Source organism: Trachurus trachurus (assembly GCF_905171665.1).
Source record: "Trachurus trachurus genome assembly, chromosome: 14".
Classification (NCBI taxonomy): Eukaryota; Metazoa; Chordata; class Actinopteri; order Carangiformes; family Carangidae; genus Trachurus; species Trachurus trachurus.
This window is the reverse complement of record NC_139903.1, coordinates 17189175-17254192: the sequence shown is the minus strand read 5'-3', so window position 1 is coordinate 17254192 and position 65018 is coordinate 17189175. Positions and strand designations below refer to the sequence as shown.

The window sequence follows — 65018 nt, the reverse complement described above, 5'->3', positions numbered from 1 at the left end:
GATAAATGTAACCACTACTACACTATAGTGCACACAAAATACACACAGTGCACTAGAATAGCTAAGTAAAAGCCCAGTTTTTTTCCCCACCAGCTCCACACTACTCTCCCAAGAGCAATCACATCCCTGCAAGTGGGCAGATAGACACCACACATGAACAGATGAAAGCATGGGGCAGGACAAGATCTCAGCAGTGATCAAATTCAGTCAAGGACCTGGATTTGTGGTTTTCACTGGGCTGCTAACCTATCAACCGCTGCATTTAACCACCAGAAGCTCTTCTCAGAAGGTGGGAAATGATGAGCTAAGAACATGACATGAGGAAGGACTCACTGAAGGGGGAAAAAAATCTTAAGTGTAGTAAAACTGAAAAAGCAACAGGCCTTCTTCACTCTCCCCCTTTTTTTTCTCTTGATGTGAGCAGGAGTCAGTCTGTGTGGGTGAAAGACTGAGACACACATGAGGTGGGAGAGATGAGACATGATGCAGATGGATGCAGAAAGCGAGAGAGAAAAAAAGAGTGGATGCAGGACGACTGACGGTCTCTAATCAAGCCGAAGGAAGGGAAAACACCATGTGGACCTCTGAAGTGTCTTACTGATATGAGCCTAAGAGAATAGAAAGAAGTAATTATTGAAAATCCTTTTCCATATATAATGCTAATGTGGGCTAAATTGCTCGCACAGGGGAAACTGGGAACATATATTTCCATAAGAGTTATCCTTGTTTCTCTCATAGGAACCGTATGGAAATTAGTAGGGGAGGAGATGGGGTCAAATACATGGTGGGGGGGGGGGGTATTTTCTAAGTTTAAGTTCATAATATTTATGATGCTGGCAAAAGGTCTTGCTTTTAAGAAAATGAAATATATAATATGAAGATTCCCCTCCACTCCCAGCCTCAATAAATTTTATACGGTCCCTTAGGTATTAATGATGGAGCAGCAGAATATGAGAGGGGGTCATCGTTGTCGAGATGGGGTGTGGGAAGGCTGTGAATCTTATTTCCAGTCAGTGGATCAAATTCTGTGCTCCGCAGAATTTTTTCTAAGAGAAAGACTATTTCTAATTCAAAAGAGAGATAATGTTCGTTTATCTTATACGTTTTCAGAGCAGTGTTGGTTTGTGTGTGGTTTTTTTTTTTAGAAAGACATGCTCAACTGTGACAGCAGAGAGACACTCATCTGCACAGACACGGACATTAACACATGCACACACACCTTCCCTCGGCGTCTTTGTTGTCGATCCAGCAGCACATGTGGCTATAACAGAAGCTATTTGTCTCTGGCACTTTGGCTTTATTCCTCTCCTCCCCCACTAGAGAGCAGACAGGTTTTATAGCATGTGGTCCCAGGGGAACCCCAACGACACACATTCACACACATACACACACACACACCTCCATATATACATACATATTTCTGCACAGAATTCCAGCACATTGAGGTGGAGTGAAATGGACAGAGCGACAACATGCGTGTAACCATAATTGATGACTCCTGAGTGTTACCACCCACCAAAATTAGATTTAGTGCAGAATTTACATTAAAAAGAGGCGAAGCAGTTATCCTTTAAGATGAAAATCCATTCCTCTAATACACTACATACTCTGTCTTTGCATGTAATTAATCTCTTATGACACCATCCTTGCATGTCCTTGTACTTTCCCAAGGCTAGATTTTGGTGGAAATGTGCATGTGTGTGTGTGGGTTGGTGTTTCACCGTGAACCTGCGAACATCTACCCTCTACAGTCATATGAATATATTTAATACACAAAACCTGCAAATGCTGGGCACACAAAAACAATCTTCATCTTGTCCATTTTGGGAAAAAAACCTCTCTTGTTACTTTTTATTCTGTTCGCATTCAGCGATCCAGCAGGATAAAGCTTAGTGGGAAAGTCTATTCACAAGTAAGCTAAGCTTTTAGTCATCCATCCCTTCTCCTCCCATCCCATGTCAGCAACACAACACAGACAGAAATAGCAGTGAAATAAGCTAAACGCTCCATTTTCACAGAGGACACAATAGACACCCTGTAGACAGAATTTCACAAGTGATGATTCACTACGTCTTTGTGTTGTGTGGAAACCAAGCAGCAGCTCACTATGCACAGTGAGGAGGTTGCCATCACACAGAGAAGTGCAGAAGAAAAAGGGGGGAAAATATCCAGAAATAGCATCCTCCAGTTACTTGGTTGTTGTTTTACACTGGTTTCCTGTGTAGATGCGCATCACAACACAACAACAACAAACCAGCTCCTTATTAACAATCTTTGCCTCTTTTTGCAGCCCAAATTGCTCACAATTGCCCCTTCAGTGATTTTCCCCATCTCCTTTCCATGCCTGTCTCTTTCTCTTTCTCTTCTCCCTTCCTCCATTTCTCCTATCACCTTAATAATATGGAGTTAATGAGGGCCGGGTGAGGTGATCAATCCCATTTTCATCCATATAGACGACACCAGCAGACTACATCTGCCCAAATAATCTCCTCTTCTCTCCCCCCTTCTTCTGCCTCTCTCTCTACCCCTCCGCTCCCACACACACACAGTCAGATGCCTCTTTGTACCCAAGGGGGTGTCACTCTATATCGCAGGGGAAACTGTAACAGGATTTCTGCAGGATGTTGGGTCAGAGTGGGCGGTCATAGCTAACTGAATGAGGAGAATGAGAAAATCAGATAATCTGCAATAAAAGCTGATTTATTTCCTTATTGCACGCAGACAAGGCAGTGGCTGCGATGAAATTTTTTGGAAAAAAAAAAAAAAATCGCAATATGCCCATAACAGGATTTATTAGTCGAAGCAAAATGAAAAATGGCCAAACACATGCGCACATCTTCCCTCGACACATGTCCACACACATGGTTTGTTTCTTTGTTATCCAACACAAATTAAAATGAGGAAACGGGTGGTCGCCAAAAAACAAAAAAACAAATCACAATCACGACAAGTGCTACTCTCCAAATATAATGTGAGCTGTAACCGTGCACTTACACACACATGTGCATGCAAAGTTACATGCTGAGAAACATGAGTACCACCTACACACACTCAGGCAACGACTTTCACTGCAGCGGGAGCACAGACAAAGACACAGCTTCTCGAAAAGGGGGAAATGTGGCTTAAAAAATACAGCTCTGTTCATTTACCATCTCCTTTATTGTTTTTTCTCTCCCTTTTTGTCTCTGAGTCTCCACTAAATCAGACATGGTCCTGCTCCACTGTCTGGTTTCTGCTGTAGTGTGCAGTCTGTGAAGATGGATTGTGGTAGAGATGGATAAAGGGAGGACAAATGTGCAGGAAATGAAAAGAGAAATGAGACGATAATGAGATAAGTTGGCGACAAAAAAACAAAAAAACAAAGAGGAACTGGTAGAGAGATTAACATGATGGGAAATAAACTGAGTGCTACAGTCTGGAGGAGAGAGACAGAAGAAAAGGAGAAGACGTGAGACTTGTGTTCATTGGTTGAATGTGCCCTGCAGCTGAAACACAGACTAACAGAGATCCAGACAGGGGTGGCATGGAGGAGAGGAGAGAGAGAGAGAGAGAGGGTGTCTGTCCATGCTGGTTGCTGGTAGCACCGCATTGTTATTAGCAAAGCCCCTCCGCCCACTACCCTCACTCGTGTCGCAGAGAAAAATGTTAACTCTTGCATGTCTGGTGGGAGAAACTGCTTGAGGGGGACAAAGAGGTGAGGAAAGAGCAGTGTTCATCTCAGATGCAAAGCTGTTGCAGACAAAGAAAGAAATGATAGTGGAATCCTCTGTGGGACGGTAAAGGAAGTTACCCACATGCTCTCTCACACACACACACACACACACATACTGTACACACAAACACACACATGCAGAGTCAGACATAAAGCAAGGTAAAGTGGGAGACAGAACCAGACAAAAGAAGGCAGAGTGCAACTTAGACCATGCTGAGTCACTTTTGTTTATTTCAGGAAAATATGATAATAGAAGCAAATGATGCTGCAGAGAGGGGAGAGGGGAGAGGGGGCGGTGGAAAGGAACAGTGATGTGGAGGGGGTGGAGGGGGGGGTCTGGTTTGTATTGAAATGTGCGAGTGTGTGTATGAATGTGTAATGTGCAAGTGGCAAACCCCAGGGGTGTGGGGGAGGGAGAACTGGCAAAGGATCAGTGAGAGGTGAGCAAAGAATAGCGTGAGCCGGGGTCTTGGGGTGGTGATGATGTGCAAAAAAAAAAAAAGATTTGAATTGGCTGTAAAAAAAAAAAAAAAAGAGGGTAAGAGGGGACAGGATGGGGAAGAGTGCTCATAGCTCAGGTTGAATTCACATGCTGCTGCTGACGTTTGAGTTTATTTCTGGGAACGTGAATAAGCCTCACAAAGAATATACATATACAGTGAGGAGATGTATCATAAAAAATGAATGATGTCGACTCATTTAATGTTTCTGTGGCTTTTTACGGTCAAGTTAACAACTCTTACAGCTAAAGAAAACTAAACAAAAAACACAGCTGCTCACACTGACCTGCTTTAAGCTCATTCATAGTGTTGCATTCATTTGCTTAATAATAAGATGGAGCTTGCTGACTAATATCACTAAAATAACCTTGTCAACAAAAATATCTGCACCCTGTCTCTGAAACTGACTGCACAAATTCAGCAAATGGATGCACACACATACACACAAGTGGGTGACAAAGGATTTTTGTGTGTGTGCCGACCTGTGTGTGTGTGTTGCTGGTGGAGGCGTGCCTTTCCGTTCACCCTCTGATGTCCTGCCTGTGACTGCAGGGGAGGAGCTACCACAACAAGCTCATTGCCACCTTCCAGGCAGACAAAGACAGTGTGAATTTGAGAGTGTGTGTTTCGCCTGTGTTGACACTTCATTCACGCCGAATCTACACACACACACACACACACACACACACACACACACACACACACACACACACACACACACACACACACACACACACACACACACACACACACACACACGTACATACACACAGAACAACACAAAAAGCCTCCACATCCTCGTATTGAGCAGACTGGAGCCTCCTAATTGCTTAATTATGAGCAATCACAACAGTTATTATCGAAGAGCTATTATCCAAATAACTGCGACCTCTTTCTCCTTCTTTATTTAACTGTGTTTATTTACATTTACTCCTTTTCAACGTTCATACATATTAATATTCTGTAAAATAAAAAAAATCTATAAAAATGAAAAACCATGGGAATAAAACACATAGTTAAGAGGCATACTGACATACTTTTCCTCCCTCCCTCCTCCTTCTTCTCCTCTGTTCTGTCCTATAAAATGACCTTGAAGGTCGCACCGGTGCGCTATCCACTTACAGGCTGTGTGACAAAGTGTCTTACCTGCAGAAACACACACATGCACCTGAGCCAGAGCACTTGAAAACAACACACACACACATTCACACACATGCATGCACTGCTGAGAGTGGCTTTCCTGGCAGAGATCTGCTGAATTGATCGGTGTTCAGACATTGCAGAGGTCAGATGTAATGAATCAATCACACATGCATCAGCATCTAGAATAGCAGCTACAGCAGCAGCTACAGCAGACAGCGTAGAGTTACAAGGCCACAGGCGCTGCTGCCCTGCTTTGATGCAGTGTCAACCTCCACATTCACATGACTGGGGGGGGGGATTGACAAGATTTAGCAAAATGGACTGGAATATCCATAAATGTGGGAAGTCTCTGATACCAGGATCAATATTGGCAGCAGGCAATCCCAGTAAAACCACACTTCCCAAATATGTAATATGCACAAGCTCTCAATAGAATCCAGTTGAGTACATGTGTTTGGGCCGTGCAACCAAAATGCTAAAGCGACTAAACTCTGGCAGAGTTGCAAAACTCGACATAACAATTGAGTCTGTAAATAAAAGAACCACTTCACTCTAACAAAGACAGGAAAACTGAGCCAACCGCAGCCTCAAGGACGACTTGATCATTGGATACCAATCAATCAGGACACGAGACAGCTGAATGTGAAAGACGTGCCCTCAGAGGGCTCACCTTTATTTGATCCACGTTTTCCTTGTCATTCTTCACCTCACTCTGCTCTAAGGAGCCTAAAGGTGATGGTGAGGACATGAGAGATGGAGCAGAAGAAGCTTGGGCAAGGAAAAGTATCACTAACATGTGCTTACATTCAAGTAGACAGGAGATAGTGAAGAAGTGAGGTCTTTCATAAGTGCAGCTGCAAGAAATTCTCCTTCATGAAGAGAGGAAACTAAACTGAAGCATCCTACAGAAATGAACCACAGCCATGTGGTTAAGAGTGAAAGTGATCACAGGATGTTTTTATTTCAACTTCACATCCCTCCTGGACTTTCATACCACTGTCATTAAAAACATTTTGATGCGAAAGAGGATTACTGCACTCATAATCTGACAAGATACTGCACAAAAATAGAGCAACTGAAACAGAGGGAGTGAAATAAATGAAGTCTAAATAAATAAATAAATAGTATTACAAAATGAATATCAATACAGATTCATTTTAACTCCTGACCTCTCAGGACAGTGGATCATAGCTGGAGTCGGGTCCTCAGCCTACACAATCCATACCTGATCATCAGCCTTACCACAGAGACCTGACCCGCACCATCCATCACACCAACCTGCTCTTCCCTGTCTGACCTCACTCTCTCCCTCTACTCCACTGCTCCACTTACACACATGTCTGCACGGGTCAACTTCCACATTGCACTGTTTTTTTTCCTCCCGCAGAGAGCAGCTGAGAGATTTCAAACATTCCCTCACAAAGTGCTGCTGCGCCGCATCGACCTGCGAAAACAACGCGCAGCCGGATCCCAGTGAAAAACGCTGAGCTGAACCGAGTCAGAGGCAAAAAACCCAGATTATACAGGCGACGGTTTTATATGAAACCCGATGCATCGTTACAAAAGATTTAAAAAATAAAATATAAACAAAAAATAAAAACACCCGCACTGTGTTTTCACCTGCTCGACTCACCTGCAGCTTTCTCTGGTGTGGATTCATTGGAGAATGTCGGTCAGATGCAGGAGTTGCAAAACAAAACACAAGCGTGTCTTTGCACTTCCTCCCCTCTCTCTCTCTCTGTTTCTCTTTCTCTGAGTGGCAGAAACAGCGCAAGGAGAGAGAGAGAGAGATGCTGCGGACAGGAGGAGGAGGTGGTGGAGGAGGAGGAGGAGGAGGAGCGGTGCTGATGCTGCAGCCGACACCTCTCAGGGCATCCTCCTTCTCATGCTCATGCTGAGGCGCCAGATCCTTTTCCTCTTTCAACACGTTTGCGCTCTCTGCTGGATCATGAGAGAAGTATGGATGATGAAAAATCTGTCCACGCAATACAATGACTGGATTACACCATGCATTTACATTTGTTTTTACAATGTTTTATTAATGTACACGGTCCCTTTTCCAAATTTAAATAATAATAATAAAATAATAAAATAAAGAGCTACTAGACGGATTTTTGAAAAGGCTGATTTTATTTACAGGAGTTATTTACTTACAGACTTTAACAAAAAGGAACAGAAAAGGGGAACAAGCTGAAACAACACAGGGAATTTTAATGTATAGGATTCATGTGGATTATTTAGACCTGCACACTGACACTGGTGCTGAAGCTCCTATTTTTTTTTTTTTTTTTGAAGGACTGGACAGAAGTTCTTGTTGATGATTCTTGTTTCATGATAATCCACCAACAACTGCTGTCAGCTCAGTCTCCCTGGGTCCTGGCACAAGGCAACAGCAGATGGCACCAGAGTAAAGGTGTAATAAAGCCCATAGTCTTGAGTCCTCTGTCTTTTTGTCAGACAGTCATATACCATGTCCAAAGAGAGACCTGGTAGCCATTTTGTTCTGGCCCATTAATAAACTGCGGGTGTGCATCTGAAAATAAACAACATCATGGTGCATCTTGACAACCCGACAACAAACTAATAAACATAACTCAAGCTTTTCTGCAGGTTTCTGGTGCATCTTCCTAAGCAGATAGTTCATTCAGCCATCAACAGTGAGTATGAATACACTGAAAACCCAACAAAGCCGAGGAAGACTGTGAGGTTGAAGCGAAAGCTCAGTGAGGTGAAAACACAGAGGGGGGAAAAAAAAACCTGAACCACAGCGACGAATAACAAGTGACAAAATATGTTTTGTGCTTTTTCAACACAGTGTACACAAATCCAAACACACTGGAAGCCGAAATGACTGATCCAAAGAGCGCAACAAAAAGAAAAAGTTTGAGAAAGTGATGTAACCACAGCAAAAGGACATAAACATGAAGCAGCTGGTCATCAACACGGGTGGATCTGAAACATCAAAAGCCTAAAAAAGTGACATGTTGTGAAAGGAGAAAGCGAAGGTCAGGAGAGTTTTAAAGCAGCATCAAAGGAGAGAGAAACAAGCTCCTTCTTTCATCCATGTATAAAAGTCTGTGTGTGTGTACATCATATTTTCGTCAGAGATAAACACAGAGGTTTGGCAACGACATGTAGGAACCAGAGGATACACATGAATACCTTTGCATCGACTCAACAGAAAATCAAATGTACCATAAATGATATGCACAAAAAAACAAGTAAATACGACTGTAGATATTCACAGCTCCCAATGCAACTGAGCTAAAACATTAATCAGTCGAGTATAAGTGAGAATTGTTTTGTCGTAACAAGTGGGACTGTTAAAAGTTTGATGTCTCTGAAACAGACACAACAAGTATGTAAAATGGGATTTCTCATGTGCTTTGACTGTTTGTTTTTTGTAAAGAAAGAATTCCCAGGGAAATACTGATGAAATTCAACAACGTCTTATTGTGTGAAGTCCACAACCAAAACCTCAGGAGTGGTTAGTTGTAATGTGATCATGTCACAGATCATTATTACACTTGTACTGTGAAATGCTGCATTACAGGTGACCCACTACGACCCCAGAGCACAGCCAGGCCGATACAGTCCATGTTTGTATAGTTGTGTAACGGCACTGTGGCGTTTACGTCAGCCACAGGGCAACAGAAAAGTGACTGAGCGATTTTGCCAATCCTGACAATTCTCATTTTCACTTGCACTGACACAATGTTGAGCACAAACAGAGCAACGAAGCCAGAGAACCTAGAGACAGACGCTTCTATGCACACTCAAAAGTCACGAGGCTTTTGAAATAACAAAACACCTTTTCTCCAATTTACAAATAATTTACTGCAAGAAATATACACGGCATTTTATATACACCATTACACTGATTACACATGTACTTTGTTGTAAGGGACTCCCAAAACCACAGTGAATGCACATCAGGGTTAAAACTAATGAAAAAGATGTGATTGTAATGAGAGGGTAGATAATAATCAGTGAATATATCTACATATAAAAGATGAATTAAACTTTTATTAAACTCTAAAGTATGGGGGTGCACTACAGCACAGGAGTTACTAAAGCATTTTGTGGAAGTCAGTGACTTTACCAGACCTCTCTGCATGAGGTAATGTAGAAATCAGTGAGGTATTCTTTTAGGCTCATGAAAAGAGAAAAGATACCTACAAGCATGAGATGTTTTAATAATAACAAACGAAAAAAAAATGTTGGAAATAAATGTACAAGTGTGGTGAAATTCAAACTGATTGTATCTTTATCTTTACAGGATCTTATTTAATCGTAAATATTACGCTGTAACAGATTACACTGGAGATGAACACGTTTTAGGAAGCGTGTATTAAAAATATATTACGGCATTAAACTTGAATGAATACAATAATCCAAATTGAAGTGAAAAAAAAAAAAAGTCGGCCTGTTGTGTGTTTTTTTTTTTTTTAGAGAAACTAAATGTAACAAGCTACAGATGCAAAAGTCCACAGCAGCCAGCACTGTGAAAATCCACTATCATCTAATGTTACATGACATTAAATGGCACTCGGCAACTGCCAGTGCCATCGCCTGATGTTCAACATGTGTCAGGATTCAAGAAACCAGATTCCAATATTTTTTGGTTTACCCAAATAAGAGAAAAATATTTTAACAACTGTTGTAATTCCTGTGAAGAGTATGTAAAATCATAGCCACAAGACCTGCCAATATAAAATGTTCATATTAGGCTTCAGACATTTCCTCTGGATCTGATTCGCAGTGTTCAGCAGGATAATATGTCCCTTAGACAAGACTTCCTGCATCATAATGTGCAGCCAGATCCATGACATCTGATTGGTCACGACTATTTCTGGCTGAGACATATCTTTTCCTTCTGTGAGTAAAAGCCTGAGACCTCAGACGACGTCAACGCAATCCTTTAAACTTTACATGGGTCGGGTAAGTTACAGCTTCCTGCTGGCCCACCGGCCTGCCCTGCCTCTCCTGCTGGAGCACAAATGTAACTACATCAGCGACAAGCCGAGTCGCTGCTGCAGTGTGTGTGTTGTGCAAGCACCAACTTGTCAGTGAGAGCTGCATTTCAACATCAGTTACATAAGAGTTTATCAAGTTTCAGACAACGCAGCTATTGGTAATACTGTTTTCTCATTGGCACAATCATGTTGATATATACAGTAGTTTTTATGGTTTAACAAAAAAAAAAAAAAAAAAGACAACAAATGTTTTACTGTAGAGCTTCCTGGCACCAGACGAGAGCTGCTACCATATGTGCGCACAGTACTACTGTCAGCAATGTAACCCAGACACTCCAAAGACGTAACTATGACCCAACGTGAAGAGAGACAAATATTATGGTTTCGAGGTATTTCTGAACCTCCCTAAAACACGGCCATGTTTCATGTCTCCAACATGAACCCCCCCTCCTCCAGACAGCCAAGCGATAAGGAGCAGCTGATCCTCAGGGTCAAACACAAGGGGAAACAAGCTTATATCATAATACTCAAATAATAGAACATGTCAAATGTGACTGTGGAAGTTCTGTTTTTGCACGAGTATTATCACCAGTTATCGGCGGTGCTGAACCCAGCAGTGGACGGGGAACGTCACAGGTCTGTGTATTCTATGTCAAAGTTTTTTTGTCGTTACTGTCCGGAAAGACCAGTGAGGGGCCGGGAGCTGTCCTGTCAGAAATACTCTTCCACAGACTGGCGTCAAGGCCGGTTGAAATGTACGCAGCGCCTTCTATTGCTTCCTACAAATCCAAGCCATCGTCGTCTTCCATGGCACTGATCCCGTTGTGGAGGAAGGCCTCCTTCTCCGGCTGCCTGGCCGCCGAGTCGTGGTTGAGCTTGAAGCCGATCATCTCCGTGTCTGGAGATGAGCGGGCCGTGGAGGCCTCGTTGCTGTGATGAATACCGTAGCAGAAGTAGATCACGAAACCTGGAGAAGCAGCACATGAAATATCAGTCATGTGCGATGTCGGAACTGAAAAACGGAATCATTTTTTCAGGCTGTTGTTGATCCGACTGGAGCCAGCAAACGTAAAATAAACTCTTGTTAGCACAGACCGTTTTCAACATCTCAGGAGAGATGAACATTTTCCTTTCGATGTAAATTCCAGCAAAGTCCAACATCTCAGATTTGAATCAGTTTTTAAAGCAGAAAAAAACTATTGGCAGCATTTTAAAGTATAAAAAATGAACAATATCATCCATGTCACATCTTGGAAGTCAATATATAAAACATCTGCAATAAGCCTCACTGTGAAGATGTGCCTATTTCAAACTATAAAATTACAGCTGTGTGCAATTAGTCTGAAAACATCTACAGTGAATGATAAAAACAACTGAGACTCAAGTAGGAGGTGACTGTTGGGGTGAGTCAAGTTTCTACAAATAGCATGTCAGAGTGTAACTACCTATCGCCATCCAGACTGAAAATCGTATCCAGGTGCCTCTGTCCAGCTGCATCATCAGGTAGACATTGACGAACATGCTGATCACAGGAATGAATGGCAGCATTGGAACCTGAAGAGGCAAAGAAACGAAACTTAAGACACCAGATATAAACACCAGAGACAGTGACGAAGAACAAAACGGACCCAAAAAAATCCACACAATCCTTTACAGAGTGAGTCTCTGGCATCGAACCTTGAAAGAGAGTTTCGTCTTGCTTTCAGGCTGTCTCCAGATGATGAAGGTGAGGAGGAGACAGGCCATGAAGATGACAGTGAGGAGTATGATGTTCCACGTAGCGAAGCCTCCCTGCACTGCCATGATACTAAACACCAGGATCAACGTTCCTGCAGGGGGACATTCATCTTTATCATCATTTCATACAGGTGCCATGAAAAGGTATGTAAGTCTTTTTTTTTTTTTTTTGCATTTCATCACTGCATGAAGTCTGGGTCAGGTACCCATGAGCGAGGCGCAGATGTTGACGGTGTAGCCTGACAATGAGGACGGCTCGGGGATGTCTGGGAAAAGCAGGGTCTTGAAGCTGAACCTCTCCTCCACTCCGGGCAGGATGCCCATACTGGGGACGCTGATGCCGTCACTCAGCTCCGCTTCCTCCTGACTACTGGCCATCTGATATATTGAACAGGTCTGCTCCGGCTGGTACCTGACACACACACACAATATATATATTTATCTATCATTGCACTTCCGCCACCACTAATAATAACAAAATAACGATAGAGACAGAATGATATATTTATCGAAAATGGGCCCATTAGCAAGTGTGGGTAGCGGAGATTCATCCACATTAACGTGAGACTTTTTTATAACCGAATAGAAACTCCTCGTTGTCCCTTTAACTTCAAGTTTAAGTCAGTCGTAACATGTCTAGTGATGGTACAATATTTAACTGAGCTTCAAAGACAGACATAAACATACTGTATATGGCAGCAGGAATGAAGCTGGACCAATGTCAACATGAAAATGACTCTCCCAGTGTCTCATATACTTAATGTATCGTCACTCACCTGAGCACCAAGACGCACGCAGCCACTAATGTGTAGGCCAGCAGCGTCCCTATGGACATCAGGTCCACCAGGTCCTTCAGGTCAAACAGAAATGCCATAATAGCTTCAAACAAGAGGAAGAGAAGAGAGGAAGATGAAAATATGTGTTTGACTTTTACAAGCTTTGATTCAAATTGATTGATTAACAGAAAGAAATGTTCATCTTTTCATTTGTGTCCTTAATCAGCAGCCACGATTCCTCATTTACGCTTGATTTTTTAAATTCAAATTCAACTTTTACACCATCTTATATCTCCTATCCTCTAGTTTCTCGCTCTTTCTCAGCTTTCCTCATCCCTCCCTGCTCCACAATCCTTATCCCTCTTACCGGACATCACCCCGGCGGCCATAGTGGACGTTATTGGGGATTTCCTCTCACTGACGTGGGCCAGGAAGGAGAAGAGCAGGCCGTCCCGAGCCATGGCAAAGATGATACGGGGTAGGGGGAACATGGAGCCCAACAGACTGGGGTGGGGCGGGGAGGAAAACATCAGATTGGGATAGCAGTCGTAGGTGTAGGGTGGAGGAGCGAGAGGAAAGGAAGGATTGAAAGAGGTCAGTGAGGGAGAAAGGGGGGAAGAATTAGAGGACGGAGATGCGTATGGCTGGTGAGATAGCCAGGGGTTATGGGATTTGGGAAGGGAGAGCGTGGAATGGGATATCAGGCTGGCTGCACTGTAGAGCAGCAGGGACATGATGTTGGTCCAAGGACATTCTCGTGCCAGCATGCAAAACTTCTCTCCCTTAAATAGCAAAGATGGTGCTCCATGCTGTTACTCTCCAGTCCAGTGCAAAATCTTTGGTTACTTCACCATGCAGTATAGTTTGGTGAGATATTCTTCCTCATATCAATATGATGCAAAATGAAAATATTTTGCATCATATTGGGTGCAAAATATCACGTCTCCTAAGGTTCATTAGAAATAATATATATATAGTCACTGACCCATGCTGAATGAATGACAAAGTAGAGATACAATAACCTGGACTAGCTCAGCTGACTAAAAACAGACCTGCAGTTAGTGGTGACCTTTTCATGCTCGAGTGCTGATTTCTGGCAGGTTTCTTCAATACGCTCGTCGTAGGAGTGTATCGCAGCCTTGCAGCATGAAAAGAAAGCCTTAGCGCAACGTGGGTGCTGTTTGAAAACATGCGTGTTAGTGTCTCACCTGCGCCTATGCCAGAGGTGAGGGTTGCAGTTAGCGGGGTTTTGGTGCGGGGGCTGATCCCGGCCATGAACTTGAAAAGCAGCCCATCCTCAGCCATGGCCCAGATCACGCGGGGCATAGGGAACATAGCACCCAGCAGGCTACCGTGGGGAGGGGGGGAAGACCAGCATATATAGTATCCACACTTACACCCACGAGAATGCGGTGAAACATACATGAACAAAGACACCAGCTCACATATACAAACACAACATAATAAATACTGTTAATGACAAATGATGTATGAATAATAGTGACATGCAGGAACATAATTAATATCAAGGCAAAATCTGATCACAGCCTCTGACATACCATGCACATATTTTTACATTAAGAATGTATATAATCCATGATCATGAAACTATTAAAATTACATTAAAACCACCATTATAAAGTACTAAAAATCTGACTTGTAGCCTTTGGTGACATGTTACATAATCACATATAGACCATGATGGTACAATATACTCTGGGCAGTGCTCTTTATTTTTAGTTAAGGGATCAAATGCCATCTGAGGTTAAATATACTCTCAAGTAGCACGCACACACACACTGAGATGTCTAAGTGTGTATGTGTGTGTGTGTGCGTGTTTTTCTAGGAGACAGAGAACTAGAGTGCATGAGCATGCATTCGAAAGCTAATGCATGCAAGCTAGTGCAGGAGTGCGTGAGTGCTTACCTCGTGGACAGAGCACAAAGGGAGCCAACAGCAACAGCGTATTTCGCTCCTCCCCAGCCGACATATTTAAAGGCTACAGGCAGAGGGCTGTTGCTGTCCAGCATGTAGTACGGCATCATGAGGGTGAGGGCAGCGGAAACACCAAAGTACGCTACGAAGCAGATGAGCAGCGAAGACACGATGCCGATGGGGATGGCTCTCTGGGGGTTCTTCACCTCTTCACCTGAAAAGAGACACAGTTAAAGGAGCAAAGGCTTCTAAACTTGTTTTTTTTTTTTTTTAGCTTACAGTGGATTTGGGAAGAAAAAAGGTCCTGTCTGTTGAAACTGCAGCAACATCATTGGTTTAATCTCTCTATTACATGTGTGTAATGACAGTTAGTCCTGAGATCAATACCACCATCACAAACAGTTTCTAGCATCACAGGTTAGCAAATCTAATTTGGTTATACTGATAATAACATTTCTTTAATGAATAGTTTGAATGGGTTAGGTCATTTATTTTGGACGAGGCTGATTTACAACTGCACAAAGGCTGCTATATCAGCCTATTGTCCCTCCATTGGCTGCTATGCAACTGGTAACTGACTATCATCACATTGACGCAGGGACTGAGCAGGATTGTACCCAGCATTCACTGCTCTGTTGCTGCCCTGGCAGACGTCCAGCAGACGTGGAAACCTGAGCAAACAGATGTATTTAAGAAACATTCCGCACGGTATTTTGCAACAAATCGAACAAGGAGCTTATTTTTCCCGCGCACCCACAAGACTGAAACACCCGACTATTCGGCTGCAAGCGATTACGCAACAGGCAGAACATTCAGGTCTTGTTCTGCAGTGAAATCACACAGCGATGATGGAGTGTGTTTAACCCCGTCTGGATCCTCTCCTTCACCGCTGTTCATGACGGGTGACTGCTACTGATTGGCCCGGCTGGTTGGAAGATTCAGGGGTCACAAGCGCAACAGTGGTCACAGTTGTGTGTGTGTGTGTGTGTGTGTGTGTCGGGGGGGGGGGGGGTATTATACAAGGAAGGGGATAATGGCTTCATGACAGCTTGACTGTAGGTAGCCAGAACACACACAAACGTGTGTGTGTGTGTGTGTGTGTCAGCAACATGCTCACACAGGCAATCGTTCAGGGATTCAGCCAATCAAAATTCAGGAAAAAGAGGGGTGGGAGACGCTGAGGCCAGGGAGGCTGGAAGTAATTTGTAAACGCTCTCTCTTTTACAACCTAGAGTTCCTGAAGCAACCGCAGCACCTGCATGAAGACACATTACTATTTACAGGTGTAGATCTGAATTTAAAAAAAAAACTCCCATCATATTTTGATTCACTCCCCACTCACCCACGTCACAGTACTTGGCATTCTGCCGAGAGCAAAAGTGGGCCAAACGTACAAAAACTACATCTTTTCTCTCTGCTCTGGCCCTTCTTATGTAATACTCCTGGCTGTTTAGACAAGCATAGGATTGAAATGGTCCCAACGCCAGATCCAGTTACACACCAACCCCCCCTGGAACTGGAACGTACCCGTGAGGCAGTGGAAAGGATTTGAGAAGTGGAACAAGAGGAGAACGGGGCCAGCAGAGTGAGCGCTTTCTGGTTTAATCTGGCACTAACCTGTGGTGGCGATGCAGTCAAATCCGACAAATGCGTAGAAGCAGGTAGCAGCTCCTGACAGGACGCCTGTGAATCCAAATGGCATGAAGCCGCCCGCTCCTAAACTTTCTCTGGATGGCAGGGTCACTGTCACACTGCACAGCAGAAGGAAAAAGTAAATAAAACCAACAGAAGACAACCATTATTGGAAAAAAATGTTGATTTAAAGTCAGTTCACCAAAATCCTAAAAAAACACACAGGAAACCAAAACACTGAAAAATAGCATAGTAGGTTTCCAACATGTTATAAAGTGTATACATCTACATTCTTACTTGTTGCTGGAGTTACTGGTATGATTGGCATTCAGGATCTCTTCAGGGTCCAGCTGCCAGTTCTTCAAAGTACCCTTGACCAGCCCAGAGACTACCATGAACAACAAGACCAGGACGTTGATGCATGTAAAAACTTTGTTCACCATCGCCGACTCTTTGACCCCAAATGCCAGCAGACCTTTTAAAAAAAAAAACACACACACAGAAGGGATGAAAAACTGTGAAAAAAGACAATACTTGGGGGTAGAGACACAGTGACACAGGACCCCCAGTGAATATATTCAACTTGTCACACAGGTTCTGCAACTAAGTATTTACAGTGATTATCCCCCCCTGCAGCAATGTTAACTGCTCCAAGTGTTGAAAGCTTCAGGGTGAGACAATGCTTACAAGCAAAGTTAAATTTGCTTTTGTGAAGCAAACGAGACAAAACAACACAAGAGCCAGAGACAAGAGAGTTTTTCTACCTGTGAGGGTGATTATGATGAGAACAGCAAACATGTCAGGATACTCCGCCAACACACCCGGCGCATCCATAGCCATGTACTTCCTGCAGAAGTGCTCTATGTGCTTCCCTACCAATTCATCAAAGGTGGCGCTCCATGCACGAGCCACACTGGAGGTACCTGAGACGGAGAGAGAGAGAGAGAGAGAGCAGGGGAGAGGCATCGTTTAGTGTCTGTTCCCTGCTTTGAGCTACTGTACAGTGCTTCAAGTTCTTCAAGTAAGCAATAAATCTAAGACAAGAAATTGCCTGTGACTAGAAAACAACAAAAAAGGAGGCAACAAAGTAGAAATGCTGTAGTATTTACCGATAATATAGGAGAGGATGAGGTTCCATCCAGTGATGAAGGCCCAGAGCTCGCCCACAGTCACATAGGAGTAAAGATAAGCTGATCCTGTTTTAGGAACACGGGCTCCAAACTCAGCATAGCACAAACCAGCCAGCACGGAGGCTAGCGCTGCTATCAGGAAGGACAGCACGATAGCAGGGCCTGGAGGGGAGGCAGAGGGATTTAAACGATTAGAAGATTTGTCTCAAGAAGATTTGATTGATCATGTTTCATATACACGTCGTAAACCTACCGGAGTTCTCTCTTGCAACAGCGCCAGCTAGCACGTAGACGCCAGCGCCCAGGGTGCTGCCCACGCCCAGGGCCACCAGGTCAAAAGTGTTGAGACATCGAGACAGACGGGAGTCCTCTGTGTTACAGTCCACCACCTTCACCCTCAGCAGCTGCTTCCCAAAACCCAGAAGCTTGTCCAGCGCCATGGATCAAGAGTGTGGCCACAAGGGAGGAAGGGAAGGAGGGAGAGAGGAAGGGGAGGGGGAGGGACGGTCGATCCGAGTTTCAGAGGTCACAAGGGAGAGGGCGAGGGGTCACATACACTCTAGAGGAGGGGGGCAAAGGACAGAACAGATGAAGGAGAGTCATTAAACAAAGTAAGGTTCACAGACTTGTAGCTCAGTTTCACTGAAACACGGCATTTCCTGTTTGTTAAATTAAACCTGTGTGATCGGCCGGTTCACATCATGTGTTTCTGTGAAAGCTCCAAGTATAAACACCGGTGGCACAGTGGTCAAGTGGTACAGTTCGGGTAAAGGGGTTCACTTGTGCTCGACAAACTTGATTTAAGTAGAACACTTTCTTGGTGTGTTACATAACCCAACCCAAATCCACAATGTGTGACTGCTAGCCAAAAAACTGGGGGCCTATAGGGATAATCCATCTTATTGCTGGATACGTTGCTGACATACTGTTGCGTAACACAACACAACTCACAGGAGAGGAGGCAAAACCCCCTGAACCGACTGTTCAACAAAGAAGAAACGTTAGTCATGAAACACTGTTCTTGAATCATCACACATGACGACTCCTACACAAAGCAAAAGGAACAAAAACCTACCAAAACTCCTACTGGCTTTTGTTTGTTAAACAGAACAAACAAGGATGCAGCACTATTTACTGTGCTCACAGTAAACAGAATTTAACAAAAAAAGGCAAATACTTGGAGAAAGAAAGTAGACAAAAGGAGCATCTTAACTGTGACAAACACTTGTGTACTCAAATATTTTTCTGCAGTCATTAAAATGAGGATGGGGGGGGAGTCGTTTAGCTCTGTGGGTAGAGCAGGCTTTCTTCATGCAGAGACTACATGTAGTCCTTGCCGCAGCGGCCCACGGTTCGATTCCACCAACGGCCCTTTGCTGCGTGTCATTCCCCTATTCTCTGTCCCTCCATTTCCTCTCTCTCTACAGCTGTCCAATCAATCAAAGGCATAAAAGCCCCCCCCCAAAAAAGAAAGGGGAAAAGGTGAGGATTGGATTAAAATCTTGAAACTGAAAAATTACATTTTTAACAATGTATGCTCAGAATTAAAGCAACAGATGCAGAGACTTCTTGATTTTTGCCACAAAAAAGTACTTGCACTATGAATTAGATCCTTTCTGCGCCCCTCTTTTAGACCCCTCACCTCACACAGGCTTTCTGTTGAAATATTTATGTCTCAAACCAAAGCTGAACTAAACCCCCGATGGTGTTGGGTTGTTTTCTCAAACATTAGAAAGTTTCTTTGGTGCCATACAAGACACAATAAAGCTTTTTGCATAGGCCAAGTCCTTTTCATAACGCATAAAAACTGGATTTCATGTGTCACTCAACCTTTATATCAAAGACTCCCAGCTGTTACTGTTTGACTTAGCTACACACATAAACAAGCTCATATTAAAATGTGATGGTCTGTCATCATATGAAAACATTAAGAAATGTGAAGGGATGGGCTGCCAACCCAGACTGTCGACTCCCTGGACGCGAAACGCAGCTGTAAGACTTCTTTCCAAAGTGGGTTCTCTGGGTCAGTAGTCTGTCCAACATCTTATGCACATTCCTCAGTGCTGAGCTCACACACTGAGGGGTAATACTTGATATTTGGAAGGAGAAAAAAAAATATGAGGGGCAGATTGGGGGAATGGAAAGCAGGGGGTTGGGGGGTGTAAACATTGTAAGTTACGTTGTGGCGGTCTGGCAGAAGTCGTGTGGTATGTCCTAGGGAAGAAAGACTAGGAATTGAATGAGTGACATGCAGCAACATAACGCAGCCACATTTCTAGATAATGGCTTCTCTCCAGAGCTCATTGACACGAGGACACAAACCTGGAAAGGTCGTGCGGAGAGGGCAACAGTCATGTCACACCTGATGGAAACTTCCACATGAGGAGAAGCCAAGGTGACAACCTTATTTTTATTTCCAGAAAACATTCAGGCTCAAATATCATACAAGTTTCCAGCCTGTTCTATTACATTTATCTCTGATTGACTTTTCCATGTTGAGGAATAACCAATTAATATTATCATTAATGCAAAAAAAAACAAAAAAACAAAAACGTTTAATTTGCAGAGGGCTATGTTTGCCAAGAAGTCATCACACACAGTGACTTAGAACACTGTTGAGTCAATTAATTGAATAGTCATTTTTGGTATTTAAATGAGCATTTTAGTAATTTTTTGGCTGGAGCCCAACAGTAAACTGTCTGACTCAGTGCTGACACCTTTACCACGACTTCTGCTGCTCAGTGGGGTGCTGCTGAGCCACAGTCTACCAAACCACTCTGGTTTCCTCGCTGCTCAGGAACTACATGAAAACATTTACCGCCATGATGGTAAATTAACTACTTTCATTATGTGTATCATTATTACTGGAGGAGGCAGAGGAATAACTGCACATGATGCACCAAGGACAGAGGACTCACCCACAAGGGAGTTCATCATAAACACCTGCCTCTAATAAAAGTCTGAGATGTTCAGGAGTTGGAGTGAATAAAATGACTAATCACTAATGAAGCAAACTGAAATTGTAGTATTAGTGTGTAAAAGGATAAAAATATGATTATAAATTATACCCCTGGGTGTGTACATATATATACATACATAAATATATATGATGCATGTATACATGGTGTATCTTACTGTCATAGGGGACTAATTAAAAAAAAATGATTATGAAGTGCAGACATATGCAAAAACCATTGCCTGAGGAAAAAAATGAATAAGCGCATTTCATCTTTTCACAAAAAAAAAACAAATAAAGACTACAACTCCTCAAACAATCTATGAAACTAAAATAATAAGCAGCTGATTATTACAACAGTTTGGACGCCACATCACTGTAAATAAAAGCTGAAGGTGAGAATGCCATGGCTAATCCTAAAGCGGTTACAGGAGTGAAGACACACATGCACATTGCACACACATAAACACAGGAGAAAAGTCTTCACTGTGAGCCACATGACCCCTCCCTGACCTGGACACACAGGCTATGCAACTGCTGAGTCAAACTCTCCCCTCTTAATACAATTAAACACCTTAAAAGGCAGGAAATCTGACAATCCGATGCTACTGTGTATGAAAGCATGCTGAAAGGTTAACATTGCATGCAATGACAATGCTGCAGGTCAATGTCAAAATGTCAATAACTTCTTCCCACGTGGTGGGCTGAAAAAAAAATAAACGAAGTACTTACTTTGGAGCCACCTACAGATTCAATATGCCTGTTAATCTGAGCGTAAAGTTTAAAAGACTGATGACAGGTACAGGGATTATTTGTTAACTATCCTTCAAGCTGCTGTGAAGAGTGAGAGCATTCGACGGCCACCGTTCTGAAATAGAGTCTGGAGGAATCACATGGCTTGGCTATTCCAAGCAGCACACACACACACACACACATTACGCACACGCACACACAAGCACGGACAAACTCTAGCAGTAGTTGAATAGTTGCAAAAAAAACTTGATGCATATTTTTATGGTAAAAACTCTGGATGAACTCTTATGTCATCACTGCTCCACAGCTGCACAATAACCAGGATTGTGTGAAAGTGACAGCTTTTTGCAACAGAAATAAATCATAGCAAGCTCTGACAAGTGGTGGTAACTGATGGCTGCATCCTCACAAGCCTCTGTTTTAGTGCCACTCACACACACAAGCACACACATGCATGCTTTATTTGAATTTGCATTCATGAACCGATTATTTGCACAAAGAGACCACAGGAATAACTACCGAGAACTGAAGTCACAAAACCTTTTGGCCTTTAGAAAAACACGTTCTCCTTCTATCTGAGTGTATGCACGGTGAGACACGTACGGGACCGTGACGGTTTAAAAGAGACTTGGCCGGGTACAGTATAGTTGAGATGTGGAGAAAGAGGAGGCAGTGACCATCAATGGGAGGGAGTGGGTGAACAGGAAAAGGGGGTGTGGGCCTTCAGCACCAATGAACGTGGACCATAAATATATGACACTGCCTGACATTTCAACGAGGAGTCCTTCTCAGCACTACAACACAATAACCACATTTATAGGCCAGTAATTTGCTTAAAGTGCATCACCTACTAAGTAGAACAAACAGTAGCAGGTAACCAATACAGCATTTAAACAAACTTAAACAAGCAAACACCCTTTCCTGTGGCCTCTAGTATCTTTCCCTTGAACATTTGTTCTTAACATACCTGATGGCAACCAAAGATGTGCTGTTTTCTGTATGTTATGTGATCTTGTCAGGTGTTCTTTTTTCTATGTCTTTTTGAAAATCAATAAACATATAAAAAAAATTAAAAAATAAACCTGATGGCAAAGCCACACTAGAGAAGAAGACAGAGGGTTTTTTTTTTTACTACACGGACACAACAACGTGATCTCACACTGCTTTACTAGCAATGCTCCAAGTTGATATAAACCTGCACAATATTTTCAGACGCACGTAAAGCAGCTTTTGTGTCTGCATTGCACAGTGTAATGTTCAGGAAATAAAAATATATAATGCACGCCATTCTATTTTTTTGTGTGTCGGTGGACTCTTTTCTACTATTTTGGAGTCATTCAGTTCAACTGCCCACATGCACACACTCACTGTGGGTGTTTAGCTTATTGAGTTAGCAGGTGTGTTCACCGAGGAGAAAGAACGGCATGCAACAGTGGCGTGTTGACTGCTGCTTGTTGACATTCCCCATCTGTTCCCAACCCACACATCTTTGTCCACACGTGACACCATCCAGCTTCAGCAAGGTGGACCTCACCCCACGGTATAGAAGGATGATCTGATTACTGCTGGATTACTAAAGTCACCTTGAGCTTGTACTAGTACGTGTAGGTTTCAGTAAAGTGTGTCAGTCAGTCAGTTGGTCAGTCAGTCTGTGGGAGGGAGACACGGTCATAAGGTGGCACCACCTCTCATCCAATGACCAAAGGCCTTTCACGTGTTTGGATAAACAACAGAGCTTCTCTTTTATCTTCCTCTGTGACGCAGAACAGAGAAATAATCACATATTTTAGGAAACAGAAGATTTACCCTTTACCTCCATTCAGTTCAAATACAGAGGTGGTTTACTTTGATTTTTTTTTTGGTTAATAGAAAATAGAGACCACCAAGCGTATGGCAGATGCCAAAATTCACTGATATCTCTGCTTCACACTAGACTCTCTTTGCTGATTATTTGTTGATAATTTGGGTGGACTAACGGTCAGCACTTCATCCAGGATATTCAAAACAAACTGTGTTTACAGTTTTTCTCCATAGCTGATAGTTGTAACTGAATATTCACATTTTTCTGGCAATACAATAGAACAAAAACTAATAAAACTGTATATTATAGCGGTTTCTCAGATTAAAGGCTGAATACAAAGTTCACTCTCAGAATTTAAAGCCGTTTCCATTCCACCAACTAATCACTTCAGTAATGGTGAATACGCAATTGCGTGTGTGTGTGTATTACTATTACCCAACATTGTAATAAGTCGCTGATCCAAGTTTTGTACTCACTGTTTCTGTTTACTCCAGCAACAGTCATTTACATTTTGCACTCTGCTTTGATAAGTTAAAGTCAGAAACCACCACTGGCAACTTATTTTAAAACTTTAGTTTGAGCACAAACAAAAGCTGCAGACTCTTCAGGGATAGAAGACAGGTTCACAGGGATGTGACTGAGCCTATAGCGAACAAGGCATTTGGCCTGGAATATGAAGCCCAAGAATGCAGAAGCAGTCCCCAGAACCTCAGTGAACCTGGAAAGCTACCATACGCACAGCCCTCCTCCTCCGTATAGGCTACATACAACACTGCACTCAGCAACTCGCCACTGACCCACTTTCAGACCAGCTAAAGTTAGACCAACTAGTCTGAACTGTTGCCATGAGGATCTAAAAGGTCATCTCTTTTCACTGAGTCACTCATGACTGACCGTCTAATTTGTACAGATAACGCTCTTTAATTAGTTAGCATTTTTAAAATCTCTTAATCGTGAAATATTTTTTAACAAAATGTATATGTACATTGTATGTGAGTCATTTCCAGCTGTTTTTAAATGCCAAATTCTGAGAGAGTCGCTGACAGGTTGAGTCAGACCTCCATCCAACCGTGCATCACTGTTACTGGATCAGTGTATTGGTTTTTATAATGTTCTGCTCTGCTGCTATTGACTTTTTTTCTGTCTTTTTTTTAAATTCCTGCAGTCACAGCATGAAGGTTCTGGGTTCAATCCCCCACCCTGGAGCCTTTCTATGAGGAGTTTCTCCCCATGCCTGTGTGGGCTCTCTCCAGGTTCTCCAGCTTCCTCCCACAGTTGAGTGTGTGAGCACTGTTTGTCTCTGTGATAGACCGTCAACCTGACCCGTCTCCTGCTAATGGATGGATGGGTGGACACTCTTATAGGTTTACATATCAGATCATTGATCGTGCAGTGAGTGGGACTCTTCTCTTTTTACTTGTTTGGTGATTTCAAGCCTGTCAGTATCTTGCTGCTCTCACTCCAGATCACACTGCCCCATCAAAAACCATGTTGTTAAATCATGAACTAACTGTGATAAACCTAAAAAAATTTTAAGCTGACATCAATTTCACTGTCCACACCCAGGCCTGATCACTGCCAGACCTGTTGAATAAAGAAACCACTTCAATAGAACCTGTTTGAGTGAAGTGAAGGAAGCTGAGAGACTCCAGTGAACCACAGTAAGAGCCTCTATGAAAATGCAGAAAGCTTGGAACAGTGGTGAAACCTTCCCAAAATGGCCACCCTACCAAAATACTCCAAAAGTGCAGCAGCAACTCATCCAGGAGGTCACAAAAAACCTCAGAACAACTTTTAAAGACCTGCAGGCCTCACTTGGCTCAGTTAAGGTCATTGTTAATGATTGGGTCTTTGAAGAGGAGGAGAGCGCAAACCGGCGTTGATGAGGTGCTCATAGACAGAGGAAAAAGGATGTGGCACTTTGATGCAGGAGAATTTATTAATAAAGTTGTGTTAAAAAACCAACGTTCCGACCATGATGGTCTTCGTCAGGGTATGAATTGTTAATGTTTAGACATTAAGAAAGAGACAAGGCAAAGACTGCATCCATGGGAGGGTTCAAGGGTGAAAACCACTGCTGAACAAAAGGATCAGAAAGGCTCGTCTTTTTTGGCTTGGCTTTTGCAAACAAAAACAAAAAAAAAACAAACAAAAAACTTCTTGATGATGGTGTGCATCCTGTTACATCTGGTGTAAAAGTAATACAGCATTTCATAAAAAGAGCATCATACCAAAAGTGAATGAAGGTGGTAGGATGATGGTCTGGGGCTGCTCTGCTGCTTCAGGACCTGGACAACTTGCAGTAATTGATGGAACCATGAACTCTGCTCTCTACCAGAAAAAACTGAAGGAGAACATCCGGCCATCAGTTCGTGACCTCAAGGTCAAACGCTTGGATAAAGGCTCTCACTGTTTTTCACTGGAGTCCCAAAGCTTTAGAAATGTCTCTGTAAGACTTTCCTGACTGATAGGTGTCAATGATCTTTTCTTAAATTTCTTAAGATTGCAGCATGATGATTTGGTTCTTGAGATCTTTTAGCCTCTTTCACTTCATGCAAAAACGTTCTAGTGATTTCTTGATTCAATAGGTCTGTGAAAGTGATCAGTGAAATTGATGTCACCTTTTTAAAAAAAATAGGTTTATCACGTTAGTTCATGATTTAACAAGGGGGCAATTACTTTTTCACATAGGGTCACACATTTGTTTGATGATCTTAAACATTTAAGTGTGAAAAATATGCAGCAAAAGTAAGAAATACAGAAGGGGCAAATACTTTTTCATGGCACTGTACATCAGCGTACCTGCTGAGACAGACTTCACTGCTGCTTCTCACACAGGTAAAGTCAGAATGAACACACTGCAGGAATCACCCCTCTCACATTACATGATCGTGATTAGAGAAAATGCAGCCCCTTAAACGTGGTTGTAAGACGTAAGAAAGGGAAATTATGTAATGCTCAGATGTGGCTCTTATGCACCGCTACGCTGCTGGCAAACGACAGCACTGGCTGTAAATCGGTTAAAATGGGGTCTGAGCGAAACGAGCATGTGGTTTACAGCATGGACGCGTTTAGTTACAGTGTGTTTTCAGCCATGCACTCAACTTTACGCACGGAAACGCGTTCCTCAAGCGGCTCTCCAGCTGATGTGTGCAACCCAACAACCATCCAACCAGAGCTACTAACATTGTGAAGTTACTTATCACACACCGCTTCAACATGTGCACGAGCGTGGCTTTGTAAAGATTCTTTTTTCTACTTTCTTTTTTACCTTGTAAAGCTGTGGGAGCGCATGAAGCAGTGATCCAAGACAGCGGGCGTCCCTCTGAGGTTTAGAAGCTGCAAAGTAAAAAAAAACAAAAAACAAAACTGCGTCCACACACACACGCCGTGGTTCGACAAAGTTAAAGAGTTGTTTCTTTGCAGGTGGTAAGAGGAATTTAACATTCCGTGTTTGTTAAGCACAGTGAAATGGAGGAGGGGATACGGACTGAGGCAAACAAGCGGCCCCGCCCGCTCATTACTATTACAGTTGTGCAATAGCCTGAAGCTGCATGTAGTGACTGACCAACTGCCACAAGTGGCTTCTGGCATAAGTCAATAACAACGTAGTCATGATGGCCGTTTCAGATTGACAGCATTTTGATCAGCTGGCAGAAAGAGTTGTTTTGTAGCTGCAGGATTGATACTTCCTCTGTGGTGAAAAACCAGAAGATCAGAGATAGTGATTCTGTTACAGACAATAGAGAAGTAATAGAAAACTGTAACTGAGCCACATTGAAAAAAACAATTGATTTGGGTGTTTAAAAAATATATATCATTAGTAGTTCTGATATAAAATGTAAATCAAAACTTAACTCAAACTTTTCAAATGAATATTTTATTCACAGGCAAACACTAAAACAAAAGTCTTACAAATCTGATAATGGAGCCCTCGGGTGGAGGAGTATTGTAGGATGAAGTGGGGATCAAAGAATGACCATCAAGTCATCTGTCACTCTTTGTGTGCAATTTCTACCACCAGGAGTTTTTATTTTTTGGCACATACGGAAAAGAGTATGTGGGTGGAGCTGTTTCTGCTCTTTTCACTTCTTTTTATTATCGATACCCGGTTGAATAGTGTCAATGGCTAACAGTGATCCATGTTGACGAATGTTTACTCCTAATAAATTATGCATTTAAAATCGTCAGCGTGAAGCATAACTGAGTAGTTGTTTTGAGCTGACAATACAAGGCCTCATTTCAGCATGAGTCATGTGTCGCTAGGTGTGTGAACACCTCTCTATACATTATTCACAATATTTACAAGTTGTTTTTTTACCTTCTGTTTTCAAGGTCAATGTAACAAGTGTTGAGTTTTATATCAAATTCATTTAGATGCACTTTTCTTTCCCAAGAATCCAACTGTGTGATCCCGCCGTGAGCTGAATATAACAGAAGATAAATGAAAAGCTGCTTCTACGACTTGGCTTCCAGGAGTGGTTTGATGTCTTTGATGCCATGTTCTGCTGCCAAACGAATGATGTGGTCCAGGGCATTCATATTACCCAACATCCTCACCACCTCCTTGATTTGATCCCTGTTGGCAGATAGAGGTTATATTAGAGGAATGTGAGGACAGACCCAAAGCATCCCAACACATTTATCATCCCACAAATGCAACCCCAAATAATGTTACAACATATGAAGCTATAAATCTGAAGAACTAGAGCCTCTTACTTGGCGCTGCGGCGTTCCACGTCCGTAGCGCCGACAGTGCCGCGGTGCAACGAGTTTGCCAGGTGGGTGAGGTAGCGACAGAAAGGCTCCAACTGAGGGAACGTCTGCTGGCCCTTCAGCCCAGAGAACCACTGCGTAGGTAAGCACTCCACCACCTGAAGAGGAAAAATGGTACAAGAAGAGGTTAACGCTGACTCTGCTCTCACCCTGGTCAGTGAGTCACAAACAGACAAAGCTGACCGGCTCAGCAGGTGTGTTTGTCATGTTGAGGCTGCCAGATGTAAAAAAAAAAAAAAAAAAAAAAAAAAAAAAGGCAGAGGGTAGTTGGAGGGAAGCAAATAACAGAGATCAAGGCGGAGAGGATTTTATTTTAAAATACAAGCACCTCTCATCAAACTGTCAGTTCCAGGAGAGCAGCCAGTTTCCATTACTCAGGTGACAACAAAAAAAGTCTATTTTTAGACATGGCAGGGACATCATGTTCTATTAAACAGCGTGTGAGGCCTCTGGAGTCATTGTGAATCTATGATAAAATAAAATGTAAAAGTAGTTTTGGGTTTCTGAAAAGTAAAGTTATGGTGCGTTCCAGGCAACCCGTAACTCGTGTTTTTCTGACCTGTTCCTATGGTTACCCATTGGAACGTACAGTCAAACTCACAACTTCCCACCTGTGAACTCGTACTAGATCGATCTACTCCCAGTTCCCACTTGTAACTCGTAACTTGCCTGGAACGCTACAAAGTCCTAACTGGTGACTTGAAGTCGTGACTTACGGGTTCAAAAGCCTGCACCGTTAATTTCATATTCTCAGAATTCTGACGACTAAGAATTCCAACTTTAATCTCAGAATTCTGACTTTTATCTCAGAATTCTGACTTTAATTCAGAATTCTGACTTTTTTTCCTCAGAATTCTGACATTTGAAAAAGCGGCCCTAATCCTCTTCAGTACTATTCACTGCACTAGTAATGTGTATGCTGAAATACGGTCAGGCATCCGATGAGTTAAATGTTTTTTTTGTTTTTTTTACAAAAACAGCAATGAATGAAACTGTTGACTAACTTTGGTATCAAATACTTAAGTGTTAAGTGTAGGGTGGTTTATTTCAAATTAAATCTATTTAAAACAGCATTTAGAGTCCCTCTCCAGTGAAGAAGGAGAGTTATTGCTAAAAATTCATAGTTTTGGTACAACACAGATGAGAACCCAAGTTCAAGTTCCAAGTTCCTCTGAATAATATGTGTAGTGCATTGTTGACATTGTGACATGGCACAAAGCATGTCATGGCTTCTTCTTTTCTTTTTACATGGCTTGTGAGAAAAAAAACAGGGTGTCAAGTTTTATGATGTAACGTATGATGTGGTTCTGTTTTAGGTTTCTTCCTGTTAAACGGTTGTTTTTCCTCCCCTCTATCACTAAATGTTAATTGTAGGAATGACTGGGCTTCCCTCTCTAATGTTGTCTTGAGCTTAGCCGCTGAAGGGCCTTGAGAGATGTTTTTTGTTATTGTTTGGTGCTATACAATTAAAAAGTAAATTGAAAATCAACCCATCCTTTTCAAAACAGACCAAGTCGTTTCACTCATATCCAAAGATGAAAGTTAAGTTCATAAATGAGAACTTGTATGTGTTGACTTCTTGCACTAAAATTAACTCTTCCTTTGCCCACAATATTTGCCCTGTGAACTTATCTTACAACACAAAACAAGCTAAAACCTGTTAGACCTGTATCAATTCACTTTACAGTGATTAATGTCTATTAATTTAAAACAAATTAATCCAAAATGAGCTGCTAGTTATGCAAGGACGTATGTGTGTGTTTACACCTGATAAATGACACTGAAACAAAACAGTGTGTGTCTCCTACCTTCTGGCACTTGGGTACATTGTCCTCTGCTGTATCTGTGGTCTGAAGAGCAGAGAGGATGTATCTGTTCAGGGTACTGTCCAGAGCCAGGTCCCTCAGACAGGTACCGGACAAGACGCCGTCCCACTGCAGGATGTTGCCCAGCAGCTGTGCAAAGAGAGAATGAGAGCGACATCAATATTAAACAGTCTAATTTGATGTCACAGCTGTAAATACTGCTACCACCACTGGTTACAACACAAACGGTGTGAAGTACATGAACAAACACACACCATCATATTTAATATAAACGCAATGCATTTGTTTTTGCTCCCATTTTTCATGAGATGAACTCATAGATCTAAAACATTTTCTATATACAGTAATGGTACACAAAAGAACTATTTCTCTCAAATATTGTTCACAAATCTGTCTAGATCTGTGTTAGTGAGCTGAGATAATCCATCCACCTCACAGGTGTGGCATATCAAGATGCTGATTAGACAGCATGAATATTACACAGGTGTTCCTTAGGCTGGCCACAATAAAAGGCCACTCTAAAATGTGCAGTTTTACTGTACTCATATGCCACATTGAGGATACCATTGCGGCAGACGGCAAAAGTTAAAATATTTGAACTCGGGACGGCATTGCCGTTTGCCGTTTCCGTGCACGGTATTTTTTGCCGGCCTCCCCCAAGTTTTACCGTCGTTCTCTCGTCCACTAACATGGAGTCCAGCATGCCATCTGCCGTTTACTGAACTCCATGTGAATGCAGCATAAGGAACACCTGTGCAATATTCATGCTGTCTAATCAGCATCTTGATATGCCACACCTGTGAGGTGGATGGATTATCTCTGCAAAGGAGAAGTGCTCACTAACACAGATTTAGCCAGATTTGTGAACAATATTTGAGAAAAATAGGTCTTACTTTAGTTCAGCTCATAAAAAATGGGAGCAAAAACAAAAGTGTTACATATTTTTGTTCCGTGTAGTTTGAATCCCAAGTCAACAGAGGAGTGGCAACAACTTCCCTCCACTTTATCTCCTACATCTCAACAGATACACTTCCATTCAACACTTTGCTGAAACTCATTATGCAAAACACTTTGCCTCATCCTTTAATCAGATTACATTCAGGGGAGAACTGTGAGCATGCGCCTACCTTCACACAGGACCAAAACTGCCTCTGGTAGAATAAGTAGGGACCGCTGTTCTTGTTCTCCAACACACTGATCAGAGGCAAAACACACTTTTGGATAAGTTATCCTACAGATAGAAAGAAATTAACAGACTCTTATGTTGATAAATGTGTGGGACATACTTTTTGGGGTAAAGTGGAAGGAAGACATCTTCATCCAGAGTCCGTCTGGTTCTGAAGACAATAGTTCTCAAAAGCTCCTGATAGAAAGAAAAAAAGTAATTAAGATGACAACAAAACGACCACAAGAACCAAAACAGACTTATTTTATTTTAAGAAATACATCCTGTGTATGCAGGTAGCTGAGAGACTGGGCAGTACCTGCGTGTATCGGTTGTCCCCATGCAGCACGGTGGGGTAGCCTTTCATTAGTCTGTGAATGAAGCCCACTAGCTTGGCTGTTTGACTGCTTGACAGCGGGTCCCACATTTGCTCTGTCAACACTGACACAAACACAGCAACCAATTCATAAATACACATGACTTATTATGCACTGGCCAAGGTTGTTTTTCCGTGTGTGCTAGGTGCTGCTGTGCGGGTTTGTCTACCTGTCAATTTGGCGAGGATGACCTTCTCCACAATCGCTGGCAGCAAACTGACGTCCCCGTCTCCGTGCTGCAACGTGCTGTGCTCCTCGAAGCCGTAAAACAACAGCGACTCAAACCAGAGCATGTACTCAAAATTTGCACACTGTGGCTGCACAGAGAGGGAAAAAAAGAAAGGACAAAGCAGATTCAGAATATTTGCATCCCATTTTTAAAAAATGTTACATCGAAGCCACGACTGTGTGCTGTACCTCGAGTGGGTTCCATGAAATCAGCTGTAGGCGGACCAAAGGGTTAAAGAGCTTGGGCAGACAGAGGCCGATGTAAGCGTCTCTGTAGCAGTCGGCGTAGTCTCTCCTCCACACCTCGAAATGCGATTTGATGCAGTCAAGAGAATGAAAGTCCTCGACCACGTCTTCAAAGATTTTTTTACATTCCCTCATGATACGATCTGGAGAGGATAAAGCACAGGAGCATTTGTTAAGCTATAATGTTTTGACGTGAATAACAGTTTATCTACGTAAGTCACCTTAAGTGTTGCAAAAACTGTAATATTTGCAGGAATTAAATGATGAACCTCTCTCCATGTTGAAGCTGGTAATGTCAGTGGACGTTTCCTCGTCGTCCGATGATAAACCTTCATTGTGTTCAGCCCTCTTGCCGTTCTGCTCCCGAGCTTGTCGCCGCCGAGTTCTGCACAAACACAGTCACAAGGTTATTTATTTATTTATTTCGGACATGTTAATTGAATAGACTTCATCACACACAATTTCAGTTACACAATAGAAGCAACATGACCGAAAGGGAAACGGGAAAAGCATAAAGCTTATCAGGTCCCGCCCCGATTACCATTCAGAATACATTAATTTCATCACAATTCGCATACGTGATACAACAGCAGAGCTGCAGTCTGGACTCCAGACAGCCAGTCCAGAATAACGTTAAACCTCTTTCTCTGGGTTTAAATCAATTCATAATTGTCTAGAATAGAGTTTTGTATTTCTTTTTTAAAAGCCCACAAGTTTCTTGATTTTTTAACCTCATCGTCTAGTTTGTTCCACTATTTGACACCAGTGACTGAGATAGTTCTCACTCTCCTCTGCCTAAATAACATATTTCCTCCCAGATTGTGTCACTTCTTAGCCTGACAAGCCAGACTATATCATTAAAATGTCTAGTCTGGCAACGACCGGTAGACCTCGGCTCAAGCCAGGGGGCGGGATGAAGGCTGTCTTTCAAACTGCCTCTGCACGCAATAGGGCAGCGCTAGGTAGCGCTACGACTAATCAGAGCAAAGAGCAGGATGACGTTAGCCTGACAAGCCAATTAAAATGTATGTCGTTATCGCGTTAAGCCCGCCCAACGACTCTCTAAACAGATAGAGCGCTGTGATTGGTGAACACAAACGGAGCAAATATATTTGCTGCCGCTAGGGTGCGTCTAGATTTCTAGGCTAGTCACTTCTCTGTCTATGAAAAAACCTTGTAAGTTATGCGGAAGGTCTCTGTACATAAGTTTTGTAGTTGGTTAAGTTGTGTAGTTTGAGGATTTTTGCATTGATGAACAACTAAAAACAAGGGCAACTGTTCTGTGAGTAAAAACAGAAGAGACCTTTCTGTCATTTCATGGGCTTAGACAATCACAAACATAGAACCAATACCTTGACTGGAAACGAGTCACAAAAACATCCAGCTGACAAATCCTACAATGATGTCTTTAGAGAACAAATGAGCTTCATACCGTCGTGCTTCTCTTTCTGCTATCCTCCTCTGACGACTGTTCTCTTGGTACGCTGCACGGTCTCGACCAAATGAGTCTAGATTAGGAGCCATGACAGCTTTATCTGTAAGAGACAGGAGCCAGTTTAGAGCCAGTAATGAAAAGCAGAGACAACCCATAACCTATTTCTTATTCTGGGCACTCAACATCTCTGAGTTCTCGACATAAAAGGGTTTCCAAATTCTGAATAAATCAAATGATTACATATAAATTGGACTAGATAGGTAAGTAGTAAAGGACTGTTGTCAGCCAATGAAACCTTATCTACTGCATTAGGAACCACCAGAAAAAAGAAATCATATTTGCTGCAAATATTTTTTTGTATGGCTCGTTGTTTAGTCACCTACCTGTCTGCACCTTCCTACATGTTACAGTGAAAATGACAGATGACAAGTCACTCGTGTTTCTGTCATCTTTACTTAGTGACTCATTGCTTGCACTGAGTTAGACCCAGTTGACTGAGACTCAGCCAGTACAGACTAGAGCGGACAACAGAGCCCCTCTAATAAAACATCTCCCATGTACATACATGTTCTTGCACTCAAAATCACACCTCAATTAGCTGAAATCAGACTGATGAGGGAAACAAAACAGCGGTAGTGGGGAAACAAGAATGATACGTGCACGCGCATACATACACACGCACACGCACACACACACACACACACACAGACACACACACACAGACATACAGAGAACTAACGAGGCCGTTCAAATAAATCATAAAAACCTTCAAGATGGACTGACTTGAAAGGCTTGCAAACTCCGACGATTCATCTTTAATATCATCCTGTCTTCTCTGGACAAGTCGTAAGGCCCGTTGCCTTAGTAACTGGTGCATGGCAGCCTCCAGCTCCAGGACAGCAGACACCTGAAAGATATGATGCTTTCTGTGACCTCTGACCCAGACAAAAGTGGGGCTCCGAGTCACAGGGACGTCTTGCTGCAGGATCATGGACACAAAAAAACAAACACTGGAACCAAAATGTCACCAGTGTCAGGTGAAAACCTTGTATCTCTAAAATGTAATTTTTCATAAAGTGTCACCAGGCAGGACTCATGACCGGCTAAAAACTATGTTTAGGTCCTGGATAAACACTTTGAGAGGTTAATCTTGAAATCTCAAAAGCAAATTTAAAAAGGCTTTTACCCAACACTGACAATTTACAGTTCCAGTCATGGTGTTTACGCTGTAATAATGCGCTCCAGACTAAGTCATAGTGATAATGCTTGGTTAGTGTCCCGTTTCCATCACAATGTCCTGTGCACTGAGTCACCCTAATAGGATTAAAAAGGACATTAGTGTTGGCCGAGGAAACACATGTTCGCTGCTGGCGGGCCAGATGTCTCGTCATTCATCCCATGTAGCTGCTGTTCTGCTGCTGCAGGATCAAGACCGAGTTATTCTGTTTGGACATGCGTTTAAGACGGAGCTACAGGAGTATAAAAACATAATTTAACAAAGTGGACTCATCCTTTTTTACAAGCATGTGTATATTCTTAGCTACAACACTATTATGGGTTCACTTAAAGCACCAACTCATTTGTCTTTGTTTATTTAATGTAGCAGTGTGTATAAACTGAGTATTTCTAAGAAACTTACTGCATTAAACAACCTGATTTATTGTGAGTAACGTATTTTTCTTCCACATGAGCATCTTGCTGTGATGGTAAATTGTTATTTCTGAGCAGTTGTCAAGCAACTGGGAAATACAGCGAGTGTGTTCTAAGTAACCTAATTGCAGTCACACTGATTTCTCAGCAGTGTTAAAGAGTGACAACAATAGTTCCTAATCAATTCACTACTTAACAATATAATTAAACTTTCTATGATTCTCAGGTAATACAGATTTCTATTAGAGATTCTATTGCTTCAGAATCCACACGAAGTGGTCAGAGATCACACAAACACAAAACAGAAAACAGCTAATCAGACAGCAGACAAATTCTCCCTTACCTTTTCACTGAAACACTCAAGCAAGTCTCCAACATACCCTCGCATCTCTTGCAAGAATTTATATTGATCTGCATTGTCATTGGACGAGCCCTCCAGCTGCTCTATGGTGCTCTCAGACGCAGCTAGGTCTCCTTCGATCTGTTTGAAGCGTTTGGCGTTTGCGTTGTGGCCTGCGTGCATTTGGCTGAGTCTACGGACACATGACATACAAGGACAGGCGGTGAGAAAGGATGACTTAGAAAACAAAGCTACGTTAATATTAATGACTGACAGCTCGTACAGAGATAATACTTGTTTTAGCGTGCATCCATCAAATCAACACATCGTGAGAACTGAATAACGGGAGACAAGGAGCTAAACTCGTGTCTTCAGAGCTGAGCAGGGGTCGTGATTATGAGGACTTATGTCAGACTCCCTCACTCCCTCTCTGGACAGCTTTCAGGACCACAGCACACAAGATGACAGCAGTTGAGTTGAAGACTGATATTAGATGATTGCTGCAGTCTTCCACTGAACCTACCTATCCTGCAGGCGTTTCTTTACCAAATCAATGGATACCGGGGTTAGATCACTAACGGGGGCCCCAAAGTGAACAGAGCCGTTGTCTGCTCGGCCAGGTGGCTTGCCGGTCTGTGGGGTCACAGTACTGTAGGTGAAAGGCATGCTGTAGGAAGAGCCATAGGGCTGCGTCTCGTAGCTGTTCTGGTAGTAGACAGCGTTGTCCTCGGGCTGGTTGCTCTGGACCTGGTCATTATAAACAGCAGAGGAATAATACTTTTACTATGATAACTCGTAGATTTGCTGTTGGTTACATAACCTGTCATAGCAGACCTAATAGCCAAACTTTAAAAATGATGTCAAGTTGACATAACAAGGACATCTCAAACAATGTCAACTTTGCATTAAAAGTGACATAACTTACCGAATGACACTTAACCACAGCTGTCATAAGTATTCATTGATGTTTATGACAGGTGTCATGTCTTATGAACACGTATTCAAGTAAAGTGTTACTGAATATTCTTACTGCTCACCTGTGGTATGCTGATTCCTTTCCTGATCTGCTCCTGCTCCCAACGGCTCACCTCCTCATCCTGCTGACCCGTATCCAGGGCCTCGTCATCGCTGCCCTCGATGCCTGTAAGTGTGAACCATGTCTTAGAGACAACTGTACTAATCAATCAATCAGTAGTCAGTGCACCATAATCATTGCATACCGATCTCCTCAGCTATCTTTTGTCTCTGGCTTTTGTTCTTGACTCCACTGAAGCGGATCCTCTTCTCTTCCTCATCCTCGTCGTCGCTGACGTCTTGGTCTTCGCGTGCGAGACGTTTCTTGGGAGTCTCGGTCTCCACCAGCGGAGCTTCGCCTCCCAGTTCTCGAGCCATTTGCCGCCGCTTCCTTGCAGCATGGATGAACGCTGCATCTGGGATTTCCCCTAGAATTAAACAGAAGCAGGTCTTGAAATCACTCCTCGTGCAGTTGTGCACAAAAATAACACGTCTCTCAGTAGATTCCTAAAATCAGTAGCAGGCTACAGGTTTAATAATACCTGGTCTTAAGCTGCTCAGGGAGGAAAGCGTGTTGAAACTTGTTCCGGCGTCTTTGCTCTTGGACGCCTGACCATGTGCCTGGACACCTTGGCTCTTGGCCTCTTCCTCATGCTCATCAGCACTGTCCACCTCCATTTCTTCCTCCCCCTGCTCACTACCTGCTCTGCTAGTGACTTCCTCTTTGATGGCCACTGGAGGCTGATGAGGTGCATCTACGAAAAGCAGAAACAAAGACAGAGGTGAGTCGAGGCAGCAACACATGAGTAAATCCCAAGGTTGAATTCAAGCACACACAATATGAATAATACTGCATGCTGTGGCTCAGGAGGTAGAGCGGGTCATTCACTAACCTGAATGTTGGTGGTTTAAATTGATTATTCTACCATTAATATTGAATAATTGTTTCCATTGATGTACATATTTTAAGCCTCAAAAAACAAAATTAATGATGTTGGTTTACTTGGGAAAAAGAAAAAGATAATTCTTCAAGATGACATTCCTATAAAAGTGAAAATTGTATACATTTGCTACAGAAATTAACTTAAATTAATATTAAATAATCACCTGCAACTTATGGGACAAAAACAAAAGTCATTTGATGCAGCACATTGTCACAATTTGAAATATTATAGCAAAATCTCTGTGTGATATGTGGTTATGGTGCTGTCATATTGGCTGATAATGTGACAGCAGAGATGACACTTGATGTATCATGAACACTGGGCTGATTCCCACCTGATTTGACTTCCTGTTTGACACATCCCGACCTCTCCAGATCCTCCTTGTATTCTTTCTTCAGCTGCTTCACAATCTTCTTGCTGTGATTGGACTTCTTCACTCTGAACACCTCGGATCCCTCTGTTTACAAAACACATCATGAAAGCGTGAAAGTGAGTGGAGAGTCCTAGAGTGTCTAACCATGCACATGGTTAAGTGACTGTGTCGGCTACAGAAAGGCTTTATCTGCGATACTTTCTGCAGCTGTGAACGTGTATTTCTTCTCAGCAGAGATGAACACGGTAAGATTAATGCTAAACCCTGACAGGACAACACGTTTCCTTCAGCTACGATTAGTTAGCTAGCCGACTTAGCACCGTGTGTTACCTTCGTCGTCGTTGAAACTCAGGCAACTGGCTTTCGTGGGTCCTCCTGGCACGGGAATGATCTCTTTGCTTTTCTTTTCCCTCTTGACAGCTTTTACACTGTTGAAGTTGGCCTGAAAGCCGTTGCTGTGGTAGCTGTCCGTGCTGCTCGGTGCACTGGTAACGCTGTTGCTGGACGTCTCCATGAACGGGATTTCCTCCACCACAGGCCCGAACGACGTCGGCGCCAGCGGGGGCAGCAGCTGGCCGTCCTGCTGCTCCTCCTCGTCGGACTCATTCCTCCGTCTGAAGTTCGCTCTCTTCGCCTTTTTAAACATTGTGATGCCGAGTTAAAAAATGCACCTGTTCTGTGGTCAATCGCAGGACGTCTTAACACCGCAGTTGGAGGCAAAATAAATCATCCTCACATTGCAGGGCAGCCATTTTCTGTCTGATGCGGTGTTTCTTCTTCGTTTTCACAATTGTGAGTACAAGGCAAGTAGTCAGTGGCGCGTTACTGCCCCCAACCGGTCAAAACTAGTATAGACGCGCATTGCCATCACTCTGGCATCATTTATGTGAGAATATTCAAACCAGCATTAAATGAAAGGTTAAGGTCTCAGCTTTAACTAAACACATTTCAATGTCAACAGTTATATTCTAAAATCAATATATGAATAAAATCATACTGTGCTCTTGTGCACACTTCATGGGGTTGGTTGGCACAATGTAAAAATGAATGGATGAAGCAACCAATAAAAAATAAAGAGAAATATTCAAATTTAAGAAGATTGCATGTACTATGCATACATATATTTGCATGTATAACACTAAAACAGGGCATTTAAGGCCACGAACAAGATAAAAACGTACACAGAACATCATACAGTAAATGATTTTAGAATCATTTACTTTAGAATCATTTACTTTAGAATTTATTCTTAAATAGGCCTACTTTAGGGTAAGCCAAGCCTACATATTAGAAAATATTACAAACTGATAGAAACATCAATTTATGTTCATGTTATTCTAAATAACAGTTGCCTGTAGTACAAATTACATGTTTTCTGTGTGATTACGATTATTATTTTGGTTCTTTATGCCTATACTGTATAGGCTATTGGCTTGTCCTTGCTGCAGCAGCCCCGGTTCGATTCCACTGGTGGCCCTTTGCTGCATGTTGCTCCCCCACTCTCTGTCTCCTCATTTCCTGTCTCTCTACTGTCAATTAAAGGCCTAAAAGCCTTGTATGTTTGTGAGAGTATTTGCCAACTTTTATTGTTCCTTGATGAAACCAATGAAGGACGACTTGATTATATCAAGTCGTCCTTCATTTAAGATTATAGAAAGGAAGGAATTTGAGTCCTGTCTACATGACATATCATCTGTGGTGTGTTTGCCTTATTCGCACTTCCTTAAAAATGCAACAATTCCAGCATATCTGCAACCATTGCAACCAGATAATGCAACCATTGTGACAATCAGAGGTGGCAAAAGTACTCATATTCTGTACGTAAGTAGAAGTACAGATACATGTGTAAAAAATTACTCTGGTAAAAGTAGAAGTACTGATTCAACTCCTTTACTTAAGTAAAAGTAAGAAAGTACAGGCTCTGAAGTGTACTTTCAAAGTAAAAGTAAAAAGTAAAAATGAATTTTTGCCGTTAATGAAACCTACATCATTTGATAATTTTGTTAAACAAAAAAAGTTCAGACAGAATAATCAAGATTGAACTGACCAGAGGCAGTGTTTCCCAACGTTTGGGCCGCCACAGACTCTCACAAAATAATAATAAGAATTTTTAAACAGCGTTTCATCACCTCTCATCTCTGCCCATCAGTCCACCTGCCGTCTCTCTCGCGTGCCGCACGTACACGCACGCGCGCGCGCGCTCACACACACAGACACGGGCACATGGACAGGTTGAGCTTTGCCGCTCGTAAACGGTAAATGCGCTGATTGTACATTGTTCAACCCCCCTGTCGGATAGTCCGACCACCATCGCTTCCTTCCTCCATGCTGCTGCCTCCATGTTGCAGTATACAAGTTGGTAACTCGGTTCTCTGTCTACCGCCACCCCTCCCTCTTCTTCTCCCTCTTCCCCTCTCTAGTTCGTCACGTCTTTTACCGGTGCTTTTACGTCATGTCAAAAAAAAAAAGTAACGAGCCTGTTTTTACAATGTAAGGAGTAGAAAGTACATATTTTTGCGTATAAATGTAGGGAGTAAAAGTAAAAAGTCGTCAGAAAAATAAATACTCAAGTAAAGTACAGATACCTGAAAAATCTACTTAAGTACAGTAACGAAGTATTTGTACTTCGTTACTTGCCACCTCTGGTGACAATTCATTATACTGCCACTCTATATCTGTGCACCTCCATAAGTAGAAAAGGTTGAGAGAAGTATTAATGATTCTGATCGTCATAACATGGGGCTGACGTTGACTGTAAAAGCATTTGAACTGTGATGCATTCATCCACATGTTTTATATGTGTTTGTTCATCAAAGCTACACATGTCTGTCCTGTTGTTTAATATCAGTTTGCCAGATAGGTATCTCTAGGGCCATAGCAACTTTGTACTGAAGCCAAGCTATCAACTGAAAGATAAAACATCAATGAAAACCCTTAGATATTTGCCATGGTGTTACTGTAACAAGACTGTCTAGTTTTTCTGATTGGCACTGTTTGTAGTTTGTAGAATAAAGGAGTGACTGTATCAACCAATGAGATCAAAGGTTACATGCATAATGTGTGGCACCAGCCATTTTGACATATTGCAGCAAAGGTGTAAATGATCAAATGCAGAGTCCCTGTATTGTTCACACTGTCATAACTTACAGGGAATACAACAGGGACATATTTTTTTTTAAAGATCTTTTCCTATAATGATTGAACATCAAAATCTCTCTGTTGTGAAAAAGGCTTAGTGTGCACAACTCAAAGGAATCTAAATGATGACGTATTAGTTAGTGGCCTGATGTTCAGTATTTACATAAAAGATAATGTTACACAGGTTAAAAAAAAAGTAAAAGATTTAGAATTAGGCTACAGATACATTATCATGTAGGCTACCTTCCCTCTTTTCTCACTAAGTCTCTTCCCTCAAAAATTATCTCTTTTCATTGTAGCCTACCTCACCTTTATTCATCGCTCATTATATCTGGGCTTCCATATACCTACTTTCCTGATAGCAGCTTTTAGAAAAATATTCCACAGAAGATGAATGAACCATATGCATACCTTTGAAATTGCATTTTAATGTTTGCATGCTAAACACATAATGGGAAATTGAGGAGTTAAAGGGAGCATCTGTCTCCACTAATAAGAACAGAGAATATGTATTCTGGACTTCCACCATGCTCTGTGTTCCTTTAATGAATGCCTGACATGTGAGCTGCAGTTAGTAAGGGTCATTACAGAGCCATTACTTGACAGTGTAGTCGACGCTGTGGTAGTGATAATAACTGCTGAAATTAAAGTGTCACCACAGATGAAGCTGGAGTGATATGTTGTGATTAATTAACGTCAAGATGACCCTTTGCCATTAAAGCGATAATTGGAGATAAATATCTTCCCATTAACGGCAGAGTTTCGGATTTAAAGTCCCAGAGCCACTTTCCCCATAACAATATACATTAATTATAAGGAGGAGTAGAGTTAGTGGAGCAGAAACTTATTCTTATCCCACTGTGATGCAGTGATGTATCTGGAACCTATCAATTGCTCATGATTAAACTATGTTTGACTGATCATGTATCATGATTAATAAATAATTATGTAAAAAATATTTTTGTATATTTTATATTTTTGTTTGATACTTTGTTTGCAAATCTGTGTATTCATGCCTCTTCCACCTGCAATTGGAGTAAAATAATAACTTAAAAAGACAAAAGTGACAAAAACTGCTGGACACTGAACAATTAGCTTGTTGCAGCTTGTTTGTTTGGTCAGCATTTTTGCAGAGCTTGTTTTGTAAAGTGGAGGGAAAATATCTGTCTTTTGACCTCTTCGGGCCACCATACTTAAGCCCCGCCTACCCCCGCGGCTCGCGCCAGGTGTAAACGGCAGAGTCGGTTCGAGCAGTGTGTTTTGATCCTGATAACAGGTGCAAGAAGTCATATCGGAGTGGAGAAGATGGGAATGGAAAGACACATTGTTGGGATTCAGCCAAATGTTTGAGCCACAGATACAGATACAGGAGTTTTTTTTTTTTTAGGAGTGAGGGTTCCCGCCAAGTTTCAACCAAGAATCAAGATCGGCGAGGAGGAGTTATATCTAAACGGTAAGACCGCTAGTGCTGGTGGCTAATGGCTATGTTAATACAATCACTGACTCTGTATGCACTGACAAGGTTTTGGGTTTGGCTATTTTGTCCATAATTTTGTCTGGCTCTGTGTTGCTGAAAGTTGATGGGCTTGGTTGTGTGTGAAACCCCGGTTGTCTCAATCTGTTTTTATGTGACTGATATTGAGTCATTGCATTTCCAAGGCCTAAAACGTCTTATTTTCCTCATGATATGTCTTGTGCTGTAAGGTTGAATATTCATTTCATATATCAGAGGCTGTCTTTAAGTTGGGGTGTTACAGTAAACATTTGGATGACAATGGCCTATGTGTTGTTCTACTCTTATTGAAAACGGCTCGGCTCTGACTGGCATCTGGGCTGCTCTGTTGACTTGATGGTGTTTGTAGTGCTGGGTGGGCAGTCATATGGCCTGGTTACCTCATCAGCTGAATACAATGACTGATACCAGCTCGTGGAGTGAATAGTATTGTCTTCTTGGTACCACAGGGTATTTCTCAAGAGTTAAAATGAGACTCAAAGATGGATCGATTGTTCTTTAGTACTTTAATCAAGAAGCTTGAAATTCACCTCAAAGCCACTTGATGGCACTGTAACCCCTTGTAAGTGAGAAGCTACCTTATTTGTGGCCAAGGTGCGCTCATAGTTCACTCATGTATAAATGCTAATGAAATACAATGACATTTCCTGATCCAGTGAATGTATCTGAAACAAGCCAGCATGAATATAGATGACATCAATACTGCTACGCAAAGGTTCATAAGGCTCATCAAATCACTGCTCCATCACTAAGAGGAAGCTGTTGCCGTGTGAGATCATTTCAGGCGATTTATTTGTATAAGAAAAGCAATCTAATTTGTGTGAGAGATATCATTATTTGTTTTAGTTGTTTATGTGCATGGGACCCTGGAAAAGGGGAGCAGAGTGTGTCATTATTGTGCAACAGGAGTGCTGCCACTTAAAATGGCTCCTTCAGGATACAGTCACTATAAAAGCAAAAAGTTATAGAAGCTAAGGTTTCATTTGCACTGACGGAACAAACACCAGGGTTGAATAACCCAGCTTATTAAATACACAGTGTGCGTGTCAAGAGATAATGAAGATGGAATGAGAATAAAAAAAAAAGGAACTGCAGTAATAGAAGGATGGGGGCGGGACTAGATAAGCTTTTGCTTCTCCCGCTTTCCCTTTCGGCCATGTGTATTGTATTACTCGAATTAAGATGAAGTGTGATGATGATGATTTTGACATGCCCGAAATAAACAAATTGATTGATTGATTGATAAGGACAAGAGGAGCTACACCCTCCACCTCTTACTAACGACTTCCATTAATGCAGGTCTATGTATATTAATTTAGATAAGATTAAAATGTCAAAATGCCTATGTTTTAAAAGTAAACATTTCATCCCTTAAAGCACATCTCTATAAGAATCATAAAACCATGTGCTTTTCCTTTCATGAATGCAATCATGTTTTATAATAGAGCGAGTCAGTTTTATCTAAAGATGGATGTCTAATTTTGGAGCTCTTCATAGGTCCCAGTGCTCTCAGGTAATAGGATCCTTTGAAGACAGAAGATTAATGTTGTGATACAAGCATACATGTACAAGGCTGCAAAACATTACTACTGTGGATAACTAATTATACTTATCTGTAACAGGGGATCAGGATTCACCGAGGTCTGTTTAGACTCTGTGTGCTTTGTGCTCACAGAGAACATTATTTCTCCTCTGGCATAGAAGGAATAACAAGCACACGGACCAGGGTATGGCGGCCATTCACCATCAATTGCTAAGATGAAATCAAGTAACTAACTGCTGTTACCATGGGACACCAGCTATTTGAACACAAATGGACCCAAAATCTCAGACAAACAAGAAGCACATGCGAGGACTTTCTGTTTCCAGTTATTTATAGAGAGATGGGTGGGAAAAAAGGTGTTTTGATCAGAGAATAGGACCATCCATCCATTCTTTCTGCTACTGGTTAATGTGTGTGCTGTGTGCAAGATGATTAATTTCAGTGGGAATATGTGCATCTTTCTCCTCTGGCTTCCCGTGTCATAGAGCAGGGCTTGTGGCGACAGTCTGAGTTGATTACGACGCAGGTATGTGTTTATCTCAGGCGTTATCATGCGCATGTGAATACTGCAGTGACCTCCATCTACCTCCTTCATGCATTAGAAATAAATTTGACATTACCTCCTTCTCAACTCCCTTCCACCACTCGCTTCGCCTGCCTCCCCCGTTTTTCAGTTTATACTCTTCCCATCTTCTAAGCAAAGCAGTTGTTTTTTCTCTCTCTTTGTGCCGAGTTTTAGGAGTGTAGATCGAAAAGTGACAAAGTTTTTTTTTCTTTTTGAGGAAAAAGAAAGTATGAGAAATAAGTTGTCTGAAACTACTGTGTCAGCAACATCACCTTTCCTCTCCTCCAAACCACCCCCTCCTCCTCCTCCTCCTCCTCCTCCTCCTCCTCCTCCTCCTCTCATCTATCACTCAAGGTAACATCAAAGCCTAATCACTGGGAGACTTCGCCATGGTTACACATCCTGTCCAAGCAGAGGAACTCCATCAGGACTCTAGCCCACGTGTACCTTAAAACATACAGACGGTTATGTCTGTGACCTTGGGGGATATTACATTGGCTTACATTCATTGTCTGGAGACTTACCATAACCATAAGTAGAGCCAGTGGTGGACAGTAACAGAGTAAATTTACTTGAGTACTGTACTTAATTACATATCCAGAGGATTTGTACTTTACTTTAGATTTCTTTGGTACTTATTACTCTTACTTGAATACATTTCCAAGACAAATATTTTTTACTTTTACTCGAGTTAATTCCTAGGAAGGCTGAGAAGTACTTGTTACTTTAAGGTCTGCTCTTTTTTCTAAAATACTATCGAACACTAGCTGTGTTTGTCAAAGAAGGAAACCCTAACCCCTAAAAGCAAACACATCAGTGCAGGTGGTTTCAAAGAGTTAATTCTGAGAAACAAGAGTTAAAAGGTCCTTAAAGCAGAAGTAATCGATCCGGTCGTTTTCGCTAATGCTGCGTTCCAGGCAGGCTTTTGAAATCGTAAATTACAGCTTCAAGTCACAACTTACAACTTTGTAGCGTTCCAGGCAACCCACTCGTGTTTTTCCGACCTGTTTTACCTGTGAAAGTCACTATAACTGCCACTCGTAACTTCCGACCTGTGAACTCGTACCAGATCAAACTGATACAACTTCACAGGACGGAAAAACACGAGTCTACGAGTTTCCTTGAACACACCATAACAGTCCTCGTCCCTACGTCGCCACATTCACGGCGTCCCTTGGCTGCACACACAGCCCTTCATGCCGTTCTCTCTCCTCATTGGATAAAAACTGTAGGATACGATAAATGTTTTCTCTTCGGCTCAGAGCAGAGCAGAGGGACTGAGAGACCCGTGTTTCAGACCAAACACTCTATGTAAGTGATTGCTGTCGGAAGATATAACTATTTAAGACTTATATTAACACAAATATATCACTTACTTCTGCTTTAAATTCATTTAGAAAAAATTATAGTAATTCATTGATGTGAAAAATAAGACATTTACTCTTACCCTTACTCTTATTTTGACTTAAAGTAAATTTAAAAGCATGTACTTTTGGATACTTAAGTACCTTTAAAAGCAAGTACTTTTTTACTCTTACTCGAGTAACATGTCGACTGAGCTACTTTACTTGTAACGGAGTAAATTTTGACCAGTAGTATTTGTACTCAAGTACTGGGGTCGAGTACTCTGTCCATCTCTGAGTAGAGCTACTAGTTTCCAAATCATAAAACATGTCTTCGCCTCACAATTGAATGATTTACGTCCCAGCAAGTCATTTTAAAGGGACTGAGGTCCACACAACGTGAATAATCAAGGCTTTGGACTTGAATTGAGGATTTAGAAAAACTAACACACCCTGACATGCAACCCCCAACAGGTGAGAAACGGAAACATCATTTCAGAGACTCAGCAGTGAGAACTTCCCCGTGAGCACCTGCGAGCGAAGCAGATGGAAGCTAAAGCCGGGGAAAGGGATGAAGGAGACGATGTGCCTGATTAAAGAGAACACAGAGAGAAAATGATGATGTTTAAAACCACTTTGAAGCTTCAAACTGGTAAATAATTGATGTGCTCAAGAAGACTCAAGGAATGGCTCCAGCTCCTACACCTGCGGCTCAGTGCTTAAATATTCATTTCCTGCCATAGTCACACACACTTGAGCGTGCGTATAGTTCATAAGAGTGAGCGCATGCGTGTGTTAAAGATGCACATTGAATGAGAGAAATGTGTAAGAGATACTCCCCACAAACTGTCTTCAAGTGCAAGTGGAGGAGAAGCGATGAGGGAGATAAAAGAATTCAGGATTTATTTCCTCCTTAATGATCAACTCAAACATCCTCAAAACTCCCTCATCAGCGGACAACACAGCCGAGAAGAAGCGAAAGCCCTCCCTGCTTTTCATCCGCTCCTTTACTATTCTTTCATCCTTGCAATGCTCATAATGGTCCTGAGATTAGTGCTGGATGTGTTAACTAAACTTCTCATTTGGCAGAGAGGGAGGGCGAGTTTGTGAGAATTACTGCAGGAAAAGGAAAAAAAAAATATGAAAAGAGAGAATTTTCAATGCGGATGTTTAGAAGATGAAAGGGAAGCTAATTCCGAGAGGAATTTCAACAGCGTTTTAATTTTAACTAAACTAATAAGTATGTCATAGTACACAATTGAAAACATTCAGAAACAGACGCACTTTGATAAACACGTGTTCCAGCTCCACCCCGGCCAAACCGGTACTCTAAGGTTTCAACAATATACTGTAAAATCAGTTCATTGTTGAGTGACTGGCGGCCTACAGTGTCTGAAATGGCTCAAATCACCCTGACGTTTTAAGTGACCGGTTCCTGGCAGCGTACACACACTCTTTCTCTAAACTTCTCCTTTTACTTTCTTCATCAGCCTGCTGATTAATCATTGTATCTGACTGCTCATTAGACCATCTCTTTTAAAACTGCTTGACCTTTTATTGACTCCCCCCCCCCCCCTCCCCTCTCCTCACATCTCTTCATTTCACATTTCTGTCCCTGATTCGCCTCTCCTCTCCATATCTCCATTTCCTCGGCAGTGTATGTTTCAGACAGTCCTTCAGGGGCCGTTCTCTCCGGTCAGCCTGAGCACAGATCTTTCAGCACCTTGATTTCAGAGTAATTACACAGGGATAAATGATGACTCTCCCTGAATGCATTTCTCCCCTCTCTCTGTCAACCCATCAGGAACAGGACCCGGGGCATAGCAATCACTCACTACTGCTCTGCAGGAGGGAGTTTGAGTCTCCCAAAAGTTTACGGGTAAAGACAAAAAGATTTTTTTTTCCCACCTTGATTTCAGAGTAATTACATAAGGATAACTCTCCCTGAGTGCATTCCCCCTTCTTTCTGTCAGGCTGACAGGAACAGGACCCAGGGCACAGCAATCACTCGCTGGCGCTCTGCAGGAGTGACTTAGAATCTTTCAGAAGTTTGCATGTTATACAGTCTTTTCTTTTTTTCTTCGGTGTTAAACTTTTTGAATCTTTATTTATATAGAAGCTTTGGTTAAGCATGCATGCTATTTTTCAGCACCATACTGTGTCACATTCATACAGCTATATAGATTCCCACCAGGGAGTTGCCACGGGCAACTGCATTCTGCTGTTTGCCACTGAGCAGCTTCTCTGGAACAACTGGGGATTGTTCATAGGAACCTCAGTAATAGCTATAGAGGAACAGGTCATTTATAGTTGGACCAGATTTTCTCATCTGCTCCTCACTTGCAGAGGATCTCCATAAAATGAGGTTAAACTCTCTTAAACAGATCTAGTCTCTCTGTGTGTGTGTACATCCAGTGAATATTAACTGAAGGGTTTTCATGCCGGTCCTACTTGAGATTGCCTTTTTGTGATTCCTGTCACCTTTACAGAGTGCCTTTGTTCTTGAAGGCCAAGGGCTATGTGAGGTATATCAGTGAAGAGCAGCAAAATCCAACCTGATCTTATGTTTGATACCCAGCAGGTTAACAATAACAACTTGAGATTCTGGGCAGGTCTAGGGCATCTGAGTGATACATTTGGTCTATGCCAGGAGAAAAAAAAAAGAGTCCTGTGAGAGTCTGCAGTATGAATTCAAAAAAGCAAACAAAAACAAATAACAAGCTTTGACTTTGTAACATCTCCTTTTAAGGGACACATCCAAGCTCACCGGGGTAGAGGCCCACTGCTGCCCCAGCAGAAGGCCTCGCACCAGGGCCTTGATTTAATCACTGCCCGGCAAGGGGAGAGGCCAAGCAGGCAACAAAGCTGCCCTCCAGCCTTCTATCCTCCTGCCATCAATGCTCCCTGTAGGTTGACCCAGGAGAGGCCATCCCTCACCCTCCACCCTCCACCCTCCACCCTCCCACCCGGGTTGTTTGAAGATGAGAGGAACTGAGTGTGAGGGGAGGGACGGCCAAGAGGAGGAGAGGCAGATGAAACCCCGGTTGTTCTCTTTGAACTGCTAATCACGGCGTTTAAAGCTGACCTCGCTTCCTGTCTCTCTTTCTGTGTTTGGCTCATTAAAATATGTACCACGATAAAGGATCCAGATGGGAGTTCACCACGAACAATGATTCCCACCTGAATTCCAGTCAAAGCTGAACACCTCAAAGACAAAATAATAAACAAACAGGTGAGAACTGCACATGAGCGGAGCAGGAGATGTTTAATAATCCACACCTATGCTACTTTACCGTTTTATCAATGCTCTATAAATAAGGAGGAAATCCTACATGTGCAGCTGTTTTTCCCCGGTTGACAGTAAGTCCTGGGGTTTTAAAATGGCCCTGTAGGCACCTGGCAATAAAGTCTGTCTTGGATGATGTCAAATGGCTGTAAAAGTAAACTGTATTGTTGGTGCTCTGGGACCATTGCACCTCATCAATAGTCAAGGTGACCGGGGGCATTTGTGACCACATGTCAATGAAGTTTGCAGAGTGTATGAAAACTGCAGAATTTCTCAAATCAAAACTAGTATTTAAGTTGCCTTTGCAAAGATCTGCATCTTCAAGGATGAACTGCTTAGACTTTGTTCAATAGTCAAGGTCGCAGTGACCTCAAACCTTTTTTTCCCTTTTATTTCCAAAACTCAAGTTTCAAGAAAGAAAGATGGTAATAATATATCATTTTCTTACTTTTTTATTTTTCGCAAGTTTTCCCGCATTGTACTTAGGCTTGAAGCTGTATTCAACCAGTTTGGAGTTTGCTGTTGAATAAGTCAATATGAGGTGGAAAAATGTGTTTTCAGGTTTAGCTGGCTCAGTGTGGATGGATGTGGTCTGAGATGCACGTGAGGTGTGAACTGCAGAGCGTGTTTATTGGATCTTGATCCAGTTTGGATGCATTTCCACAGACGACACTATGTCTGGAGGAAAAAAAAAACCCCACAGAGGCTGCATGGACAAGGAAGGTGGAGCATGGAGGGTGGACATGATGAGACGGAGGAGAGTAGGGTAGCAGGGGAACAATCAATCATTACTCCTGTTGGTTTATATTGACTCTGCAGTCCCACTGGGCTACCACGGTCAATGTGCTTTCAGGCATTTTGTGTGGGTCGATGAAGGAGCGTGCCTGGCTTAACACACACCTTTTATAGCGATACGTGCATGTTTATTTGTGTAATATATTAGATGTTTTTATACAGTGGTTATTGGCAGGTTTTTATAAATGTATATCATGGGGAAAGCCGTGGTCATTTGTGTCGGGTATGTGAATACACATTTAAGAAACACAGCTCATACATGTCAAGTATCAATATTATCATGAAGCATCCGACTTTGCCATCTGCTGAGTATTGGGCTCTTTTTAAAATTAGTTGACCTTGGTACCAAACTGCACTGTGCCCAGTGGCAGCCTCCCAACAACCAACACTATCAATTGGCTTTGGCCCATCAACAGTGCTTGGCATTCATTGTATCATATAAATGGCTGATGAAAAACTGTCTACAACACAAATATCTGTGTAACCTGTTGTCTTACACTGACGTTAATCCATAACAATGGCTCAGTTAGTTTGCACTACAACTACTGCAGAAATTAAAATAAGGACTTATTGTTTAAAATGTCATGAATTGGATGTCAGAGGAATTAATAGCCTCTCATATTTTTGACAGTGTCTGCCAACACTTTTCTTTAATGAATCAACAATTGATATTGTGTTTTTAGTAAAGAATCAATTAACATGTATGCAGCCAACAAGGTTGTACTGTATTGTGAAATTTTGCTTTAAAAAAAAAGCTTTTTTAAAACAATTTTATAAAACTTGAGCCGATTATAAATGAAGCTTTGCGCAAATTCATGCAGGACACGGAAGTCATGAGCCCCAGCTGTAGTCAGCTGACAGCCACCCGATTAGTCTCCATCCAATCACATTCATTCACAAACAATAGGCGGTCTATTTAAATCTACGCTGTCACACTGATCTCCCCTTCAACACCGCTGCATTCATGAAACTGCTGCTGTCAAAGCTTGCCTCCACCACCCCAGTCCAAATGACTCCCATGTCTACTCAGTGCTTCGATTCCACTCCACGGGGGTTAGGCTATTTATTGCGCTCTCTGGAGTGACATAGCATACGCTTGTCAAATCCAGGGGGCCAGCGGAGTGGAGCCCTCAGTGCCAAGTCTAACTGTATACGATTTGTAGCAATAAATGGTTTTAATCATCAATGAGAGTGTTCCTGAATGAATTGCAACCGGCGTGTTTATTTCCATGTTGCAATGAAGGAGACTCTTGTATGGAGCTTGAGTTCCTGTCCAACAGAGGGAGCAAGGTAAACAGGAAATCACGGAGAGAACGCATTGAATAGATTTGAAATTGCAGAAAGAGGAGCACTTGAGTTTTGAGAGTAATGTAAAAAGAGGGAGGACACAGTCTGATTAAATGGGGAGAGAGCGGGACTGAAGCTTAGCATTTTTGTTGACCGTCTCTCTGCTTGGGAGAACATTTTGCCTGTGTTTACTGATTAAAAACGAACCCCCCGTCTGCAGCTTATTTTGTTCTCATCCTACCACATCCTTCTGTAAATGATAAAACAACTGTTGATACACAGGTTTAATTAATGAGTCATTGTGTCTCAGTGGTGTGTAATAGCAGGATATGTCTACAGTGGCTTATTTCCATGCACAAGTGTGTATGTGTGGAAATCTGCAGTATTTGTTAGAAATAGATTGTAAGACTACTCTTTTTTTAAAATATATTTTCTTTAACCCAACTGGTCATCAATCATCGAAATGATCTCATGCCACGAGCGTACCGACAGGCTCTGAGTGATGGATGTTTGACAAGTGATGATTACCTGAGCTGAGGGGTGTTTCTGGTCCCCAGGGTAACCCTCTCTGGGGCTTTTACCTTGTTGACTCAGATTGCAAGATGACTAGACAGACTAAGAGGAATATAAATTTACACTAAATGAATGAAAATCAACTGTCAAAAAGAAATCAACTGTGGGAAACGAGTTAACAGTTATGACTTTATGAGCTTGCAGCATGTACCACATGATATTAAAGGGCCCACTCTGGAAAAAACAAATGCATTAGAAAAGGATATGAGCAGCAATAGTTTTTTGTAGCTTAAATAACTCTGACTATTATGATATACAGAATTTGTAAAACTTTAACCTAAATTGATATAGTATTTTCTAGGTATGTCCCGATCGCATGTTTTTGCCTCAGAGTGCGAGTCTGAGTCATTTCATTTTGAATACCGAGTCCCAATCCGATACTTTGTCAATGCAGGTGTGTAAAAAAAAAAAGAAAAAAGAAAAGAACACATCCAAGTTGTCCCTTTCCTAGCCTACCAGCGACCAGCTCACGGCTCAGCTCACTGCCACTCACGTTGCCTGAACGGTACGCCCACTCAGAAATATACATTACTAGAAGCCTCGTCGCCTACTTGTTGACATTGAAAATGCGCCATAGAGCCGCTGCGACTAGCGCTAGTCAACTGTATATTTCTATGCGCCCACTCTCCGCTTTCCGCAAATGTGTAGTGTTATCATGGATGTATGGACAACATAACGTTACATTTTTGATATCCGGATCTTTTCCACCCGATACCGATCCTTTGAAAATCACGTGATCGACCCCGATTTCCGATCACGTGATCAGATTGGGGACATCCCTAGTATTTTCACATGTGTTTTACCCATACACTATTGTTGTTTTACTCAAACTGAAAATGTTTTATGTGGTTAAATTAAAACCACTGATTAATACCACAATTTAATTTTGACATGAGTGTGGGTTGTGTAAGTAGATTGATGAAAAGTCTTTCAAACATATCAAGCGTATGAATTCTTATAGTTGAGTCATGTTTTCAGCCTCTGGACCTTTTTACAGCTTTGATTTACTATAAATACTGTCAGTCCTTTAAGAGCTCAGACAATCCGTTTTTAAAAGGACCAAATATCTCCAGTTGACAGAATCAAAAGCCAGCCGTGCAGTAAATGTCGCTCGGAAGTGGCACTCCTGAGAGAGGCAGAGGAAAGGTTTGGTTTTACAGGAGTAACTTCAAATTCTTCTTTGTTATTTTATTTATTTTATTTTTTTATTGGTGAAATTAAGTGACAGACAAGGTGACATGAGGGTGTATGTACTGTGGTGTGTGTGTGTGTGTGTGTGTGTGTGTGTGGATGAGAGGCAGATGGTATATGGTATACAGTAGATCAGGGGTTTTCAAAGTGTAAGAGAGTGAGCCCCCCCTAAAGAAAAAGATATTTGTGTGACATGCAGTCAGTGTAGTACTCTGATCCCAAACTGATTTTGAGTCAATTGATCACATGACCTGGAAGCTATTGAGCTAAAATGCTAATTTACATAGAAAAATAAAGAATTATGGACAGATCTTGGACAGTGTTGGATCATGTTACTCCACTGGCTTCATGAGATACACCTCTTGTTTTTACATTTGAAATCTTGAAATATTTTTTAATTAACTTTTATATGTTAATATTAGCATTTTAGCTCAATAGCTTCAATAGCTTTAAACATGGAATCTCTGCTTTAAATATCCCACTTGCTGCTGTAGCTGTCTTCTCCGTGTGTTTACTGTAAAGCCTGCAGTACGGGTGCAAATGAAATGTTGGAGTGGCTTGCGAATGTCTGTTGAATATCCAACTTAAAACCAACTTCACTGCAGTTGGCGTTGTTGCCTTTTCTTTTCACCGACTGCTCTGCTCTCCCTTGTTTGCATCATGACATAACTAGAGCTTATTCGCAGCCTGTGTGTTACAAAATCGTTTTTACTGTCTCATATTGCAGTATAATTGCAAATGCAATTAATCATTCAGTCCTATGTGCAAGTGGCATTTAATTTTTTTTTTTGAATGTTTACAGTTTTTCTTTTTCTCATGTCGTGTCCCCCCCCTCAAAAACTCTGGCGCCCCAGACAGTTTGAAAAACACTGGTATAGATGATATGATAAAAATAAGGAGTAACTTCATATTCTGTTACATCATGTGCTTTTTTCTACAACCCAATCTGCTGAGCACCTTTGACAGCGGGGCCATTCCTTTATGAAGAGTCTGAGCTGCATATGAGCGGATGGTGTTTTCTTTTGAGCTGAGAGACCCACTCAATAAAGTCAAGGTAATAAAACGAATTTGAGAGAGAGGCTGAAAACAAGGAGAGAGACAGATTGAGTTGAGTTGAGCAGCAGTGGGTGGACGGACCAAAAAGTGAAAAGGCTTTCTATCTGACAGGTTATTGATTGGCTCAAACTTCCCAAAAGGACCCTGGAAGACTTTTGAAGGTATCAACGGGCGCTACTTGCTCAAGCAAACCTTCCTTTACTCTTCGTCCAGCTTCCCTCCTATGCAACAACTTGACTTTGTTTGAAATGTTCATGGCATTTGAGATAGTCGGAAATGTGCAGATCAATGAAATGGACGCAAATGAAGAAACTGCACTAGAATGACAGCACAGTTCTGTATGTTAGGACAAAATCAAAAGGCTTTATAACCTCTCATGTGCCACACCAGTGCATGACACCGGAAACAATGACAGGACTGATGTCCCTTGTAAAGTGCAGCGAACCACGGCACAAATTTTCTTCTTGATGTTACTTTTAATTTTAGAACCGTTCATGTAGTTCTTTTTTTTTTTTTTTTTTTGACACAATCCCTGAATGTGCCTGAAAGCATTTTCATGTAGATTACATTTCTTTACAAAATACGATTCAATCCACTTTAAAGCCATGTAACGATGTGAAAGGAATGACCTTTCAGGATGTTACCTTTTGAAAAGACACTTTATTTCCCAAGAAGGATGTTGAGGATTTTTAACTGTCACAAGCTATGGTTTGTCTTGGCAGAGATTACTTAATATAGTCAAAATTGTGTGTGTGTGTGTGTGTGTGTGTCAAAGTTGTGTGTGTGTGTGTGTGTGTGAAGGGAAGATGGGAACATCCATTAGATCATTACAGTTCACTGGCATATTTTTAGTAGGAAAGGTTGAAAGGTTAAGATACAGCACTGAAATAAAGCCTGGAGATGGATGGCGTCTGTTTGAATGTTCAGTGCTGACATGCACTGAAATTCTATTACTACCTTTCCTGCAGCCTCCACTCACTTCTTACAAATCCATTTTCCTTGTGGCATCTTTCAATTAATCTGTGTGTGTGTGTGTGTGTGTGTGTGCATACCAGGATATGTGTTTTAAAAAAATAAATAAAACCAAGATATCAAGTTGTGAAACTGAAAACATTTTCCAGTTTCTAAAATCAGAATAAGGAAATGTCCGTTTTATGAAGCTCACTCACTTTTAATGAAATGATGACCTCGACCTTAAATCTGAAAATCTTCCACCTTGTTTTATGAATTTCTAATTTCAAATAAGACACAAGCAAGGATGGTTCAGTGAGGGCCTCTTTATAGAAGTAAATTGAAGTTCAGTTGTCTACTGTTTAACAGTATGCACTACAGAACGTCTCAGTTTTTCCAGCTCTTCTTTAAATTCACATTTTGTCAAGGCTAGGGAAGGCACAGAACAAATAAACAGCCAAAGTTTTTTAACACAAGGCATCATGTTGGAAAAAAAAAATAATCTAAACTTTGGACTCGGAGCAGATGAACACACTCATGGTGTTTTTTCTATCTGTCCCAACACTGTTGCAGATATTTGCACTTGTCGCTTGCTTTGCCTTCACCTTCTGTCCAGCTCATCCCAAACCAGCTGGATGGGTTTAAGTGTGGAGACTGGTCCTCTGTCGTGTGAAGCCACCGTCTGCTGATTTTCTTCTAAAGTTTTCGGTAATCATCTTGCCGTAGGATGAACCCCTGACCAACCAGTCTGTCTTCCCCCTGCTACTTCCCACCTGCCTTTTTCTCACCATACTGATAGTGATATACAATATTGTCCCAGTAATGCATCAGATGGTGCAGTAACACACTTTCCTCACTGCCAGACCATTGGTAAGTCATCACCTGTAGTGTTTGCATAAACTTTCAAAGCTTCACTTACTTCCACTGCTGCTGGAAAGCTGCATGTTTATTTTTTAACATTTATTTTTACCTTGAGGTTTTCTAGTATCCCTAGAGATAAGGAGAAGTAGAAAATATTAGTTCATACTCTGACAATTATTACTTTTTTATCATCATGTGCCAGAACTGTGACAAACAGGAAGAGTACTAATGGTATTAATGACAAGAAAATATAATAGAAGAGGCCTGAGTATAGATTATATACGGTCAACCAGCGTAGAGTAGACTGAGCGGTTTACTGGGGCGAATCACAGACCATGCAGGAAGTTTCAATGTTGAGATCTAAGCTCTTGTTTATTATTGTGCTACAGTGGATGATTGAATGTTCAATTTCTGATCCAACTCGAGTTGTCAAGTTGACCTCGTCATTTCAGAAAGGTCATTCCTGTCTTTTAACTGATGATTAACGATGCAGTTTGTGTCGTGAACAGCTAACAGGACTAACAGGAAGTGCAAGTTTGCAATTATGTTGCATGAAGTATAAGCGTATAGCGGCTATAGTCGTATAATGTTGCGAGTGTTAAATATAAGCATTTATAGAAATAGCATCAAAGACGGTTGTGTGTCTGTTAATGAAATGCTTGCAGTAGTAAATGTGGTTGCATCAGCATACTAGTACCCTCTTTGATCGCTCATGAAGGAAGAAAAAAAAAAAAAAAAACGGTGCCAAAACATCAGCCATCTCCTCTGATTAGAGCTTTGTGTGGCAGATGTGCGTTCAAGACATGTGTGCACACAAACACACACATGAATATACACTCGCACACATAGACAGGCGGTTCGTTCCACCACACAGAAACATGTCCTAACTCAACTTATCTCACAATTCATCCATAATCAAAACTGACACTCCTTGCTCCTCCACCCCCCTACCCCCACCCTCCCTACCCCACCTACCCACCTTCTGCTCTCACATCTCAAAATACCAGGCTGCGGAACACTAGACTCTCCCTGTAAGCCCCAGGCCAATTAGTGTGGTGTTTCAGCATTGTTATCTGCCTGTCATGGTGGGTTTCTCCTGCCCGCTCTCTGTTTGTGGCAACACAAACTGCTGCTGCTGCTGGGCCACAGGCAGCTCGAGAGGCGGAGAGGAGATGGATGAGGAGGAGAGGATGAAAAGGAAGGGTGTGAGAGGAGTGGGGAGAATCATCCTATTTAAGAAGGGGTGACTCTGAAAAATGAGTCAAAGTTTTTGACAAACATTATGCACAAGTCATGCTTTCTGTCCCCGTTACCGTAGCCTACACATAATGAGAAACGCTTAATGAGAACATTCACACACACACACACACACACACACACACACACACACACACACACACACACACACACACACACACACACACACACACACACACACACACACACACACACACACACACACACACACACACACACACACACACACACACATAATGGGAAAACACAGCACGGAAGGGAAGAGAAAGGTTGCTTCGCCCGTCGAGATGCTGAAAACAAACAGCATGCAGGCCTTTAAAATACTATTTTTCTTTCTATCATCATCGCATTATTAAGGATAGATGATCATCCTGCTATGGGATGGAAACTGAGGGAAAGGAGGATATGGTCGTGGGTGTAAGGGCATTTACATCGTACTACACCCCCTCTGTGCTCCTGTAGCTACTAAAACAAATACATCAGATATTTGATTCATTGCTTAAAGCAATCATACGCAACATCATTTCTTATGCAGCTTCAAAAGTTTGCTTTCAAGAGAAACTTCGTAAGTCCTGCTGCTCTTCCGCTGCTTTGCTAACCCTCATCCTGGCCATGTGCATTTGTTTACAACAAAGCCGGCCAGGAATCAATGAATAGAGCAGTAGATAACGTTATATATGTTACGACGTGTATATTTGTGTTGTTTAATCCGCCATAAACAAGAGACTACAGTTTAAGGGGCGCGTTTGTGTCGCGGTGCACAGCGATGATCTAGCAAAGTTGTTTTTCAGCAAAGAGATGACACATGTGGAAGGCAGAGAGCGCTTCATTCTCCGTCCTAACAAGTTAAGCCGTTTATCTAACCATCACAAGTACTCCAGAGCTGTTTGATTAAGGTAAAAATGTGGCATAGTTAAGTTACAAATCCTGCATAGTTCTTCTTTAACTGGAAAAAATCCATCCTGCAGTGTGCACACATACACATGCACAAACTATTAAACTGCCATACACTGCAGGTGTTGCCAACTATTCCCTGCCTTGACCAGAAAGGAAACAAGAGTTTGTGGCTATGGCAGCAGAGCCAAGTGAAAATAAAAATCTCTCCCCAGCTCAGCCTCATGGCTTCAAGCCAGTCGTTAGCTCCAGCAACTAATGTTAGTGACGTGGCCGCCACTTGCGTGTGAGCTGATGATGCTCACACATTCGGAGACGAGCAGAACATTGTGAAACAAGGAGAGCATGCCACATTGTGGTGCCAGGTTTGTCTCCTCATGGTAAGATGCTGACAACATAACTTTGCTGGAAGTTTGAGAAATAGAGATTCTTTCTTTTCTTCACATTAAGACACAGGCCAGATGCTTTCTAAGTATGTCTGAGTTGCTTTATGTCAAAAGTTTCATAAAATCTAGTATACATGTAATTCCTGCTCCTTTGAGATCAATAACCTGTCAGGCAGGGAGTAAAAGAATGATCCAAACATGCATGAAATTGATTTGTAGCTCACAAACGAGCAGCATTAATGCACACACGACCAGTTGAGACCTCGTTCTAGGCTCTGGGCACAAGTCCTCCCCTGTGCAGCGTATAACACAAATTCTAACTGAAAAGATTTGACAATGCATCAGCGATATGTGGTGATTTTCTAGAGAAATATATAAAAAAAAAAAAAAAACTGGGACAAGTTATTCCAGAGCACACAGCTCGTAGCAGCTCATTCGGAAGAGCTGTAAAAAATGAGAACATGAATTGATCTATAATTAATGCATGTTTACATCCTGTGTATATCATGGAAGCTATGGATTCACTCTCAGCCGACTTTTACTCCTCGGCTCTGCAATAAATGTCACCATGTGTGGGATTCAAACAGAAGGCAGGGCTGTTCACTTGGATACCAATAATTCATTGGGTTGTGGGTTTGTGTCCCACTACAGTGGCCACGGTCGCTGAAAGATTTTTTTTTTTTATTATTAATGGGACTTCCTGGTAAAATAAAGTTTTTGTTTTTCATTAAATCTGTACTTTTCAGTTGCCTATGGAAAAAAATAAGATTCTCAAACGAAGGGTTAATAACATGAATAAAAAGCCCATTCAGTCAGAAAAAAAAGCACTCCCCAGCTCTCTCTTGAACTTTACTTGGCCGGGAGACATTTATGCTGCTTAAATTTCACATCCAGGCATTTTTGCAACATGTGCACAGAGCAGAGAAGAAGAATACCAATGACAATTTGCCAGGGCACAGGATCTGATGAAACTATCCGTTACTGTTTGGAGATGGGATGAGGGTTGATGAATGAGACTGGGACTTGCTGCTGTCATTGGTCTTGTCAAGTGAGCCCCTCCCACTGACTTACTTTCATCTTCGGTATTTTTTTTCTTCTTTTTTTTCTCCAAGCGTATAACCCACGCATATTTCAAGAGACTTTGTCAAAACGAGCCCTTCTTCTCAACATCCACCATCTGATCAGACTTCTACAATAGAGGAGGACTTTAAATGCAAATCCTACAGGAACGATCAGATTGCCGTGGGGCTGGAGTGATACTGTCTCGTGTGGTTTTGGATTTGGATGAGACGAGGCTTAGTTTGAGCCTGTGGGAGGTGGCGTTATTGTTGTAGGAGAACATTTACATTTGCATGCAATTAGTGTGTGAAATATTTTGCTGTATCTCTGACAGTTGCGTTACGTGCTGTTATACGCAGCACATGGTTAGAATGCACGATTTGTATCCAGAAACATGGACCCTGTGTCTAGACTAGTGCGATACGTTCCACTTGATTATTATGATTTTCTTCATCCATGTTGCAACACTCTCATGTTACATGACACTTGAAAAAAGCAAATTATAGCTTTAATATGTCTATAAATGGACAACTATAGTGCATGTAAATGCGTTAGTCTGACTCTCCAGATCCGACTACAATGCTCATACTATAATGCGATTGGAAACCGATTTTCTTCTGCATGTATACATCTTTATCTGACTGCAACTGGACAATGCACAACAGTACACACATACACACGTAGAAGCTGGCCTGAACCCGCCCAAAAAAAAAGAGGTTGCGTCAGTGCCGATCATAGACTGTATATGGTGCCGATTCAGCGCATTTCACAATAAACACACAGTACAACCAGCAAGAACATGTGTTTTTTATGTATTTAAAAAAAGGGAAGCCCAATGCCCGGCCTGTTGAGAACTCTCAGTTGTTTACACAAACTGAATAGGTTAACCAGAAAGGGGTCCAACCACTAAACCAACGGCATATCACCACCTGTGTTGAGGAGGTGGACATGTTTCCATGAACTATTTGATTTTCCCTGTTGCATGTAAACCCGATAAGACGCCAAACATAGCTGGAGTTAGCTGTGCATGTAAACGCACTGACTGAGTGGACATGATATGGAGACCAAGCGGATGTCTACCTGCCACTCTGTTGCCATAACTTCAGCATCACAGCTCTCTGTCACAACCTTCAGTATGTTCTAGTTTTGAAGCTGAATTTTCATATTCTTGACTCTGACTTCTATTTCCTCTTGTCAGCCAGAGTCACCGGTTGCCCTTTCTGGGCCTGGCCCACAAATCTCTCAACTAATATACATGTGGCTTTCAAATCCACAAAGGGTACGCTGCCCTCATCTCCCATTCCTCTCGTAGCGGGGTGAGTTCTGGCGAGTAAACAGACAGGCTGAGCGTCGGACTGTAATTCAGATTCAGTCCTCAGACTGCTCGCTGACAATCTCTGGTGGGACTGCAAGTTGCTTTCATTTGTCTGCTTGAATCCTCCAGTCCCTTTTCTCCCTCAGCTGTCTACATGCACCTCCTGAATAATAAATTCCTCCCGAGTTCAGCAGAAGTTTCAACTCCTACGACTGCTTCCTGCTTCACACTGTCCACTGTCATGACTCACTGCAGTGATGCCTGTTGGGCGGCTGAACATGGAGAGCAGGATGCGGGTTGGTGTCTTCCACTATGGGACCTTAAGTTGTGATGGATGTGGTGCCCACTGTCGAGGCTGTTATCTGGGCATTGTTTATATATTTTTATGTGCTGTGTTCCTATGCATTGTCTTTTTATATTATATTTTTTTATGCTCCATATGTGCTCTCTTTTTACTTCTTGTCAATTTATGTGCCACCCTGATGCACTTGAAATAATCCTCCAGGGCAAAACTGAATGTGAGCCAACAGCAACTTGTTCGTATTGTTCTTCAAGATGGAAAACGCTTTTAGCTAAAGTTCAATTATCATTCTAATTTCCTCATCACGCATGGTCTCCACCTCTTAATCATCTCCCGGTCCACTAAGTGGGTTATGTGCACAAGCTTCTCTGTCGACCAATAATCTTTACAAGCTGAAGGATGCTTGTGCTAGTTTAAATGTCAGTGTCTCGGAGCTGTCATGGTGATATCGCCACCTCCAGCAAATGCCTGAATGTTTTGGCATGAAGGTAACCCACAGTCCACTAACGAATCAACTGAGCTTGTTCAGGTGATACTATCTTCCACTCGACACTTTCCCTCTTCATATTATTGGACCTGTGTAACTTGGGGATCTTCTTTTGCTGTTGCTTCCCTCAGGTAATGTATCTCTTCTGCTATTTCTTTAAGGGGGTTGTTTCTGCTCCACACAGACATGCTTGTGTTTGCTGGTGTTGTTTGCTTTCGGCCCCCGACAACATCACTGTTTGATGAACTGTTCCTTTAGGGCTCATTGTGCCTTGGAAGGAGTGCTAAATTGCAGCTCAGTCCTGTTTGATTTTGTGCTAAAGGAATTCTTTGAGTAAGGTTGAGCAAAACTCAACAAAAAACTTTCCTCCGCTGTATGTGTGTGAGAAAATGGAGGAGCGTTGAACTTTTTTCTTAAGCGGAGGAGTAAGAGACCCATGAATAGTAGTAAGCCTCATTACTTTGGTAAATGGGTAAATGCCCCATGGCCTGTACCACCTACAGTGTGCCAGCTGCAGGAGCAAATTGGTCTCCAGGGATTCATAGACAGCTGTGTGTGTGTGTGCGTGCGTGTGTGTGTGTGCGTGTCAGCAAAACTGTGAGAACGAGAGAAATAACGATTGACAGAGAGTCAACTCCCCAGTCACACAAATAAACACATTTATTAACTTGGTAACAACAAAGCAAAAGGAGATGGCTGCTTAGTGACTGGTTTCATTCTCTGGCCCAATTCAACATGAGCACAGAATAAAAATGTCAACATTGAAATTGAAAGAACATATTTTAGAAAAGTTCATGTCTACAATGGACATTTTCAAAGCCAATCTTAAATTGATGCCCAATTAGAATATACTAGGTTATAGGATTAAGTTAATATTTGAGGGCTTTATTAGATAGTATCATTTGAAATGGACAGGGAATGACATTTTAGCCCATGTGGTCTACACCCTAATGACTCCATTATAGCCTATTACCCAGTTTCAATATAGGCTTCTCTCAGAGGTGCAGATCCGATGTCAGGATTGGGGGGGACACAAAACTGATTTTTTTTTTTTTGTATATGCAACTCATATTGCCACCATAAATCACAACTTCATAGAGGCTCACCATATCACTCAAAAAGTACTGCATAGGGAATCATTTATTGTGCTTACCTTTCTTGTTTATTTGTCCTAAACAGCCAACTTCACTGCTTACTCAACTGTTATATTAGTAAATCATAATTTTAAGGGTCTCAGGCATGTAATGTCTACTCACGTTCTTATTTTTCGCCTCCCCCTTCCCAGATCCCCAATTCTTCTCCCCATCTTCCTTTTCTCCCAGTGTATGGGACTACTTTATGCATGATTAATTGATATGGATGAATATCAATAAATGAAGCCCTAAGATTGAGGGGGTTGTTTCTTTAAAGTCTGCTGATTTCATCGGCATCTGTGTAAGAAACTATTGCATTGTAGTGGAGGAGACCAGAGATGGGATGTGGAGTCTGAAATATATTTGTCAAACATTGTTCCACCATTTCAATCATTTATTTTTAGATGTGAATATGAAATGTGAAATCTGAAAATACATTTGATCATTTTTTTAATAATTTAGGGTATTTTTATTGGGGGGGACAATTCATGTTTTTCAGAAATTGGAGGGGACATGTCCCCCCCGTCCCCCCCGGGATCTGCACCCATGGCTTCTCTCTTATGGAGTTATCAGTGTTCATTGCAGATGTGTGTGTTTTTGACTGAGGAGGATGATTTGTCATTTAGAAAGCTAATGATGACACAAATTGCCACCAGTGTTTTTTTCTACAAGGACAAAGATGGAGCACTATTTTCTAGCAAATTTGGCAACTTTTTTTCTAAATAACTTTTTCGAAATGGTTTAGCCCTCAGTCTTATGGAATTTTAAATTAAAAGCTCACTGTAGGAATAAAATGGCTTTCATTTGTCCTTGTCTTGTCCGGGTTGGATTCATTTTAAATCCTTTGCTCCTCTCTCAAGGAGAGCTGGCATGGTGCTTCTATACAGTATGGCAATGTCTCACCAACTATCAAATGGACACAGTGTAAAACTGTAGAGTTTTCATCCATAGTGAAACAGATTTCTTCACTTTTTCTTATTAGATGTGTGCAGCTCAGTATTCAGCTGCTTTTGGCCATTTTTCCACGGCCACCTCTAATTCTGAATGTGTGCCGGGGAGTACGCCGCCAAGGTCGTGAAGTACAGTCAGACCAAACAGATATTTACAGAGAGCAACAAAAGGGATTCGAGAGAGAGACGGAAGAGAAAAAATAAAGGGAGGGAGAGCTTGAGTTGTGAATTGAATCGGTATTGTGTGTTTAAGAAGACCTCGGTACAGACTACATTCCCAAAAAAAGCCTTTTCAGTCCTGTGAGGCAGACAGATCAGACACACAAATACAAAGCAGAACCACCCAAACAGACGCACTAAGTCACTGCTTTTGTAAGCTATGAAAGGTGGAAGTAGTCACATGAGAAAAAGCACAAATAAATACTTCCCACAAGGCCCTAGACATAAAACAGACAGGCACACACACGCACACACACACATTATGATGCTCATATTAAAGAAAAGCTCTGGGATCCCTCCCCTCCCCCTCATGTTTTGCACATTTAGTGTAAATGATTGACAGGCACAAAGATCTTTGAATTATTATCGCACTAGTGAACAAGAACAGTATGTGGAGCCACTAAACAGCTGTTGCCATGTAATCAAATGGTGCATTTGTCCGCACCAAAGTACGTCCACTTAAAGTGCTATTTTTTATTGCCTGCAGAGTCAGATGGTTATTGTGACTTTCAGTGTTGGGAGTATTCAGGTCCATTTTTATTTTAGTAAAAAGTACCAGAACACAAACTGATGAAGGCAAAGTCTAAGCTCTTTGAACAGTGAAATATAACGAAATGTATATGTAAAATAGTCTTTAATTAAAATGTCCTATCCATAATATTGTCATGTTGTGGGAAATAGGCCCATAGTGTGACTGATGAATGGAAACATCTTGCAAACCTGAAGGCCTCAGTCAGTGGCAGGAAGGGAAGTGAAATCATTTCTTTCTCTGCCATTAAAGGTTGTAAATGAAAAATGTACTATTGTTGGCTACAATATTTTTGTCACTGACCTATAAGTAATTCCTTTGTTTAAAGCTATAGTGCGTAACTTCTACGTGTCTGTATATATCCGTTTCACCCAAGCCACTACAAGAGGAGATGATACAATGCTGATTAAGCCGTTCGGCTCCTAACACCTCGCGGTATTTTTCAGTATTGTTCTTTTTGTATTTGATGACGTTGGCAACATTCCCGTGCTGGCGCACAGGAAATAATGGTGCGTTCCAGGCAACCCGTAACTCGTGTTTTTCCGACCTGTGAACTCGTACCAGTTCGATCTGGTACGAGTTCACGTGTCGAACGTTACGAGTGGCCGTTAGAGTGCACTTTCACGGGTAACAGGTTGGAAAAACACGAGTTAGGGGTTGCCTGGAACACTACAAAGTCGTAAGTCGTGACTTGAAGCCGTAATTTACGGTTTCAAAAGCCTGCCTGGAACGCAACATAATGCGCTGTACTCGGTTTTAGTTGACAACGAGAAGGGAGGGGGGAGGAGAGCACTGCTAGAAGCAACATGGCGGAGAACCCGAAGAAGCAACCAAGAGGTTCAGAAGTGGATCCTACTAAAAAGAAAAAGCCTTCCCATTTGGCAGAGGGTCTGTTGGCGAAGAGAGTGACAGACGGTAGCAGTGGGGAGTGGAGGGGCGGGTTACACCGGGCCATACGGCA

At 42.0% G+C, this 65018-nt stretch overlaps 2 protein-coding genes across 3 annotated transcripts; both read right to left on the bottom strand.

Moving 5' to 3' along the window:
* Positions 1-7474: 7474 nt before the first annotated feature.
* slc7a1a (solute carrier family 7 member 1a) lies at positions 7475-26525 on the bottom strand. 2 transcript variants are annotated; one of them, XM_083987241.1, is made up of 14 exons: positions 26323-26525; positions 17795-18100; positions 17521-17703; positions 17176-17334; positions 16709-16886; positions 16397-16530; positions 14771-14993; positions 13212-13348; positions 12845-12947; positions 12275-12480; positions 12009-12160; positions 11777-11885; positions 7706-11298; positions 7475-7626 (listed from the first exon to the last, which is right to left on the bottom strand). In XM_083987241.1, exons 2-13 carry the CDS (start codon positions 17979-17981, stop codon positions 11111-11113), a joined length of 1959 nt encoding a protein of 652 aa, XP_083843367.1. In that variant the 5' UTR covers positions 17982-18100; positions 26323-26525; the 3' UTR covers positions 7475-7626; positions 7706-11110. The 2 variants fall into 2 exon arrangements, with proteins under 2 accessions (XP_083843367.1, XP_083843366.1); XM_083987240.1 differs by lacking the exon at positions 13212-13348 and adding an exon at positions 14053-14192 and having other exon boundaries at positions 7475-11298.
* Positions 26526-26925: 400 nt separating this feature from the next.
* Positions 26926-38187, bottom strand: paxbp1 (PAX3 and PAX7 binding protein 1). The gene is made up of 18 exons (XM_083987366.1): positions 37756-38187; positions 37387-37509; positions 36651-36863; positions 36315-36536; positions 36132-36235; positions 35618-35841; positions 35098-35287; positions 33888-34011; positions 33102-33204; positions 31939-32054; positions 31613-31812; positions 31365-31512; positions 31138-31259; positions 30940-31016; positions 30781-30847; positions 29636-29782; positions 27771-27925; positions 26926-27630 (listed from the first exon to the last, which is right to left on the bottom strand). The coding sequence occupies exons 1-18, from the start codon at positions 38069-38071 to the stop codon at positions 27510-27512; spliced, it is 2772 nt and encodes a 923-aa protein (XP_083843492.1). The 5' UTR covers positions 38072-38187; the 3' UTR covers positions 26926-27509.
* Positions 38188-65018: the final 26831 nt, after the last annotated feature.

Bases quoted from the DNA above. Each gene is read 5' to 3' on its own strand.
- slc7a1a (XM_083987240.1), bottom strand. From the start codon at position 17,981: ATGGCGCTGGACAAGCTTCTGGGTTTTGGGAAGCAGCTGCTGAGGGTG. The intron at 14,994-16,396 runs GTTAGTGCCAGA...GTCTCTTTTCAG, and splicing joins TGACTGCATCGCCACCACAG to GTGAAGAGGTGAAGAACCCC. The intron at 12,948-14,052 runs GTGAGACACTAA...TCTTGTTTGAAG, and splicing joins CACCTCTGGCATAGGCGCAG to CTATTATGGCATTTCTGTTT.
- paxbp1 (XM_083987366.1), bottom strand. From the start codon at position 38,071: ATGTTTAAAAAGGCGAAGAGAGCGAACTTCAGACGGAGGAATGAGTCC. The intron at 33,205-33,887 runs GTCAGTCCATCT...TGTCTCTTACAG, and splicing joins GGAGTTTGCAAGCCTTTCAA to ATAAAGCTGTCATGGCTCCT. The intron at 27,631-27,770 runs GTAAGAGGCTCT...ATCTGCCAACAG, and splicing joins GTGGAACGCCGCAGCGCCAA to GGATCAAATCAAGGAGGTGG.